Here is a 72,089-nt window from a genome sequence, read left to right on the forward strand (position 1 = left end):
CATTTAGTTCCACTCTGATCTTCATTATTTCTTTTCTTCTGATGGGTTTGGGTTTGGTTTGTTCTTGTTTCTCTAGATCCTTGAGGTGTGGCTGCAGGTTGTCTATTTGTGTTCTTTCCGACTTTTCGATGCGGGCATTTAATGCTATAAACTTTCCTCTTAGCACTGCTTTTGCCGTATCCCAGAAGTTTTGATAGGATGCATCATTATTATCGTTCGTTTCAAAGAATTTTTTAGTTTTCATCTTGATTTCATTGTTGACCCAGAGATCATTCAGGAGCAGTTTATTTAATTTCCATGTATTTGCATGGTCTTGAGGGTTCCTTCTGGTGTCAATTTCTAATTTTAGTCCACTGTGGTCTGAGAGCGTACTTAATATCATTTCATTTTTTAAAAATTCACTGAGACTTGTTTTGTGGTCTATCGTATGGTCTGTTTTGGAGAATGTTCCATGTGATGATAAATAGAATGTATATTCTGCAGTTGTTGTGTAGAATGTTCTATAAGTATCTGTTAAGTCCATTTGTTCTAGGGTATAGTTTAAGTCCATTGTTTGTTGACTTTCTATCTTGATGACCTGTCTAGTGCTGTCAGTGGAGTACTGAAGTCCTCCACTATTATTATGTTGCCATCTATCTCATTTCTCAGGTCTAGTAGTAATTGTTTTATAAAGGTTAGGTGCATATATATTTAGGATTGTGATATTTTCCTGTTGGACTAGTCCTTTTATCATTATATAATATAACAATATGTAATATAATAATAATGACTTTTTAAAACTGTTATTGCCTTAAAGTCTGTTTTGTCTAATATAAGAATAGGTACTCCTGCTCAGTTTGGTGTCCATTTGTGTGGAATATCTTTTTCCAACCTTTTACCTTAAGTTTATGTGAGTCCTTATGCGTTAGGTGAGTCTCTTAAAGACAGTAGATACTTAGTTGGTGAATTCTTATCCATTGTGCAATTCTATATCTTTTAAGTGGAGCATTTAGGCCATTTGCATTCAACATTAGTATTGACATGTGAGGTATTAATGCTATTCTATTCATCATGCTAGTTGTTGTCTGAATACCTTGGCTTTTTAAACTTGTATTATTGTGTTATAGGCCCTATAACATTTATGTTTTAAAGAGGTTCTATTTTGGTGTATTTTGTGGTTTTCTTTCAAGATTTAGAACGCCTTTTAGCAATTCTTATAGTGCTGGCATAGTACTGGTGAACTCTGTCAGCATTTGTTAGTCTGAAAAAGACGTTATCTTTCCTTCATTTATAGAGCTTAGTTTTGCTGGATACAAAATTCTTGGCTGATAATTAGTTTGCTTAAGGAGGCTAAAGATAGGACCCCAATCCCTAATAGCTTGTAGGGTTTCTACTTAGAAATCTGCTGTTAATCTGATAGGCTTTCCTTTATAAGTTACCTGATGTTTTTGCCTTACAGCTCTTAAGATTCTTTCCTGTGGCTTGACTTTAGATAACCTGATGGCCATTTGCCTAGGTGATTATCTTCTTGCAATGCATTTCCCAGGTGTTCTTTGAGCTTCTAGTATTTGGATGTCTAGATCTCTAGCAAGGCCAGGGAAGTTTTCTTTGATTATTCCCTCAAATAAGTTTTCCAAACTTTTAGATTTATCTTCTTCCTCAGGAACAGCAATTATTCCTAGGTTCGGTCATTTAACATACTCCCAAACTTCTTGGAAGCATTGTTTACTTTTTTATTTATTTATTTGGTCTTTGTCAGATTACGTTAATTTGAAAGCTTCATTTTCAAGTTCCAAATTTCTTTCTTCTACTTGTTCAATTCTGTTGTTGAAACTTTCCAGTGTATTTTTCATTTCTCTAAGTATGTCTTTCCTTTCCAGAAGTTGTGATTGTTTTTTATGATAATATCTATGCATCTGGAGATTTTTTTCACCCACATCCTGCATTTTAAAAAAAATTTCTTGAAATTGTTTTTCACGTTTCTTTGGTGCCTCCTTGAGTAGCTTAATAATCAACCTTCTGAATTTTTATTTTCTGGCAATTCAGAGATGTTTTCATGGTTTGAATCCATTGCTGGTGAGCTAGTGTGAAGTGGCAGTGTTCTAGACCCTTGTTTTGTCATATTACCAGAAGTGTTTTTTCTGGTTTCTTCTCAGTTGGGCAGACTATATCACAGGGAAGATCTGGGACTCAAGGGTTGCTGTTTGGATTCTTTTTTTCCCATGGGGTGATCCCTTGATGTGATATTCTCCCTCTTGCCCTAGGGATAGGGCTTCCTGAGAGTTTTACTGCCATGATTATCATTGCTTTTCTGGGTCTAGCCATCCAGTGGAGCTACCAGACTCTAGATTGGTACTAGGGAGTGTCTGTTAAGAGTTCTGTGATGTTATCCATCTTCAGGTCTCTCAGCCATGGATACCAGTACCTGCTTTGGTGGAGGTAGCTGGGGAGTGAAATGGACTCTGTGAGAGTCCTTGGCTGTAGTGTTGTTTAGTGCACTTGTTTTCTCAAATGTTGATTATGCTAGCAATGAAGTTGTCCTGTGGACAGACTCAGGGCCTCTGATTAGTCAGGATATTACAGATAGTGGAATTAGCTGTTGTTTTCTCCTTCCTTGGAACAGGATTGTTCTGTTATGAGTTGCTGTAATGGCTTAAGTTGGTTGACCTTCAACCAGGAAGTAGCATTTCCAAGACAGCATCAGCTGCAGTAGTATAGTAGTAGTAGTATACAAGTAATATAGTAGTAGTATACAAGATTGCCCTAAGGTCACCTGGATAAGTATTCAGATTTCTCAGGCAATGGGTTGGACCATAGAGCTCCTATAAGCTTATGTCTTTTGTCTTTGGCTACCAGGGCAGGTAGAGAAAAACCATCAGGTTGGGGCAGGGTTAGACATGTCTGAGCTCAGGCTCTTCTTGGGTGGTGATTTCTGTGGGCACTGTGTGGGATAGGGGAGAAGTTCTCAGGCCAATGGAGCTATGATCCAAGGGTGATTATGTCTACCTCTGCTGCTTCATACACATTGCCAGGGAAATCGGGGAAAGCCAGCAGTGACACGTGATATGGTTTGGCTCTGTGTCTCCACCCATATCTCATCCTGAATTGTACTCCCATAATTCACGCATGTTGTGTGAGGGACCCAGTGGGAGATAATTAGGATCATGGGAGTAGTTCCCCCATAAGGTCCTCATGGTAGTGAATAAGTCTCACGTGATCTGACAGTTTATCAGGGGTTTCCGCTTTTGCATCTTCTTCATTTTTTCCTCTTGCTGCTGCCATATAAGAGTGCCTTTTGCCTCCTACCATGATGCTGAGGCCTCCCCAGCCATGTGGAACTGTAAGTCCAATTAAACCTCTTTTTCTTCCCAGTGTTAGGTGTATCTTTATCAGCAGTGTGAAAACAGACTAACACAACAGGCCTCACCCAGCTCCCACGCAGCCAGCAATGTCAGTCTGACTCCCGACGGCTCTCCCAACAGCCAACAGAGCTGAATTTATATCCAGGCTTCTGGTGCATAGGGTTGAGATCCTAACTCAGTCTACAAGCCTCCCCACTGAGAAAGCAAGCAGGATTTTCAGCTCTTGCCCCTGCCTGCCTGCTGCAGCTTCTGTGCTTGTATCTGTACTTCTTGTTCACCCTCTTAACCCAACTGTTTTGCCCAGGAAAATTCATGCTCAGTCAAAACTATTACAAAGTTCCTTTGGAAGCCTCTTTTTCCCTGTGATCCTTCCCCAATTCCACTGGCTGCCCTGCCCAAGACCCCTATGAGATAAAATCAGAAATGGCTTCCCTGAGGACTGGGAGAGCCTACAGGGCTCTTCCTGCTGCTACTTCTACTTTTATATTTTGCTTGGCTCTCTACATTTATTTAAGCTTTAGGTAAAGATAAATCCTTCTCCTATGATCTCGATTTTCAGGTTCCCCAGTGAGGATGTGTGTTCAGAGGCAGGCTTTCCCCCTTCACACTTTTGGAACTGACAGATTGTTGGCTGACGCATGGAGCTTGCAGTGGAAAGCCACTTCTTTCAAAGGGTCTGTGAATCCTTTTGTTTTTCTTGGTATGTTCCTGCAGTGGTTCTTGGAGCAAAAGTTCACAGCATGAGTTTTCATATGCTGTTCTGTCCATCTGAGTGGGAGCTGCAAGTTAGTCCTGCCTCCTATCTGCCATTTTTTTCTGAGAGCTTTCAGTTTTACTGCTCTAACCTATTATTTTAAACTGATGATAACACTTTGTTTATGTTTATTTATGACATTGCATGAACAAACAAGAAAAAAGAAAACTAATAAAAAATCTACACTTTAATTTCTTTCTCTCATTCTTAAATTTTTTTGTTTCTATTTGTATCTTAATGTACTGACTATGTCTTAAAAAGTTGTAGTTATTATTTTTGATTGACTTTTCATTTTTCTACTCAAGATATGAGTAATTTACATACCACAATTACAGTGTTATAATATTGTGCATTTTTTCTGTGTATTTACTATTAGCAGTGAGTTTTGTATCTTCAGATGATTTCTTTTTCCTAATTAACATCCTTTTCTTTCAGATTGAAGAACTCTCTTTAGCATTTCTTGTAGAACAGGTCTAGTGTTAATAAAATTTCTCAGCTTTTGCTTGTCTAGAAAAGTATTTCTCCTTCAGATCTGAAGAATATTTTTGCTGGATATACTATTCTAGGACATTATAGGATATGTTGTTTTCCTTCAGCACTTTAAATATGTCATGCTAGTCTCTTCTGGCCTGTAAGGTTTCCACTGAGAAGTCTGATTAGAAATGTATTTTGTTTCTTTTGTCTTACTGCTTTTAGGATTCTGTTTTTGTTTTTTACTTTTGAGAGTTTGATTATTAAATGTCTTGAAGTCATCTTGCTTTGTGTATTAGTCTGTTTTCATGCTGCTGATAAAGACATACCTGAGACTGTGAAGAAAAACAGATTTAAGGACTTATAGGTTTCATGTGGCTGGGGAGAACTCACAATCATGACAGAAGATGAAAGGCACTTCTTACATGGTAGCAGCAAGAGAGAATGAGAGCTTGTGTAGGGAAACTCCCCTTTTTAAAACCATCAGATTTCATGAGACTTATTCACTCTCATGAGAACAGCACAGGAAAGACTTGCCCCCACGATTCAATTACCTCCCACCAGGTCCCTCCCATAACACACGGGAATTCCAGATGAGATTTGGGTGGGAACACAGCTAAACCATATCGTTCCACCCTGGCCTCTCCCAAATGTCCTGTCCTCACATTTCCCATCCTCACAAAACCAATCATGCCTACCCAACAGTCCCTCAAGTCTTAACTGATTTCAGCATTAACTCAAATGTCCACATTCCAAAGTCTCATCTGAGACAAGGCAAGTCCCTTCTGCATATGAGCCTGTAAAATCAAAAGCAAGTTAGTTACTTCCTAGATACAATGGGGGTACAGGCATTGGGTAAATATAGCCATTCCAAATGGGATAAATTGGCCAAAACAAATGGGCTACAGGCACCACACAAGTCCAAAATCTAGCAGGACAGTCAAATCTTAGAGCTCCAAAATTATCTCTTTTGACTCCATGTCTTGCATCAATGTCATTCTGATGAAGAAGTGGGTTCCCATGGTCTTGGCAGGTCTGCCTCTGTGGCTTTGCAAGGTACAGCCTCTCTTCAAGCTGCTTTCACAGGCTGGCATTGAATGCCTATGGCATTTCCAGGTGCACAGTGCAAGCTCTCGGTGGATCTGCCATTCTGGGGTCTAGATGGCTGTGGCCCTTTTTCTCGCAGCTCCACTAGGTGGTGTTCCAGAAGGGACTCTGTTTGAGGGCTCCCACCCCACATTTCCCTTTCACACTGCCTTAGCAGAAGTTCTCCATAAGGGCCCCACCCCTGCAGCAAACTTCTGCCTGGGCATCCAGACATTTCCATATATCTTCTGAAATCTAGGCAGAGGTCCCAAACTTCAATTCTTGACTTCCGTGCACTTGCAGGCTAAACACCACATGGAAGTTGCCAAGGCTTGGGGCTTGCAGCCTCTGAAGCCATGGCCTGAGCTTTATGTTGGTCTCTTTCAGCCATGGCTGGAGCAGTTGGGACTCAGGGCACCAAATCCCTAACCCCACATAGCATGGGGAACCCTGGACCCAGCCCATGAAACCACTTTTTCCTCCTAGGTCTCTGGGCCTGTGATGGGAGGGGCAGCTGTGAAGACCTCTGACATGTCCTGGAGATATTTTCCCCATTTTCATGTGGATTAACATTTAGCTCCTCATTACTTATGCAAATTTCTGCAGCCAGCTTGGATTTCTCCTCAGAAAATGGGATTTTCTTTTCTATCATATCATCAGGCTACAAATTTCTCAAACTTTAATACTCTGTTTCCCTTTTAAAACTGAATGCCTTTAACAGCACCCAAGTCACATCTTGAATGCTTTGCTGCTTAGAAATTTATTCTGCCAGACACCCTAAATCATCTTTCTTAAGTTCAAAGTTCCACAAATCTCTAGGGCAGAAGCAAAATGTTACCAGTCTCTTTGCTAAAACATAACAAGAATCACCTTTGCTCTAGTTTCCAAAAAGTTCCTCATCTTCATCTGAGACTACCTCAGCCTGGATTTCATTGTCTATATAATTATCAGCATTTTTGACAAAGCCATTCAACAAGTCTGTAGGGAGTTCCAAAGTTTCCCACATTTCCCTGTCTTCTTCTGAGCCCTCCAAATTGTTCCAACCTCTGCCTGTTACACAGTTCCAAAGTCGTTTCCACATTTTTTTAGTATATTTTCAACAGCACCCCACTCTATTGATACCAACTTACTATATTGCTTCGTTTTTATGCTGCTGATTAAGACGTACACAAGGCTGCAAAGAAAAATAGGTCTAGTGGACTCACAGTTCCACGTTGCTGGGGAGGCCTCACAATCATGGCTGAAGGTGAAAGCCACATCTCACATGGTGGCAGCAAGACAGAACGAGAGCTTGTGCAGGGAAACTTCCCTTTTTAAAGCCATCAGATCTTGTGAGACTTATTCAGTATCATGAGAACAGTACAAGAAAGACAATGTCTCATGATTCAATTACCTCCTACTGGGTCCCTCTCACAATACGTGGGAATTCAAGATGAGATTTGAGTGGGGACACAGCCAAACCATATCATTTGGGTTAAATCTGCTTGGTGTTCTAGAACCTTTTTGTACTTTAATATTGATATCTTTCTCTAGGTTTGGGAAGTTCTCTCTTATTATCCCTTCGAATAAACTTTCTACCCCTGTTTCTCTCTCTCTACCTACTCTTTAAGGCCAATAACTCTTAGATTTGCCCTCTGAGGCTATTTTCTAGATCTTATAGGCATGCTTCATCTTTTTTTATTCTTTTTTCTTTCATCTCCTCTGTGTATTTTCAAATAGCCTGTCTCTAAGCTCACTAATTCTTTCTTCTGCTTGATTCATTCTGTTCATAAGAGACTCTCATGCATTCTTATGTCAATTGCATTTTTCAACTTCAGAATTGCTGTTTGATTCTTTTCAATTATTTCAATCTCTTTGTTAAATTTATCTGATAGGATTCTGCATTCTTTCTCCGTGTTGTCTTGAATTTCATTGAGTTTCCTCAAAACAGCTATTTTAAGTTCTCTGTGACGTATCTCTGCCTCTCCATAATTGGTCACTGGTGTCTTATTTAGTTCATTTGGTGAGGTCATTTTCCTGGATGGTCTTGATGCTTGTGGATGTTCAGGAGTGCCTGGGCATTGAAAGTTAGGTATTTATTGTTGTCTTTGCAGTCTAGATTTGTTTGCACCTTTCTTTCTTGGGAAGGCTTTCCAGATATTCAAAGGGACTTGGGTATTGTGATCTACATTTTGGTCACTGCAGCTGTATCTGCGTTAGGAGGCACCCCAAGCCCAGTAACGCCGTGGCTCTTGCAGACTCAGAGGTACTGTCTTGGTGGTCTTGGATAAGATCCAGAAGAATTATCTGGATTATCAGGCAGAGACTCTTGTTCTCTTCCCTTACTTTCTCCTGAAAAAATGAAATCTCTCTCTCTCTGTGCTGAGCTTCCTGGAGCTGGGGGTGGGGAGACACAAGTGCCCCTCTGGACACTACCACTGGTACTTGCTCTGTGTCAGACCTGAAGCCAGCACAGCACTGCATCTTGCCCAAGGCCCATGTTAACTACTGTCTGGATACTGCCTATGTTCACTCTGGCTGCTGCCTATGTTCACTCAAGGCTCTACAATCAGCAGGTAGTGAATCCAACTAGGCTTGTGTTTGTCCTTTAAAAGCAGCATGTTTCTCCTAGTCCCAGGTTCAGAGATGCTGTTTGGGAGCCAGGCCCTGGAGTCAGAAACCTTAGGAATCTATCTAGCGATCTACTGCAGCTGAGCTAGCATCCAAGCTGCAAGTCAAATTCCTTCCCACTCTTACCTCCCCTTTCCACAGGCAGAGGAGTCTGTTCCCATGGCCCCCATGGCCCCAGACCCACAGCAAGTACTACCACTGATGTTCATTCAAGGCCCAAGGGTCCTTCAGTCAGTTTGTGGTGAATGTTGCCAGCCCTGAGACTCTCCCTTCAGGGCAGTGGGCTCCCTTCTGGCTCAAGCCTGGTCTGGAAATGCTTTCCAAGAGCCAAGTCCTGGAAGTGGGGACCCTAAGAGCCTGCTTGTTGCTCTACCCCACTGTGGCTGAGCTGGTACCTAAGCTGCAAGACAAAGTCCCTTTTACTCTTTCCTCTTCTTTTCTCAAGCAGAAAGATTCTCTTCCCATAGGCACCACAGCTGCAAATGTGCTGGGTCACACCTGAAGCCAGCATGACTCAGAGTCTCACCCAAGGCCCACAGTGAGTACTGCCTGGGTACTGCTACTGATTATTGAGGGCCCAAGGGCTCTTTGGTTAGCAGGTGATGAATCTTGCCAGGACTGGGACTTTCCCTTCAAGGCAGCAGGTTCTCTTCTGGCACAAGATGTGTCTAGAAATGTCATCCAGAAGCTGAACCTGGAAGCACAGTGCCCTATCCTACGGTGGTTGAGTTAGTGTCCAAGTTGCAAGCCAAAGTCCCCTTTACTCTTCCCTCTCCTGTCCACAAGCAGAGGGGAAGAAGTCTCCACTGGAGCGGTGAGCCATGCTGCCTGGGGTTGGGGGAGGAAAGGCACAAGTACTCCCTCGGCCACCTCAGCTGGTATCTTATTAGGTCATGTGCCCCCCAAGTCCACTGGCTTTGAGTCCAGCACAGCACAAAGAGCTGCTCAGGAATTTTAGTACTTGTGACCTAGACTGCCTTTCAAGTTCATTTAAGACCCCAGAGGACTTTTGCCCACAGTGGCAAGGCATGCCAGAACTCAGTTTCAAACCACTGGGATAGACGATTCCCCTCTGGCTAGAACTGGTCTAAATGCTCCCTCCATGGGCACCACTTGAGTTTTCCCCAGAGTTGCTTTCCACTGTGACAGGCAGCACTGAATTGCAATACAAAGTCTCACAATCTCTGCACTCCTTCCACAAAGCACCGAGATTCTCTCTGCACCATGCTATTGCTGTTGGGGAATGGTGAAGGGGTGCCATTGGCAATTCAAGACTTCTTTCCTATCCTCTTCAGTGCCTCTTTCAGAAGTATGAAGTTAAAATAAGGTACTTCCACTGCTTACCTGATTTTTGGTTCTTATGAAGGTGGCGTTTGTGTGGATAGTTGTTGAATTTGGTGTTCCTGTGGGAAGGACACTGGTGGAGACTTCTGTTTAGCCATCTTGCTCTGTCCCCTCCTTCTGGTGCTCTTTCTCTTTCAGCTGCACTTCAGCATCTCCTTTATTTTCATTTTGACTTTTTACTACGAGTTTTGAAAAGTAGAAGAAAGAAAATTATACCCATATTACTATCACCTAAACTTAACAATTAACTTTTTTGACTTTTTTTCCTTTATTTTCATTTTGACTTTTTACTACGAGTTTTGAAAAGTAGAAGAAAGAAAATTATACCCATATTACTATCACCTAAACTTAACAATTAACTTTTTTGCCATATTTTCTCCATTTTTAAGAGTTTAAGAATTACAGACATTTCACACCAAAACACTTCAGTAGAAATCTCTTTAAAAATTGTCCTACATGGCTGGGCGCAGTGGCTCACGCCTGTAATCCCAGCACTTTGGGAGGCTGAGATGGGCGGATCACGAGGTCAGGAGATCGAGACCATCCTGGCTAACTCAGTGAAACTCCGTCTCTACTAAAAATACAAAAAATTAGCCCGGCGTGGCAGTGGGTGCCTGTAGTCCCCACTACTCGGGAGGCTGAGGCAGGAGAATGGCGTGAACCCAGGAGGTGGAGCTTGCAGTGAGCCGAGATCCAGTCAGGGCCCTCCAGCCTGGGCGACAGAGCGACACTCTGTCTCAAAAAAAAAAAAAAAAATTGTCCTACATAACCACCACAATAACAATATTATTATCACACTGTATTGGTTTGCTAGGGGTTGCCATAACAAAATACCACAGACTGGGGGGCTTAAACAACAAAAATTTATTTTCTCACAGCTCTGGAGACAGGAAGTTCAAGGTCAAAGTGTTGGCAGGTTTGGTTTCTTCAAGGAGGCCTTTCTCTTTGGCTTCAGAGGATCAACTTTTTGCTTTGTCCTTATATGGTTTCCCTTCCATCTTTGTGTTTCTGTGTCCAAGTTTTCTCTACCATAAAGATTCTAGTCAGCGTGGTTTAGGACTCACCCTAAAGACTTCCTTTTACTGTAATCACCTTCTTGAAGGCTCTATCTTGAAATATAGTCACATTCTGATCTACTGGGAGTTAAGATTCAACATTTAAATTTTGGAGAGATAAAACTCAGTCCATAACACACACACTTAACAAAACTAACAGTAGTTTACTAATATAATTTAATACCGAATCTCTAGTTGCTTTTTTACAATTGTCCACCAAATCTGTTTGTTCAAACTAAGAGTCAAACAAGAACCATAAATTGCATTTGGCCATCATGTCTTCTAAATTTATTTAAATATGGAATAATCCCCCCTCCCTTCTTTCTTCTCATGAATTGTCTTATTAAAGTGATTGCTCCACATTTTGCATTTTTTTTTTTTTTTTGCTTAATGGGTGGTAATTCAACTTGATTTATCTGCTGTACTGAGTTTTCTATAAACTAGAAGTTATGCCTAAAGGCCTGATTAGATTCTGGTTAAACATTTTTGGCAAGAATGTTTCATAGATAATACTGTACATTTCCCATTGGGTCCCATTTGATGGCATAGTGTGTCTAGTTGTCCCCATTTAAGTGTTTAGATTGGTCCTTGGTATAAAGTGGTGACAGCTTGATTTGCCCTTGAGCAATTCCATTTTTCCCTCTTGTGACCAGCAGGCAATCTGTGGGGGCTGCTTTAGCCCTTGGAACATCTGCTTTGCCATCAGGTTTTACCTAATGGTTTATGATCCTTAACTAAATCAAGTATCTCATTAGGGTTTACAAATTTATTTTACATTTATTATCTGAAATTATTCTGCAGAGAAGCACTTTCCCTCATCAACTGGGCTATTTAGTTACCCTTAAATAGATTTCCAACTGGAAAGACAGGAAAAATTATTTTTACCTTCAATTACCAATTTTCAGAAAAAAAAGTTGGCAAAGTATCACTTCCAGTGTTGACATATGAAATTTGTTTTGTTTGTAGTTTCTATTTTTGTGTGTCATTTAGATATTTATGGCCTTTAATATATTCTTATTGCCATTTTTTTCACACTCACATTGGCCCAATGTTGCCCAGTTGTGATCCCTTCAGATTGATTGGTCTTTTTAACATAATCCCATTGATCTTTACAAGTTCTCTTATTTCCTACAAGAGTGAGATATTCCAAACTGGCTTTGTATATTCTTCGCCCCACACCTGGGGTGAGTTATTTCTCTAAGAAGCCTTGGTTTCTTAAATGTGGAATGATACTTAGAAACCATAATCTGGCTCTAGGGATACCCATTGCTACTCGAATATTACTTTTTTTTTTTTTGTCTCTTTCAATGGGCAGAGTTAGACAATACAGGCATACCTTGGAGATATTGCAAGTGTGGTTCCAGAACACTGCAATAAAGTGAATATTGCAATAAAGGGAGTTATACAATTTTTTGTTTCCTAGTGTATATAAAAGTTATGTTTACACTATACTGTAGTGTATTAAATGTGCAATAGCATTATTTCTATAAAAAAATAAACATACCTTAATTGAAAATACTTCATTGCTAAAAAATACTGATGATTATCTGAGTCTTCAGCGAGTAGTTATCTTTTTGCTGGTGGAGAGCTTTGCCTCCATGTTTATAGCTGCTAACTGATTAGGGTGGTAGTTGCTGAAGTTTGAGGTGGCTATGGCAATTTCTTAAAATAAGATAGCAATGAAGTTTGCCATATCAATTGACTTCTCTGTTCACAAAAGACTTCTCTGTAGCACATGATGCTATTTGATAGCATTTTATCCGCAGTACTACTTCTTTAAAAATTGGAGTCAATCCTCTTGAATCCTGCTGCTGCTTTATCAAGTTTATGTAAGGTTCTAAATCTTTGTCGTCATTTCAACAATGTTCACAGGATCTTCACCAGAAGTAGATACCATCCTTGCTCATTCATATGAAGCAACTCTTCATCCATTCAAGTTTGATCATGAGATTGCCAAAAATCAGTCACACCTGTGGAGTCCACTTCTAATTCTAGTTCTCTTCTTATTTTCACCATATCTTCAGTTGCTTCCTCCACTGAAGGTTTGTACTCCTTAAAGTCATCAATGAGGGTTGAAATCAACCTCTTCCAAAATCCTGTTAATGTCTATATTTTGATCTCCTTTTATAAATCATGAATGTTCCTAATGACAATAAAGGGAGTTACACAATTTCCTATTGTGTACAATTGCCATTAGGAACATACAACATTCCTAGTGGCAATAAAAGGAGTTATATAATTTTTTGGTTTCCTAGTGTACATAAGAGTTATGTTTACACTATACTGTAATGTATTAAGTGTGTAATAGCATTATGTCTAAAAAAATGATGAATCCTATCCATAAGGTTTTCAATTTACTTTGTCCAGGTCTATGAGAGGAATCACAATCTATGGTAGCTATAGCCTTATGAAATATATTTCCTAAATAATAAGACTTGAAAATTGCTCCTTGATCTAGGGCTGCAGAATGGATGGTGTGTTAGTGGGCATGAAAACAACATTAATCTCCTTGTATATCTCCATTAGTTCTTTTGAGTGAACAGGTGCATTGTTAATGAACAATAACATTTTGAAAGGAATCTCTTTTTCTGAACAGTAGATCTCAACACTGAGTTTAAAATATTCAGTAAACCACGCTGTAAATAGATGTGCTGTCATCCAAGCTTTGTTGTTCCATTTATAGAACTCAGGAAGAGTAGATTTAGCATAATTCTTAAGGGTCCTCGGATTTTCAGAATGGCAAATGAGCATTAGCTTCCACTTAAAGTCACCAGCTGCATTAGTCCCTAATAAGAGAATCAGCCTGTCTTCTGAAGTTCAAGCCAAGTATTGACTTCTCCTCTTTAGCTCTGAAAGCCCTAGATGGCACCTTCCTCCAGAAAATCTGTTATTTTGTGTACCCACCTTCATCAATGGTCTTAGCTAAACCTTCTGGATAACTTGCTGCAGCTTCCACATCAGCACTTGCTGCTTCACCTTATACTTTTATGTTATGGGACAGCTTTTTTCCTTAAACCTCATGAACCAACCTCTGCTGGCTTCAAACATTTCTTCTGAAGTTTCCTCACCTCTCTCAGCCTTGATAGAACTGAAGAGAGTGAGCACCTTGGTCTAGATTAGGCTTTAGCTTAAGGGAGTGTTGTGGCTTGTTGGATCAGCTAGCTATTGAGACCACTAAAACTTTCTCCGTAGTAACAATAAGACTGTTTCACTTTCTTATCGTTTGTATGTTAATTCACTAGAATTACACTTTTAATTTCCTTCAAGAAATTTTCCTTGCATTCACAACCTGGCTAACTGGTACAAGAGGCCAGGCTTTCAGCTTATCTTAACTTTCAATGTGCCTTCTTCACTCAGCTTAATCATATCTAACTTTCGATTTAACGTGAGAGATGCGTGGCTCTTCTTTTCACTTGAACATTTAGAGGCCACTGTAGGGTTATTAATTGACCTAATCTCAATATTGTTGTGCGTCAGGAAATAGGGAGGCTTGAGGAGAGGGAGAGAGATCGGGAAATGGCCAGCTGGTGAAGCAGTTGGAACACACACTTTTATTAATTTTGCTGTCTTATATGGACCTGGTTTGTGGCACCCCAAAACAATCAGAATAGCAATGTCAAAGATCACTAAATACAGATAACCTTAACAGATACAATAATAATGAAAAAGTTTGAAATATTGTGAAAATTACCAAAATTTGACACAGAGACATGAAGTGAGCACATGTGGTTGGAAAAATGGTGCTGATTAACTTCCTCTATGCAGGGCGGCCACAAACTCACAAACTTTCCATTTGTGAAAAACACAATATCCACAAAGTGCAATAAAGTGAAGAGCAACAAAATGAGACATGCTTGTCTATGTATTCTTTAAAATCATGACTTTGTAATGATAGTTCGAATTCAAATTTAGCATTACAGAGAGTTTTACTTAATTATTTGAGTTATTTTTGTATTATTATTTTGTATTGTTTGAGGTATTTTGTATTGTTATTTCAAAATAACAATACAGCTGAATGAATTGATTATATATTTTTTTATTTTTTAATCCCAGATTATAGCCCACCAAAGAAATACATAGTGCTAAGTTTTAAACTCAGTTGACATAATTATTTTTTACTGTATGATTGTTATTAATTTTATATATGATTAATTTCTTTTTTCCTTTAATTTTAGGAATGGCTTTTCTTTTCCTTTTTTATGCTACATATACACACATATATCTCAGTCCATTTTGACTGCTGTAACAAAATATCTTAGATTGGGTAATTTATAAACAACAGAATTATATTGCTCATGGTTCTGGAGGTTGACAAGTCCAAGACCAAGCCACCAGCAGACTCAGTGCCTGATGGGGGCTGGTTCCTCATGGATTGTGTCTTTTAGCTGTGTTTTCACATGGTGGAAGGGGCTAACAAGATCCTTGAGGTTTCTTTAATAAGGGCACTAATTCTATTCCTGAGGGCTCTACCCTCATTACTAAATTATTTTCCCAAAGGCTGCAACTCTTAATATCAGAACATTGGGAATTAGATTTCAACATGTGAATTTTAGAGGAACATATTCAGACCATACCAATATGTATTTTTTGAAATATGTAAAGGCATCACATGTTTTAGAAGTTAAAAGCTATAATTAAGAAATTCCGGCCGGGCGCGGTGGCTCAAGCCTGTAATCCCAGCACTTTGGGAGACCGAGACAGGTGGATCACGAGGTCAGGAGATGGAGACCATCCTGGCTAACACGGTGAAACCCCGTCTCTACTAAAAAATACAAAAAACTAGCCAGGCGAGGTGGCGGGCGCCTGTAGTCCCAACTATTCGGGAGGCTGAGGCAGGAGAATGGCGGGAACCAGGGAGGCGGAGCTTGCAGTGACCTGAGATCCGGCCACTGCACTCCAGCCTGGGTGACAGAGCAAGACTCCGTCTCAAAAAAATAAAAAAAAGAAATTCCTCTTCCTTCCCAGTCACCTCTCTCCTCATCTGCTTGCCTTTTACCTAAATTGAACCAATTATTAAAATTAATTTCTGGTTAATTCTTACAGTTATTCTTATTACAAATATAAGTAAATTTGTAGTCACAGTCTTACACCCCTTCACTCTTTCCCACAAAGGTAGCACACAATACACACGTTTCAGCAGCTTGCTATTTCACCTAACAATATCTTCTAGGGATCATTTCATACAAATGCATTGAGATTATCCTCATTAGTTTTATGCATACCTAATTCTCCATCATGTGGTGGTACCACAGTTTATTGAACCATTCCTCTATTGCAGAACATTTGAGCTGTTTCCTTTTTTTTTTCCTAGTGCAAATATGCCTCATGAATAACTTTGTGCATGTGTCATGTTGCATTGGTGCAGTTATATCCTTAGATTTCTAGAAGTGGGATTTCTGGGCCAAAGAATAAACACAGCTGTGATCTTGATAGATATTGACATACTCTTCTCCGAGGGAGTTGTATCATTTTGCATTCCTAACAACAATATATGGCAGTACTTGTTTATCTGCAGCCTTACCAATAGAATATATTGTCAAAATTTTGATTTTTGCCTATTTGGTGGGGAGGTATCACGGTGTAGTCTTGATGCTCATCTCTCTATGACTGAAGTTGAGGAGCTTTCCATTTGTTTAAGGAACATTTTTATTTCGTTTTCTATGAACTCTCAGTTCAGGTCGTTGGATATGTTCAGAATTGTTGGTCTTTTTCTTGTTGATTTCTAGGAACTATTTATGTTAAAAAGCTTAATCATTTGGCTGTGAAATAAGTCCCAAAGAATCTTTTCTAGTTTGTCACGTGTCTTTTGACTTTTATGATGTTATATAAATGCAAAAGCCTTTTTAAAACACTTCATGTAATCAAATCAACACAAAATTTTAAGTATTGATTCAAGATTTTGAGTGACAGTTAAAAGACCCTCCACTTTCAGATTTTAAAGGAATTCACTTATGTCATGTTTTCTTTTAGTATTTGTAGAATTTCACTTAAATACATAAAGGACAGCTGATTCATTCAAATTTTCTTCTTATGGCTTTTGTGCATTTCCTATTAAACTTATTCCTAAGTATTCTGTCTACTTTTTGCTGTGATTATAGATGGAGGCTGTCTTTCAAAACACTTTCAGATTAATTATTGCTGTGACTATAGAAAGACTGTTCATGTGTATGAATTTTATATCTTGCTAATTTTCAGAATTCTTTTATTGTTTATGATATTTCCCCCATTGATTCCTTTGGGTTTTCTACACATATATAATAATCTATAACTAGAAATAGTTTTATCTCCTTATTTATAATTCTTATACCTCTAAATGCTTCTCTTACTTAATTAAATTGGTTAATATTTCCAGTAAGTTGTTAACCAGTCCCATTAATAATGGGTACCCTTGTCTTATTCCTGACTTTAGTAGAAATACCTCTAGCATTTCTCCATCAAAAGAGATGCTAGTTAGGGGCTAATTTTACATGTGTGTGTACAATTGTGCGAAAAAGTAATTTACAGATTCTTCTTTTACTGAATTAAAAAAAAAAATCCATCAGGCTGGGCGTTGTGGCTCATTCCTGTAATCCCAGCACTTTGGGAGGCCAAGATGGATGGATCACTTGAGGTCAGGAGTTTGAGACCAGCCTCACCAATATGGTGAAACCCCAGCTCTACTAAATACAAAAAATTAGCCAGGCGTGGTGGTGCATGCCTGTAATCCCAGCTACTTGGGAGGCCGAGGCAGGAGAATTGCTTGAACCCGGGAGATGGCGGTTGCAGTGAGCCGAGACAGTGCCATTGCACTCCAGCCTGGGCAACAAGAAACTCTGTCTCAAAAAAAAAAAAAAAAGATCATGAGGATTGGATTGATTTTGTCAGACTGCTTATCAGAATCAAAGGAAATGATTATAGGCTTTGAAAAATATAGACCTTATATTTGTTAATGAATTTTGCAGCATTGAATCATTCTTGCTACCCTGGAATAAACCCTATCTGGTAATTATGTATTTTGCTTAATATATTATTGGACTGTGTGTAACAAAATTTTATTTAGAATTTTTTCCTCAATATTTGGAAGTGAGATTCAAATCTGGCGTTCTTTAATTGTGTGCAATCTTAATCACTTTTATATAAATTTTGAATTCATATAAAACTAATTATGAAATCTTTCTGTTCTATGTCTGTATATTTTAAGTAACATTGATATTATCTGCTCTTCAGAAGTTTGTTATAGTCTCTGTGAAATCTTTTAGGTATGGCATTCATTTGTTGGGGGCAGGAGGAGCTCTTGATGCTTGAAGGAGTCTTGGAATGATATGTTCATGTGTACTTCTATCCCAGTCCTAGTTGTCTTGGATGACTGAGGGCTCTAGGTAGGAGAAAGAAGGAAGGAAGTGTTTAGGGGTAGAGGCTACCTTTCCCAAGGCAAATGAGGCTGGGGTGGATTGATAGTATAAAGGATTGAGAGTGACAATGATTCTTTGCTTGACCAATCTTTGTCAGGCTCCTGAACCTTTTCCTAGGCCCATCCATGCACTTCCTTGTAAAATCCATTTTTAGCCAAGAACAAGGATAAGTCAGTTTCTCAAGAATCCCTGTCCCCCTATATCTGATCACCCTTGATATCTTATCAGGTTTCTCATCCTCCACCATTTCTCAGGTTATGTCTGATCTACCCTGGCCTGTCTTTAGCAAGAATCCTATTAGGTCAGTTTAGCCAGAATCTTCTTTACCCGTGATGTTTCCTCATAGCACTTTTCCATCCACTGACCTCCACCCTGCTTCTTGGTGATAAATTCCCACTGCCCATGCTGTACTCAGAATTGAGCCCAGTCTCTCCCCCACTGCAAAATCCCATTGCCTTGGTCTCTGTACCTACTGTGATGGTACTGAATAAAGGCTGCCTTACCTTTAACAAGTGTCATTGCTTAACAAGTGTCAAGAACGCTTAACAAGTATCATTGCTTTAACAAGTTTTCTAATTATACAATAGTTTAATTCCATCTAGGATGGAGGAGGAGAAAGGGGGAAGCAATGTGGGTGGGTAGGAGGGCTGTGAAGAGAAGCGGCAGGAGAGGCCTAAGCTGAGAGGATCAGCTGCCTCTTTCCAAAGATTTTTCTTCTGACTCTGCATTCCAACCTATCCTAGGGGTCTCTGTCCTATTTTCACAGCTGGGAAGAAGAAAGAAATTTCCTATAGTCAGTTGAACTTCTTGGCAGCCTTGGAGGATGGAGGAGATAGATCCTCAGAGTCACCCCACGGGAGGGAGCTTTGACAAACAGAAGTCAGCGGTCCCATCCGAAGTTCTCCTCATTTGTATTTTCCAGTGTCAGCCAAGTCCCACGGCTTAATAAGCCTCAGATCATGGGCCGTCCTTTCGAGGAGTCTGATTTTCTGAGGCAGCTCTCTCCACAACTGGCTTTGGAACTCCATTACTCAGACCGTCCCACTGTGAGGAAGCTTGGCTAAGGCTGCGAGGCAGTTGGGGGTGATGGGACACAGGACGAGCCCTTCCTGGTGCCCCTGGCGGCCAGGTTCCCTTGTCTCCCCTGTGTCAGGGCTCCCGTGCTTCCTCGCCCTTCTCTTCTTACATCTGAAGCAGGAGGCAGGGCCTTCTCGCCCCCCGCCATAATACAACCTGCCACCAGGAGGCGCTGCTCTACAGAGCGGAAAGTGGGGAGCTTGGCGGAGAGAGCACGACCCCATGCTGCTGCAGGATGTTGCCCTTATTCGAGGCAGAGACAGGAGGCCTCAGACAGCTGTGACAGCCATGGAGCTCTCCTACAACATCTGAGCCAGAGGGAAGACTTTGGAGAAGCAGAAGCCCAAAGACACTGCTGGGAGATTGGTCTGTGCTCTGGGAGAACCCTAGGTTGTGTTTCCTGTGTACAAGTCACGGGTCTTCTGGAAGGTACCACCACTCCCAGCCCTGCTTGGCTGAGGGCTGAGGGCTGAGGGCCACAGGTTTTCGGGACTGTGCCTGTGATTGGAGCCTGTGGACTCCAGTGCGTCTGGCCCGGGACTTTCACAGGGCTCAGGGCGGGCTGGGGGAAGGCCCAGCTGTTAACTAATAAGGGGGTTTTACAGTCTAGGCCAGCACTTCTTCCCCTTTCACAGGCAAACGTGACATTCCTTTTCAGCACCTGTACTCACCCAGTTACATCAAGGCGGACCACACTTGTCTCACAGCCCCAAAAGTCAGGGGAGAATAAAGCACAGTGGCTGATTTTAGCATTTTTAAAATAGAAATGTGAGTCAGCACCTGACTGACCTCACAGATCCCTGCTATGCCGCGGGGGCTGCTGACTAGCCCTGAAAGCTCAGGGTGGCTCCGGGCGCTCTCAGAGCAGGCCTGCTTCTCACAGCTGAGCCGCTCAGTGCTGGGGGCTGGTGTTGAGTGGGTGGGAACCAGCCAGGTTCCCAGGGGAGTCTCTGCAGGAGGCTCTGGAGGGTCTGGGGTAGATTCCCAGGAAAGAGACTTCTGCCATTTGCTTCCTCCAAGGCAGCCTCAGAGCCTAGCTGGCAAGTGGTCACTTTCCCGCAGAAACATCCTGTCCTCCTGTTCTATCCGATAAGGAGAGCAGAATGAAGAGGTTGGGTGGAACCCTGGCTTTGGAGTCTGGAGACAAGGATTTTACTCCTGGCAAAGCACATTATATAGACAGGGATATTGTCCTTCGATTTTCCTTTCACTTCCTTAATTAATATTGTTATCAATACTATTATTGATGTATTGAATCCCTGCCATGTTCCAGGCACTGTGCTGAACACTTCACCAAACACTAGTTCATTAAATTCTCACAACCTTATGAAAGAGGTACTCTTATTCCTATATGCATATGGGGAAACTGAGGCTTCAGGAGGTTGAGAAAGTTTTCCAAGGTCACCAAATAGGATGACTTTGGACCCAGTCTGTTAATTATCCCCCTCGAGAGCACCGTTGATCAAAAGGAACTTGACCATGTTCCTCTTTGGACTGGTTACTTAGCAACAAACAGAAAAATTATTTAGTGGTTGTTTAAAACCAACTCTAAGTTTCTTTGGATATCTCATTTCATAAGACAGGTCTTACCTCTTTGGCTCCCACCCACCCCCACTATGGAAACACAGGTTGTAAATTTTTATAACCCAAATACTAGTGTCCGCCACTTTCTGTGCTCTAGTCCCACTAGCTGCTCTTGGTCCTGTCACTTGTGGCTCCCTGGCCTTAGTGAGTTTGGGAAGCATCCCTCCAGTTTAACCTCAGCACCTTCCCTTGTATACACATTAGGTATTATTGCTCCTTCAGTTGAAGACATTGTAGCTATTGAAAGGCAAGGCATCTCTTGATGTGAGCCTTGAAGGACAGGTTGAATTGGGTAGGCAGAGAGAAGTTGGTAAGGCATATATTGTCTAAGGGTCTGAAGGTGGGGTATAAGGGGTATACAAGTCAGAGTTGGGAATAGGCAGAACCCAGAGAGGGGAGAAGACTGGCCCGAGATAGAAAACCTTGCAAGGGAGGAGGGCAGGAGCCTGGATGGTGTGAAATGCTAGAGATGCATGGCTGGAATGGAGAGGGCAGGGCACCAGACTTCAGATGCTTCTGGTTGCAGATGCAGATTTTCAGGATGTACAACGTGGAGCATCCCCAAGGTAACTGTGTTGAGAGCCTGCGAGGCAGGTGAATGTGGATCCTCTACCCCCTCTCCTGACTGAGTTCACCAGGGAACAAGCTTTGTAAACTCTTTGAGGGTAGGGGCTGTGATTATTTACTCTCATATCTTCAGAGCCTGGTGTTGAGGTTGGTGCTTTGTAGGCACTCAGGGACTTTCAAATGAATGAAGGGAGGGAGGGAGGAAAGAAGGATGGGTCCATGGTAGGATCTGATGATGGGATGGGAGCTCCAGGCAAATGTCAACCAATCCCTCTCCTGGGTCAGCCCCCAGGGGCTCACCCTTCTTTGCATTTCCAGCTCTCATGAGGTCAGTGTGCACAGGAAAGCTCACTCCTCTAATCTCCTTGATCCTACTGGACCAGAGAAACTAAGCCAGAATTCAACGAAGTCTCATTCTAGATAAACAAGACAAAAGAAATAAGATTCGAGGAGAAGATCTCCTTCAAGGGAAAGTTGCTGTGTTTGTCCAAGACCTTTGTCCCATCCATATATCATTCCTCAAGTAAATGCTTCTTGTTCACTTGTTCATTAGATTTCAAGTGCAGTCCCTGGCCTGTAAGTCCCTACAATTACAAGTTTCTCTTATCATTGCACATTCTTCATCAGGAGGATGCCGGAGGAGCTCAGCCAACAGTTCCTCATCAGTAGCAGATCCTTCAGAACTTGGGCACTACACAGATGCCCTTGAGCTCTTTGAATACAGGTTGATTTTTAGAAAATACATTAAGATAGAACTTAAAAACAATAGATTGACTAATTATAGTCCAAAGACGAGTGTACCTCTAACCACAATTTTCATTTATTTTTAAATGTTTCCTTCATGGCCTTTCTTGTGGCTCCCCCTATGCAGTTTGTGTATTTGTTGAAAACTTTATGTGTTTTTAACATGGTTTTTGCCAAACTTGGTTTTTCTGAGACCGTCTTTTCTCATAGGCTCAGTTTTACCGTCCTACCTGCAGTCGGCTACTTTCGGTGGCAGAAGAGGCCACATCTGCTTCCTGTAGGCCCTCTGGGCAGAAGCATGCGGTGGTGTCTCTTCCTGATCTGGGCCCAGGGGCTGAGGCAGGCTCCCCTCGCCTCAGGTAAGGCCTGAAACTCAGCAGAGCAGCGGGGAGGAAACACAAGGCTAAGCTTGGTGTGGAGACTTGGGTGCTTGTGTAGGGAAGACTCCAAGAGCATGCCACAGCTGCTTGAGAGAAAGAAATTGCAGCTTTTAGGGTCCTGTGTATGCTCATGTAAGAAAGGACAATCTCTGAGAATGAGGTGCGGTTCTGTTTTCGGTGGCAGATGAAGGACTTTGTAGACTTTCCAGGTTGGGGGAGCCTGACTGGCCAGCACAAGGAGCAGGAGAAGAAGGAGGGCTGGGCAGGAGGCATTGCCAGTTTGCTTTCAGAAGCTCATTCCTGCTCCAGCTTCTTTTCTGTTGCCTTTGAGGAACTTTCCAGGAAAACATTATAAGTTCTCTGTGAATTGAAAATGTCTTTTTCACAGATTCCAGAGATTCTACCACTAGAGACCGATTTTTTGTTAAATTCATTTCTTCTATATTAAAAATCGGAGTCAACTATTTCTGAGGGAGGGGAACACAAATATTTAAAAACTGTGGTATAAATTAGTTTTTATGTTGCTTTCTGAACTATCTGAGGATGGAGATGCGCCCAGGGGTGCTGGGGAGAGGTTAAGTGCTGAGAGGGTAGTTATGCCTGGGAGAAGCAGGTTTTCCTGCTAAGCTTCCTTTTCTATTGGATTTCTTGGCTTTCCTGAAGGTTTTTTCAGGCACTGCAAATGACAATCAGCCAAACAGCAAGGTTTTATTTCAAAGGATAATGCATCCAGCACAGAACTAGGCTGCAGGAAGAAACATAAAAACAAAACAAAATAAAACAAAAACAGAAGAGGTGGTGTTGGTAGACAAAATAGGCCTATGAAAATAACAAGCTACCCATGAAGCTACACAGCAGAATATGCTGAGGGGGCAACGGCTAAGTTGTGTAGTCATAAGCCAGGCATTTAGTAAGGTGCTAATTGTACAATACAGGCAGTGAATGTGAAAGGAAAAGGGAGATTGAGATGGGCTGGGGTCTTCTAGGAGGCGGGGAGGGAGTTCAGCCTTGACAAGCCTTCCTGTGGGTGGGGCGTCAAGTGGGGCAGAAGTCGGCTCTGGAAGCACAGGGCAGTGGGTGGGGAGGAGATGGACTGGGCTGGGCTGGAGTAGAGATGTGTGGAGAAGGATGAGAAGACTGGAAAGACAACCTGAAGGGGACTGGGAGCCTTCAGTAACAGGCATGGAGAAGAGCGTCTGTTGAAATGCAAGAAACAGGAAATAATTACAGCCTCTATTGGGGAGCAACAGGATGGACTGGAGAAATTATCATTCCAAAACCCAGCTGTGGCCTCAAAGCCCCTTAGAGTTTTTCTAGGAAGGTTGAAGGCCAGCTGCTGACCCAGGACTCACATGTGCTTTGTCCTCTTCCCTAGGAATGATGACAGGCACAATAGAAACAACGGGGAACATTTCTGCAAAGAAAGGTGGCTCTGTCATCTTACACTGTCACCTCTCCTCCACCATGGCACAAGTGACCCAGGTCAGCTGGGAGCAGCAGGACCAGCTTCTGGCCATTTGTAATGCTGACTTGGGGTGGCACATCTCCCCAGCCTTCAAGGATCGAGTGGCCCCGGGTCCTGGCCTGGACCTCACCCTCCAGTCGCTGACCATGAACGATACAGGGGAGTACTTCTGCATCTATCACACCTACCCCGATGGGACTTACACAGGGAGAATCTTTCTGGAGGTCCTAGAAAGCTCAGGTATTCCTGCTGGAGCAAGTTGGCGGATAAACCTCTCCCTCTAGAACAGAAAATGCAATCCCGCATCACTGCACAGCACGGCTTCTCAATTCGGGATCACATTGGAATCACCTGAGGTGATTTTAAATCATACTGATGCCGAGGCCCCACCCAGACCAATTCAATCAGAATCCCTAATAGCAGAGCTAAACAGGGGTAGGCTCTAAAAGCATTTCCAGGTGATTCTAATAGACAGCCAATGCTGAGAACCACTGTTCTTACATAAGAAGCACATCTTGCCTATATTTCCTAGGAAGACCAGTTGATGAGGTCATATGCAAAAGTTCTCATTTACTGGTTTAGTATCAGTTGTGCAAATTAGAATTAACCCCTAAGTAGGTAAAGATTAGAGCTGGTTAAAAACAAAGCACAGCCTGTGCTAAGTTTAATTGTACAATGATTTACATTTGTACGGTACTTCCAAGTTTCCAAAATGCCCTCATATTCATTATCCACCTGCACATTTAAACCAATTCCCAGAGGTTAGAAAAGGATTCTTGTCTGAGAGACAGTGTAGCACCATGGTTAAAAGCTCAGACTCTGACCCCAGGCAGTCTGGGTGCAAATCCTGGCTCTGCTGTTGCCCTCAGACAGGATTTATTAGCTTCTCTGTGTATCAGTTTTCTCATCTGCGAAAGAAGGATGAATATAAGACCTTATGCGATGCTAATGTAGGATTAAATTGCTTACTACAAGAAAATGTCCTTAGAACAGTGCCTGGAACATGGTAAGTGCTGTGTAAGTGTTAGCTGTTAGTATGATTCTCATTTGTTTGATGCAGGCGGAAGCTGGGACTTGGAGTTTTGCTCAGAGTGGTAAAGGTCATTTTGACACAGATGTTTTTGTTCTGCTAAACTGCATCCTCAGAACTCCTATTTACTGCTATCAGTTATGTTGGAGATTAAGTTATATGATTTGCAAAATATGTGTAAACTGAGAAGATAAAAGGTTACCTTCAAGTTTCCTTTCAAACGTTACTTCTTTTTTTTTCCCCCCCGAGACGGAGTTTCGCTCTTGTTGCCCAGGCTGGAGTGCAATGACACAATCTCAGCTTGCTGCAACCTCTGCCTCCTGGGTTCAAGTGATTCTCTCCTGCCTCAGCCTCCTGAGTAGCTGGGACTACAGGCATGTGCCATCATGCCCAGCTACTTTTGTGTTTTTAGTAAAGATGGAGTTTCTTCACGTTGGTCCGGCTGGTCTCGAACTCCCCACCTCCGGTGATCTGCCCGCCTCGGCCTCCCAAAGTGTTACTTCTTAACTGGTTTCACATAGGCCAAACAAAAACCAGTTAAGAGCGGAGGCTCTGGAATTGCACTGTCCGGGGTTGACTATTGCTGTTCACAAAATCTGGGTAAATTATGTACTTTTTTTCTCAGTTTTCTTGTCGATAAAATGTGGCAAATAATTTCATGAGTTGATACAAGTAAGGTCTTACAACAGTGCTAGACAGGTAATAAGCTTAACTTAATAAGGGCTAGTTTTTATGCTATTTATTGGTTCATGGTTAGAGGAGGCCTGGGACAATAAGCAGAGCAGGGGACCTGGATTCTGGCAAAGTAACCAAGTGATGGCCTTGACCGTTCTGGGCTCTTTACCCCAGTGTTACATGCCAGAGGACCCATCACCAGATGGCAGGACCAGGAACAGGGAGGAAGTTCAGGCAGAAGGCCCCTGTGGAGTGGTGATCCCAGCAACTGAAGACCACATGGGAGCTATGTCTGGTTGCTAATCTCCAGTCCAGGTCATTCATGGATCAGTGGTCCTGACATGCACGCTCCTCCCCAAGGCCACAGTGGCATGGCTATTTCCCAGCATGAACCTAGGGAAATGAAGGTGCAAATTTCTTCTCTGTGGCTCATGGAGCCCTGTGGAGAGAGATCAGAAGATGTTCTGTTGGACCCTGTGCAGCCTCCCCACAAAGCCTGTATGTTTCCACTCTTTTGCCATTGCAGACTCCAGGGAACACCATTGGTCACTTGGCTCTTCCCTCTTGTTTCCCAAGGGGTCAGTTGCTTACATGGAATGCTGACTCTCCTTAATTACTTGCATTAGCGCCAACCCTGGCTTCTTTTTGAACCTAATCTCAAACCTTAGTCCAAGTCCCTATCCTAATACTATCTCTAATATTGAAGCTATTCCTAACCTTAATGCTAAAATTGTACTTAACCCCAAACTTAACCTGGTTAATAGGCAGAAGGTTTAAGTAATCCTTATACAAAGTCCGCCCCTCCCCCACCCTGCATGTAGTGATGTCACGCTTACTCAGGGCTGCTTCTGTTTCAAAGACCTTGATGTCTTTGTTCTATGACCATAACTGTGAATGGAGACATTGGTGCTTTTATTTCAAACCAAAAATTCCGAATGAAATTGATATTCCTAATATCCCAAATTCCACTCTTGTCCTAATTGTATCTCGAACTTATCCTTAAACCTAACCAAACTCATTATCATAATCTTCCCTAAACCTCCACATGCTTTTAACACCACCTATCTTCATCTATCCGCAAGGTGTAAGAGAACCCAGGCCTAACCCTGGCTCCAATCTGGCTCTGTTCCCTAACTGATCCTATATCCTTTCCTGGTTTTATGGATAACCCTCTGTAGCCCCTCTTACCTGTTACAGTGTGTTGTCTATGACCCCTTTTCTTTCCATCTGCCCTGTTTCCTCCAGAGCTAACTGTATGACTGTGGCTAACCAGGAGCTGTCCTGGCCCACTGTGACTGAGTCCCTCAAGGTAGGAGGAACATGTTCTGGGGAATTTGAATTCTGCAGATTCCTAAGCCACCTTTTAGCAACCCAAACCCTTAGTCAGAGGGACGAGATGTCAGGCTTCCGCTGCACCCTACTCCTTTGAAGACTCCCCTGGACACCTGAGTGCTGCCTGAGCTCCCGGGGCAGCCTGGAAACCCACCTTCAGCACGGCCTGCGTGGGGGTGGTGGTGTTCTTTTTCTCATGCTCTTCTGGGATCAGATCTTACTCATCTCTTCAAAACTCCCCTCTTGCATCTTCTTGCTTCCACTTACATGTTATCTCTTAATGAAATTCACTAGTTCATGATTTCACTTATGCCACGAATATTTACTGAGTGTTCACTATGTGTCAGATGCTGAGAAAACAGCAAAGGATAAGACTCCAGAGCCTCATGTCCTCCAGGGTTTCAAGCCTAGCTGGAAATAAGTGTAGCTGGAAATAAGTGTTATAAGCTTAAGGGAAAAGGTTACATGCTTTTTTTCATTTTTGTAATTTAATGTTAACTTTATTTTAATTTTGAATTAAATATTTTTATTGATAGGATTTCATATTTGAAGTTCAATAAAAGAAAATATTCACTTTCTGAGTTTTTTCCTGGAACTACTATTTGTTTCATTTCATGATTACCAAAAATGATTTTGTCAAATAGAGGAAAGGAGTGTTAAAATGACCTGCTCTGGTGTCAAATATACAAGGTACACCACTGCTCAAAAGATCAGTCGTTGATTTCATGATGGGCCAGATGGATACTCTGCTGTTGGGCTTAAAGGCTCTAGTCCCATGGTTACACAAAGGGCCTGGCCAAAACTTACTTCTCTGCCGTGAAGCTCAGGCTGCCCTGGGGAAATCAGCTTCACTTCCAGCTTCTGCCACTCATCTCTGTTTTGTCCTCCCTCTAGTGGCTGAGCACAGTGCCAGGTTCCAGATTCCACTGCTTGGAGCCACGGCCATGATGCTGGTGATCATCTGCATAGCAGTCATCATGGTGGTCGTGTTGGCTAGAAAGGTAATGGCTCTGGCTGCACATCTCAGTCATGGGCACCCCTACAGCTGCCACCCTGGTCCTTCAGGTTCTCTTTCCACCCAGAGAGAGACCCGGATGTGATCTTCCCCAGTGCTCTTTGTGCCTTTTTTTCCTGGCACTTGTTCTGCCTATTAGTGCAGTTATTTATGCTCTTCCCTTGTCCCTCTCATAGGGAGGGATCTCCTGGACAGCTGGACCTGTTTCCTACCCATCTTGCTGTCATCTGTAACTCCTGATTTCTGCTTATCCCTTCAGCCACTGCTCTGAGAGTTTAATTTATCTACTATGATTTTGATGCATTCTGGGCATCTATATATGCTAGAGTTTTCTGCACATTAGCTCTTTTGATGTTTACAACTCTCTGGTAGTACTAGGCTACCCAGCATGTCTGTAGAATGAGAAATAAACACTCCAAAAATGTAGGGCTAGGCCAGGAGCTGTGGCTCACACCTGTAATTCCACCCACTTGGGAGACTGTGGCGGGAGGATCACTTAACCCTAGGAGTTTAAGGCTGCAGTGAGCTACGACTGCACTCCAGTGTGGGCAACAGAGCAAGACTCCATCTCTAAAAAAAAAAAAAAAAAAAAAAAAAAAAAAAAATTGGTGGTAAAGTGGGCATGGCGAGATCAGCAGGTTGTAAATCCTCTGTTTAGCTTAAGAGTTTATGTGGCTGAAAGAGTAATGAATGGGGAATTGAAAGATCTAGTTTCTAGTTTTGGCACTGAGTATATGCTTTTAGAAAGTTACTTAATCTTTCAAGGTCTTCATTTCCTTATATATAAAATGGGGATTTGTCTTAGTCTATTTTCTGCTGCTGTAACAGAATACAATATATTGGGAAATTTATAAAGAAAACAAGTTTATTTGGCTCATGTTTCTGGAGGCTGGGAAGTCCAGGAGCACAGTGCATTTGGCAGGGTTCATCCCCTGGCAGAAGGCATGTGATGAGTGAGTGCATATGAGAGAGAGAGAGAAATGAGGCCAAACTCATCCTTTTAATTAGGAACTTACTCCCATGATACCTAACCCACTCCTGAGATAATGGCGTTAATCCCTTCATGAGGGCAGATCCTTCATGGCCTAATCACCTCTTAAAAGCATTACCACTTAATACTATTACAATGGTAATTAAGTTTCCAACACATGGACTTTTGGGGGACACATTGAAACCATAGCCGTATTATAATTCGGCTTGCTCTATATCATAGAGCTGTGATAAGTAAGTGGCATATTTCATGTAAAATCTTTATAAAAATGAAGAATTATATCAGTGAAATTTGTGTCATCAGCTGCCGATATTGATTGGGAGGAGTGAAAGAATTTCCACTCCTTGTTTTGTCTGATCTCTCGGGTCATTTAAGTCAGCTCAGCCCAGGTCACCTTAATTCAAGTCACCACATAAATATTTTGGGAAACACAAGTTTGTAATTTCTACCTTTACCCTAGACCCACCTCCTGAGATCCTAACCCACTTTTCCTCCAACTCTAATTCCATTCAATTAACAACTCAATTCTGCAGCCTGGTTGAACTGCAGTGGCTGAGATATATGGCTGGTGCTATTGGGAAGGTCAATGATCTATAATACTTTCATTTATGTGTAGGCTATCACAGTAGACATAATGAGGAAATGAACCCTCTAGGGGAAGGTGAGGACAAGAGAAATGATTAAATAGAGGGAGGAGGTGAAGAAGATGAAAGTTGATCTCTTAGCTGGGAATGGAACGGCTATAGTGGTTGGTGAACAGGTTCTCTGCTGTTAGCAGTGTCCTGATGGTCTGGAATAAAAGAATCAAAGGCCCTTTAGAAGGAGCTGAACAATTTTTCCTGTTGAAGATTCAAGACTGGTTAATTTTCATTCTGGGCACCTGCACTAACTTTGGTCATCTGGAGGGTGGAGAAAGAGAAAAAGGTGAAGAGATCTATTAAGTCCTGTTGCCCCCCCTTCTACAGTGTTTGATTTCCCAGCCCTCTCTAACATTTCCACTGCTTACTGTGTAGTGCGGGTCCTCTCTGCATCTTTCCTGTACTTTGGCTATAGTTGCCAGTCTTCTCTCTCTCTCTCCTTGCTCAAAGCATTTTATACTTGCATCATTCAGGGTTCCAGCAGGGAACACGTAGTACTCTCAAACTGGGTTGTTTGAAGACAGTTTAATAATAGGATTTCCAGAAGTCTACTAGGATGTAAGGACACCACAAGGAGGAATAGCAAGGTGTTGTAACCATTCCTAGTTCTTCAAAGGGGATGAAGGGGGAGGGGCTAATTATTGGAGCCTAGAAGGAGAGACGTATGTGGAGGGGTCTCCTTCAGAAGTGCCATAGTCTTTGCTGGAGGGTCACAACCAGTCCAAGGTCACCCTTCTGAGAGAACAAAGGGCACTACATACCCTCATCTCATTCCTCTCTCCATTCCCCTACTGTTGCTCTGCGTTGGCTGACCTCAAACCTAGGTTGGAGGACAAGGGGACTTACTGATATAGTACATTTAGTACAGTCTTCATAGGGCACAGAATAGGGTGGAGAAGGTTAGAGAGTAGAGCCAAGAGGCAAATGGATGGTATCCATACCAGCGGTGCTCATAGACATGAAAGCGGGACAAAGGATCTTGACTTTCCCTGGGGTTGGCTGGCTTCAGCCTTCTCTCTTGTAGTCTTGATCTCTTTTGATTATGTATGTAAGCAATACCCTTCTTGGCTGCCCAGCTGTATTTCTCCTGGGCACACCGTGCTCTATTAACCATTTTAATATCCCCATGGATCAGGCTTTCTTGGCTCCCATTGCAGTAATTACATCCATTTTGTTTCTTAAGTGCTGCTATCTGTCCTGTACTATTTTGGGATCTCCTCATCCTCATTGCTACTAGGGATCCAGTTCTGTAAAAGCATCTCCTACTTTAGCCCTAGCCTATAAAGGAGAGATACCACCAAACTTCTCAATGATGCTGGAGCTCCCCTAGCACATTCTTTTACAGCTTAGTAAAAGGGACATTCTTTTTCTTTTTCCTTTTCCCCCTTATTGTTGTTATTATCATAAGGGATGTTCTCTGGATCTTCCCTAGAAGAGCCAACATAATCAGCTATTGGATTTTGGAAATTATTCAGTACAGGGATTGGCAAAGTTTCTCTGTAAAGGGACAGATAGTATATATTTTTGGGTCTGTAGGTCATATGGTCTCTGTTGCAACAATTCAACTCTGCCATTGTAGTGTGAAAGTGCTATAGATTATATATAAATGAATGAATGTGGCTTTGTTTCAACAAACCTTTATAAACACTAAGATGTTAATTTCATATAATTTTATGTATAATAAAATATTAGTTTTTTATTCTATAAATTTTTATTTTTTAATTTTTTTTATTTCAATAGGTTTTTGGGGGAATAAGTCCTTTAGTGGTGATTTCTGAGATTTTGGTGCACCCATCACCCGAACAGTGTACACTGTACCCAGTGTGTAGTCCTTTATCTCTCACCCCTCTCCCACTCTTTCCCCTGAGTCCCCGAAGTCCATTAGCCCATTGTATCATTCTTACGCCTTTACATCCTCATAGTTTAGCTCCCACTTATGAGTGAGAACATATGATGTTTGGTTTTTCATTCCTGAGTTACTTCACTTATAGCAGTGGTTTCCAATTCCATCCAGGCTTCTGCAAATGCCATTATTTTGTTCCTTTTATGGCTGAGTAGTATTCCACGGTGTATGTGTGTGTATATATATGTGTGTGTGTGTGCATGTATATATGAATATATATATATATTCATACACACACGTGCACACACACACACTACAATTTCTTTATCCACTCATTGATTGATGGGCATTTGGGCTGGTTCCATATTTTTGCAAGTGCAAATTGTGCTGCTTTTTGTACAGTGACTTCTTTTCCTCTGGGTAGATACCCAGTAGTGGCATTACTGGATTCAATGGTAGTTCAACTTCTAGTTCTTTAAGGAATCTCCACATTGTTTTCCATAGTCGTTGTACTAGTTTACATTCCCACAAGCAGTGTAAAAGTGTTCCTCTTTCACCACATCCATGCCAACATCTGTTATTTTTTTATTTTTTGATTAAGGCCATTCTTACAAGAGTAAGATGGCATTGCGTTTTGATTTGCGTTTCCCTGATAGTGATGTTGAACATTTTTGCATATGTTTATTGGCCATTTGTATATCCTTTTCTGAGAATTGTCTGTTTATGTCCTTAGCCCACTTTTTGATGGGATTTTTTTTTTTTTTAGCTGATTTGTTTGAGTTCCTTGTAGATTCTGGGTATCAGTCCTTTGTTGGATATATAGTTTACAAATATTTTCTCCCACTCTGTGGGCTGTTTACTCTGCTGATTATTTCTTTTGCTGTGCAGAAGATATTACTTTTAAAAACTTTTTTTGCTTTAAAAAAACACTTAAAATATAAAAGCCATCTTTGTTCAAGGGCTGTACAAAAACCAGCAGTGGGCCATATTTGACCCACCAAACTGAGTTTGCCAATTTCTGATTTAGTAGGTTTATTCTAGCATTCTTGCTTCTCTGAGCCTTTTGTTTCCCTTTTCCATAGTTTGCCAAAGCAGTATTGTCATCTCTATTGACAGCAGTATGTCAGAATCATCTCCTGGGCCCTTGTGAGGGTGTTAAATATTGAGTGTTTCAATATTGACACATTATCCCTCATCCAGTCTTACGTTCTACCTTACACCACAATCCATCACCTTCAGAATTCAGAATTCATGCCTAGGCATCTTCTCCCAGTCCCTGCCAGTATATATTAGCCGGGTCCTTTAGTATATAACCTTTCTCTTCTCTTAGCAGACCCATCACTTCCTCCATTAGCGTGGGCTGAGATTTTACCCTAATTATAGGTCTGATGGCCAGTAGAGGAGGCAGAGGCAGGGCCCAGCAGGGATTTTCTTCCATCAAGGGGAAGTGGGCCACTTCTGCAGCCCAGATGGTATAAGAGAAGCAGGTGGTTACCGGCTCTCAAATGCGTCTTTCCAGAGATCCTCATTCCAAGTTTCAGGAGACTTCTCCTCTACTATCAAGATGCTAGCTTTGGCACAGAAAATTTACCTAGGCTTAGAATCCAGCCGTCTTTAAAGTCCTGTCCTTCTTACCATTAGCTTATGTACCTGATCTTCAGCTGTGGAGAGAGGAGTGTCTCTTAAATGCTGCCAAGGAGGAGCTTTAACTCTCACACTTTGAGTTGCTGATAGGTCTGAGGCTGTCATTTTCTCACTTCAGTTCATCAGTGCAATTTAGCAAAAGTCAATTTTGAGTCCTAATAGTAACTATTTACCCTATACTATTTATCCAATTCCAGAGTTCTAACAGTAACTATTTACCCTATGTATCTCAAATATTAGAGTCATTGTACCAGCTCATAGTTCCCATCCATCTGTGTCCCTCTCATTTCACCACCATTCATGGGGTTTGTGTTGCCATCTAGCAGGCGAGTGATCCCATTCCACAATCCTGTTCTTACAGGCTGCCTTCTAGGACTGTTCCCAGCAGCAACTGTTTTAGATCAGGTCCCTGGAAATAGAGCCTGACATGCAAACTCTGGTGAGAGTGACTTATTGGGAGAGCTCTCAGATGAAAGGAAGTGAAGGAAGCAGTATAGGGAGGGCTAAGGGAAGAAAGCTTAGCATAGATATGGTCTCAGCTGGAGACTTGGCTGAAGCAAGAATTGTACACAGAGTTGGCTGAACCTTTAGGCAGAGAGCTGGCCTTTTGGAAATCCACCTAGGTCAGTCATTACCTCTGGCTGCTCACCAGGGAGGGCCCAAGAACAATTCTGTAGAGAAGGGGCTGCTGTGAGCTCACAGCCTACAGTCCCAGCATCTGGAAAATGGGAGTGCTGGTCAGGTAAAGAGATCTGAGCAGGAACTGTACATTAGTTATGGGTCTCCGGAGGGGCAGAGCCAATAGGAGAGATGGATGGATGAATGGATGGATAGATTAGATAGATAGATAGATAGATAGATAGATAGATAGATAGATAGATAGATGAGGAGGGATTTATTAGGGGAATTTGTTTGTGTGATTGTAAAGGCTGAGAAGTCTCACCACAGGCTGTCTGCAAGCTGGAGACCTTGGGATGCTGGTAGCATGGCTCAGTTCAAGTCCAACAGCCTCAGAACCACCAAGGCTATTGGTGTAATTCTCAGTCCACGGCTAAAGACCTGAAAACACAGGGCCGGGGGGCAGTTTTAAGTCCTGGAGTCCAAAAGCCAGGCAGCCTGGGGACCTGATGTCCAAGGACAGGAGGAGAAGGGTGTGTCCCAACTCCAGAGAGAGAAAGATCACTTTTGCCTCTCTTCTGTTTTGGGAGACCAGGCCCCCAGGTGACTGGATAGTGCCTGGCTACATTTAGGGTGGCTCTTACCCACTCCCTTCACTCAGACTGACATGCCAATCTCCTTTGGAAACACCCTCACAGACACACCCCAAATGGGCTTTACCAGCTCTCTCAGGTCCCTTAATCGGTAATTAAGCCGATACCTCAAATTACCTATGACAGGCACAACAGCATTTGCTGCAGACCTTGAGAGCCCATAGACTGTGTTATTTAGGAGCATGGTCTTTGGAATCAGGCAGTCCTAGGTTTGAGTCCTGACGCAACCACTTGAGTAGCTATACTACCTAACTTTGATGAAGCTCAGTTTTCTCATCTGTAAAATGCTGATAATTATGGCATTACCTTCATAAGGTCATGAGAAAACTTCAGTCAAATAATAATTAATGTAAGGCACTTAGCATTTTTCCTAGCATGTAAGCTGGAAAGTGAGTGGGACCAGCAGAAGGGATGTTTTTGGGATCATCACAAGGGATGTATTGGGGATCGTCACAGTTTCTTGTGGGGTGTGTAGTGGAATTATGGATTTTCTTCTCGGAAGAATGTCCCTTTAGGCAAAATTTTCTATCCAATTTACAAATCTCCTGAAATCCAGCTGGCATCTCAGGTTAAGCACCCTCCCATACACAGTGGGAGCCATTGAAGAGTTTTAGGCAGAAATATGGACTGACCCAACTGTTGGTTTTGAAAATCACTCCGCTGGTGACCATGCAGAGTTGGACTAGAAGTAAGAGGGAGTCCAGAGACAGTGAGGATGAAGCCCAGGTGAGAGAGAAGACATGGATATAGAGATGGAAAAGAGGGAGTAGATTTCAGAACTGCCTGGGATTAAAATTGGATGAGGTTTTATAGATAAAGCAAGTTGAACATTAGCCTCCATATTTCTGATCAGCTGGTGCCATAAACCAGGGCAGTGAATATAGGAGCAGGCGTGGTTTGTTGGGGCAGGAATGTGATGGTTTCTTTTGAGACAAGTTGAGTCTGAGCTTACTGTGGGTTGTCAGGTGATGATGCCCAGTGAACAGGTGGATATCTGCGTCTGGAGCTCAGGGCAGAAGCCTGGGCCAGTTTAGATAGAGATTTGGGCATCTTCAGAGGACAGATGGTGGTTGTAGATATAAGAAAGTAGATGCTCATGAAGTAACTCAGAGAGCATGTTTAGTGTGAGAGAAAGCAGAGAGCAGAACCCTGGGGGAACCCCATGGTTTGGGGAGCTGATGTGCAAAGAGAAAAGGGGCAGGCCTGGCTGAAGACGAAGGTGGGGGTTTAAAGGAGGAGAAGAGAATCAGGAGAGAGTGATGCCATAGGAACCAGAGAAAGTGAGCATTTCAGAAAGGAAGAGGTCAACAGAGTCAAGTGCAGTAAAGAGCAAAAGAAAATAGAGAACGGAAAGCTGCTTCACTAAGCTTAGTGAACAGGAAGTAACAAGGTGTGTGGCACGTGGTATATGTAGTAAGTGTAGTTCCCGTGGACTAGTTAGCATTGAAATCTAGCTGTAATGCAGTTGAGAAATTAAGGGTTAAGGAACTGGTGTTGGTAAGAACACAAGTTTGCCAGTGTGCAAGTGTGTAAGAAAGGATGAGAGAGATCACAATAACTCTCAATATATGTCATACAGGGGAGTAACTTTTGAATAACATCGCCACATACTCACTTTGTAGTTTGTTTGCTTTTAGAAGAAATCCCTCAGAATCCATTCTGTGGAAAGTGGCCTCAGGAGAAAATCAACTGGACAGGAAGAGCGGATTCCCAGTGCTCCCTCACCCCCAGGAAGCTGTGTCCAGGCAGAAGCTGCACCTGCTGGGCTCTGTGGAGAGCAGCGGGGAGATGACTGTGCCGAGCTGCATGACTACTTCAATGTCCTGAGTTACAGAAGCCTGGGGAGCTGCAGCTTCTTCACAGAGACTGGTTAGCAAACAGAGGCATGTTCTGGGAGATATACTTTTGTCTTGACTATTATAGATGTCTTGACTAATATATAAGCAGCTGTATTCTCCATCAGTGCGCGCGCGCGCGCGCGTGTGTGTGTGTGTGTGTGTTCGGTTGAGTGAATAAATGTCATCCTCTTCTCTATCTTCATTTCCTTGGCCTTTTCGTTCTATTCCATTATGCATTATGGCAGGCCTAGGGTGAGTAACATGGATCTTGATCATAAATGCAAAATTGGCAAAATACCTTGACCTGATTTTAAATCTGGCAGTTTGAGCAGATCCTATGTCTCTGAGAGACACATTCCTCTTAATGGCATTGGCCAGCATTTTGGGCTACAAGGTTTTGTGGTTGATGATGAGGATGGCATGACTGCAGAGTCATCCTCATCTCATTTTTTTCACTGTCATTTTCAGTAACATTCGCTCATTCAAAGGCATATCATAAATAAGTCCTGTTATCAGCCTCTATGGGGAGATTTGAGAGTGACTAAATCTTGGTATCTGCCCTCAAGAACCTATAGTTAAATGGGGAGACAACATTGTCATGAAAAGGTATTATAGTAAGGGGAGAAGGAGACACACACAGGCCTTCAGGAAGAGATGACAGTTTGGGGTGAGGTAGTTGGCATAGGCTTTTCTGTGCTGAAGTGGCCTGGGAGCACCAAGGGGATGTTGAGGCTGGTCTGGGAGGAGCAGGAGTTTTGTCTAGGGAACTTGTAGGGACTTCTTAGAGCTGAAAGTCCCACAAAGAAGGCCCTGGCACCAAGGGAGTCAGCAAACTTCAGATTTTATTCTCTGGGCAGGCATTTCAAGTTTCCTTTCGCTGTGATGTACTCATCCATTAGACAGCCTGATACAGAGCACTCTAGGCTCTTCCGGCCATGTGTGCTGGGGAAGCCCCAGGAAACGCACATGCCCACACAGGGAACCAAGTCTTAGCATTTGGGCCTTGATCTACCTTTTCTGCATCAATACACTCTTGAGCCTTTGAAAAAGGAATGTTTCCCACTAAAAAGAAAATGGGGATTTTTAAAATAGAGACTCTTCCTAGAGGAGAAAGGGGGGCTGGGGTGATAGAGGGTTTAAAAAATAAATACCCTCAAACTAACTTCTTCGAACTCTTTTATTCACACCCTGACGTCTTTGTGCTGGGGTTGGGGTAACTGAACTGCTTATTTCTGTTTAACTGCATTCAGGCTGGATCTTAGAAGACTTTTATCCTTCCACCATCTCTCTCAGAGGAATGAGCAAGGAGGTTGGATTTACTGGTGACTGATTTTCTTTCATGGGCCCAGGAACTGAAAGAGAATGTGAAGCAAGGCTGTGTTTTGCCCATGATTAAAAATAAAGCATTGCCCTGCTTCCTAAGACTTAGACTGGGGTTAACAATTGTCTTAGCAACAAGACAATTCAACTCCTATTTCTCCTTGGATTTTTTTTATTATTATTTTTTCACTTTTCTACCAAATGGGTTACGTAGTTAGGAAGAATGAATCGAAATCTGTCCAGAGCTCCAAGTCCTTTGGAAGAAAGATAGATGAATGTAAAAATGTTGTTTGTTTGCTGTGGCAGTTTACAGCATTTTTCTTGCAAAATTAGTGCAAATCTGTTGGAAATAGAACACAATTCACAAATTGGAAGTGAACTAAAATGTAATCACGAAAAGGGAGTAGTGTTTTGATTTGGAGGAGGTGTATATTCAGCAGAGGTTGGACTGAGAGTTAGGTGTTATTTAACATAATTATGGTAATTGGGAAACATTTATAAATGCCATTAGGATGGTGATAAAATACAAAAGGGCCTATAGATGTTAGAAATGGGTCAGGTTACTAAAATGGGATTCAATTTGAAAAAACATTTTTTTAAATAGAACTCACTGAACTAGATTCTCCTCTGAGGACCAGAGAAGACCATCTCACAGCTGGATTCCTGGAGACACGCGCTGTCCACACGTAGCCACTTTCCACGTGTGGCCATCAACCACTTAAGATGGGGTTAGTTTAAATCAAGATGTGCTATTATAATTGGTGTAAGCATAAAATCACACTAGATTTTGTAGATTTAATATGAATAATAAGAATACCATTTCAGTAATTTTGGTATATTGTGTGTCAAAAATGGTAATATTTGAATGTATCAGGTGAAATAAAATATTAACATTACTTTCATGTTTCTTTTTATCTTTTTAACGTGACTACTGGAGAGTCTAAAATTGCATATGTGGCTCTCACATTTCTATGGGACTGTGCCGCTCTAGTAGCTAAACCCAAGCCAAGCTGATACCCGGGGAGGGTGTCTATCTATGTCTATTGGTCTCCATTTCTTTTTCTTTCATTCAAAATAGTGTTTGAGGAAGATTCTCCTGCTTATGATGTCTTTTGGGAAATATGTAGGGAAGCATCACAGAGAAGATTGAGGAAGGGGAACACTCAGTGCTGACAGGAAGCGATGCCAGGCTTTTCTGGGTCCCCTCGTGGATTCCCTAACAGGAGGAGCGAATAGACAAATCTATGAGTGAGCATTCAAGGAGGAATACATTACTGATTCCCTGACCACATTCTGAGCCTGGGCATACAAGTCTGATCCATAATCCTGAGAATTATACTAAAAAAATGTGAGAAACTTTGAGTCATGGAGCTTTGAGACAGATGGTCTTCATGAGTGAACAGGACCTCACTATGCAGTTTTTGTCATGCCTTTCCCGTCTCACCCCTGTGAGCCCTGGAAGTGAGTCGTCACTCAGGTTCATTCAGATTCCACCAGTGCTGAGCTGGACAGGCAGGAAGGCTGGGTGTGCTGTCCACCAATGCCAGCATGCTGGTGGGCACACCATACCCCACAGAGAGGGGCAATGGGCAGTGTGGTTGTGGCTGTTATTTGTGGGGTGTGAGTTTTGTTTAGTCTCTTGATTCTTTCAGGTGCTGCTTCATGGCTGTAACTGGTAGTTTCCCACACCTACTCCAAGTCACACCTGTCAAGAGGTACAGGGGGGCTTTTTGTGTGAAAAGAGCCTGAGCTTTCTGGAAGTCACAACGGTATACTCAATGTTTGAGATAATTTATTTGCATAAGGTAGCGTAGGACAATGCTATCCAATAGAACTTTCTGCAATTATGGAAATGCTGTCTGTCTGTCCCATCCAGTGAGGCAGCCACTAGCTGCATGCGGCTGTTGAGCACTTGAAATTTGGCTAATGTGACAAAGAAACTGAATTTTAAATTGTATTTTATTTTAATTAACACATTTAAATGTAAATAGCAACATGTGACTGGTAGCTAGTATACTGGACATCACAATTCTAGTAACTGCCTTGCATATAGAGAAAACACAGAGAGCTGTGTTTATAGGACATTGGATGGCTCTCCAGTTGTTATGCATTTGAAATGGCTACCACCAGGAAGAAACTTGAAGGTTCTCCTCTATTCTGCTGCATCCATCCTCTGATCAAGACAAACCATGAGGTCAAAGCAGGCTATACATTTATTTATTTCAGGTTTTTCCCATAAAAAAAATCGGAGGTGGCCAGGCGCAGTGGTTCACGCCTGTAATCCCAGCACTTTGGGAGGCCGAGGCGGGCGGATCACAAGGTCAGGAGATCGAGACCATCCTGGCTAACACAGTGAAACCTGTCTCTACTAAGGACACAAAAAATTAGCCGGGCATGGTGGCAGGCACCTGTAGTCCCAGCTACTCGGGAGGCTGAGGCAGGAGAATGGCATGAACCCGGGAGGCAGAGCTTGCAGTGAGCCGAGATTGCACCACTGCACTGCAGTCTGGGTGACAGAGCGAGACTCCGTCTCAAAAAAAAAAAAAAAAAAAAAAAAAAAAAAAATCAGAGGTAGCTAAGTGGCCCAGTTTACTTAAATAGGGCCAAAACTGTCAAGAAGTTTACGACTCATAGGGATTATGTAGAAATAGACTTTCATCACAGGACTTACCTTGGACTATATTCATTCTGACTTCATGTAGGCTATGAAGAGTACCTTCTCTGGGACTAAAACTCTGATGGACTTCACAGAGATTAAAAAAAAAAAGTAATTATGGACTGTAGTGGACTGGGAATTCAGAAACTTGGTCCAAGTGCTGAGCTCTGCAATTAGTTTCATGACTTTGGATAAGCCACTTAACCTAGCAAAGACTCACAAATATTTCCTCATTTGTAAAATGGTAATATACTATCTTTCTAAGATTCTTAAGAAGATGAGGCAGGAATGTGGCTGACTGCTTTGTGAGCTGCAAGATGCTGGGTTAATATTATTGTGTTCTGCCCCAGGAGCATGTGCACCAGGCAGTGCTAATGATGCCACAGTTTTCATGGAGGCAACAAAACTGGCTGGGAGCAACCGAGGTATCTGAAATTATCTATCAATGTTCTTAAAAACTGACATACGAGGAAAGCTAAGAGTTGCAGATATAGCCTTGGGGTCCACAAATTCTATGTAAGCATTTAAACATTGTGTGTTTTAAGTGAAATGATAATCTTTAAAGAAGTCAAATATATCTGGATATTGATAGCCTTCTTATAACAGAGTGTTGTCATTGGTTTTAGCCTCTATGTTTGTGTTTATAATCAAGTTTATTTAAAGGCACAGAAGCTTAATTTATAAATGATTCATTTACTCACAGATGGGCAGAGCAGTGGAAGACTTTGCAGTAGTTGAACTAATAGGAAAGTGAAGTGATAATTATCTTTACTTTGCACACTCTAGTATAGGGATGTTGTATTCAGAAGGATGTGTGCAGTACACTTAACTCTGTGAGCCATGACTTAGATTCAGCAAAGCATCATCCTATGCACTCATTGTTATTGTAGACATTATTAATTTTATAGTTTTACTTGTATTTATTTAGTAACTTTTAGTTTTATAATTCTACGAGGGGTATAAGCATAGTGAGTTCACCTGTCGTTGTGCTTGAGCCTATTGAAGAAATGTCTATAATAAAATAATTTTGCATATTTTAAATTTATTACTAGATATTAAGAATAATCACAGACTCTCTCCCATTGAGGAGGTCTGTGAAAGTATTTTTTTCCTTCATATCGGCATATACATTACTCAAGTTTGAAAATACTGGTATGGTATAAATATTATTGGATTTCAGAAAACCTGACCTCAGGCACTAGTTTATTGTTTTTTATTGGAAAAACACGTATTTCTGAACCTCTGTTTTTATAAATTAGTGCAATCATAGCTACATCACAGTATTCACAGTATAACTGTGAAGATGAAGGATATTAAAGAGAAACTTCGTAAACTGTGAAGTACCATATGAGAAGCGTATGTGTCATTTACAATTATTACAGCCTGTATATAAATTGTACCACAATGTTTTTAACCGGTACAGAAGAAAACTCAAGAGTGTATGGATGGTGCAAAGAGAGATCCAAGACTTTGGGTGAAGCTGGCTGGCATTGTTAAGATGTTGGTTCACAGAACTCTTATAGGGACAATTTATGTATCATGAAAATATTTTCTTCCTCTTTATACTTCTAGGATATAGAAGTATAAAGAGAAAACACAGAGAGCTGTGTTTATAGGACATTGGATGGCTTTCCAGTTGTCTAAGTTGTCTAAGATTGGTTCTAAGGCAACCAATCAGGTTGACTTAGAAGTTCAGTGATTGAGTTGCAAGAAATATTTAAATTCATAGAGGTAATATTGAAATCTCAGGAATTTATTGACATCCTTTCAGTCTAGAGGTCTCTTGAAGACTCTTCTCATCCAAAGCTCAGACCTGGATATTTTTGTGCTCCTCACACTGGTGGAAATGTCTATCCACGCTCAGCTTCTCCAACTCAAAGCTTAGTGTTCTTGTGAGTCCCCGAACTAGACTGCTTATTCTTTGGACCCTTTCTTGACTCACACTAGCCATTATCAACTTCCTGTTAGTTTAGAAACTCCCTTGGCATTGAGAGTCTGAATGGCACAATCTAGCTCTTGATTTTATACAAACCTCTCTTCATGTCTAGTTGTTAGATTTTAAGCCTTTTCATGGCTGAAATAATCTCCTTTTATTCATACATTGCACAGTGCTGACCGAAATACAGAAGACATTGTGAATTTGTGTTGAATTCACCAAGGACAAACAAAATATAAGTTTTCTTCACCATATTAGCAATTTCTGTAAGAATGATGAGATCAGAGAGCTCTTATGGCCAGGGTCACTGTAAGAAATAACCTATGGGTCAAATAGGAGTCCTTTATGAGTCTCCAAAGTCATTAAAAAGGGGCATGTTTTGTGCCATGAACTTTCCTTTTTTGCATATAGAGCTAAGAAACCCAAGAGTTAAAAAGGAGACTCAGTAATCGATTCATGGATAACAGAGTGGGCAGAAACAAGAATAGGTGGGCATAGTGTTCTAGTATGGGATTATTTCCACAGCAGGCAGGCAGTAATTTGCATGTGGAAAAGGAAAAAATGTGAATCAATTTGTAGAGCTGTAAGTAAGCCTTGTCATTTTTGAGGTTTGAACATGTATAGGATAATACACCAATTTGCTTTATAGTTCCTCAAAGTGACTTCAACATCACCAATCCTGTCTGTCATTCCTACTTCTTGTATTGAGAGGACTAATATACTCAGAATATTTCTAGCCTTGTAGGTACAGTCCTCAGTTTGGATAAATAATCTCAGATTAGACAAAAGAATACAACGTGCGAAAGAATGTGGAGAACTGCCTAAAACTGAAACTACAGTATAAAGAAGACACAATAGGAAACCAAGAGAAGAGTTTTTTTTTTTTTTAATTATTCCTTCATATTCAAACTTCACAAACAGTGTGAACTTGTACAATACCTCGGAAAGTGAAACTTACAAAAAAAGTGCTGGTAACATTTAAAAAAAAAACAACAAAAACCCCAAAAAACAAACATCATTCTTAGCAACATCAATTACTCTTCCACACAAAACAGAAACCTTGTAAAATTTATTTTCGTATTTTTAAGGCGTAATACTTCCGTATAAAGTATATGCAAGAGATAAAACTTCACAGTATTCCAAAATGTCACAATAATAATAATAATATAATAGTATAATGAAGCGCTACAGTTAATTTTTCTTTTTTTGAATGTTTTTTTCCTGTTTAAATAACAAATACAAGTCACAGGTAAATATACGTGAGAAAAATACGAGGCTAATATTAAATGGCAGGTAAGGATACTGTCACTGTAAGAAAAAACTGGCAGGATGTGTGTATTGAGTCTATATTTTAAAGCACTTGATAGAAAAGGCGTATGCAAGGTTTTTCCAAACAATTTTTCTGTTTGTTTGATAACTGACAATTTAAGAGTATAATGAGAAAAAAAAAGGAACAAACTGCCTCTCAAAACTATTGACCTGCTCATCCCAAACCATGTATATATTGACGGATGGATGTATTTGTGGATATATGGATTTATACCATGCAGAGAGTGATACAGGCAGTGTTCCATGCCCACCTGCAAAGACTGGAGGGTATAGCACTGTAGTCATTCAGCTCAGGTTCCTCTTGGGACATCAATCTTTCAATTTAAAGCTCTCTTTCCTTGCCTCTCCCTCTTTCCAAACTCTTCCTCAATTTCCAGGCCTTTGTTCTGAAAGGACAATCTGGTTAGAAAAGTTGCCCTCCACTCATAATTCACTGGGAAATGGAAACTGCATCAACGGTGACACAGAGACACTGGAAATACCACTTGAATGAATGAATGGATATGTATGTGTGTGTATTTTAGATCTAAATATACTCTGTGTGTGTGTGTGTGTGTATACACAGTAGCAATTGCAAAAAAGGGACCATATTCCTTTCCATACTAAGATACAATGTGATAAGAAACATTTCTGTGCAGGGAAAAAGGTTTCTTCGAATCTTATCACAACACTGTGGTGGGAAAATCAGGAAATGGGTTCACCTTTCAGCAGTCACCACAGTAAACTTCATTGAGAACATACATGCCCAGATATCTCTTCTGTGCACATGTACATGTTAACAGCTAGCCATTCAGCCAACAGGTAACAGAAAGACAGCAGATAGCAAACACATCAATAAGGTGCTCAAAGAAAAAAGTGGCACCCACTTCTCAAATGGATGGCCACGTTAAGGTGCTTCAAAAAGTTTTTTTTTTTTTTTTTTTTGTTTTTTTTTTTTGTTTTTATTTCAAACATTAAGAGAGTACTGATTTTCACATGGTAGTTCTGAGTCAGGCCAAGGGTTCTGAGGTTTCTGACATCTTTCACTGAAAAGGGCTTTCACTGTAGTAGTTTTGTTCAGTTTGTTGTGGGCCACTTGAGTTTAAAAGTGTTTTTAATAGCCAGAAACTGAAATCAAATCAACATGACTAAAAGAAATAACTGATGAAATGGTATAGAACATTACTGCATTCGCATTGGATCAAGATGGTTTCGCCCATTTTTCCTCTTTCACTAACACTGTTCCTTTTTTTCCTTGTTACAATCCATTCTTTATGAACATACAGAAATGACCAAAGTCACTGCAAGTAGCTGTTTTTATTTTTTTGTGATCTGTTGCAAGAGTCCAACCTTGTTTCCTCTGCTGCTGTTTGTGTAGCATCTGGTTTTGTAATGAGCATCTGGATTTGTAATGAGCATCTGATTCTGTTATGTGCATGTGTGTATATATGCACATATACACACCTATACATGTATAATATATACACTATATATATGTAGATACATATAGGAAGTGTGTATACATTTATACATAATATAGTGTATATTGTTTCAACTGGAGATAAACTGAACTGGGTTCAGACACTAGCACATGCTTAACTTTCCCCTGCTCCCTCTGTATATTTTAAACAGTCTGGAGCTTTAATATTTTTTAAAGTGCATTTTCAATGCAGAAAAACTGTAATCCATTGATTCCTTGGAAAACATTTTTGATGAGAAAAATCTGACAGTTCTCAGCCCCAAGCAAGAGAAACCTGGGTTTTGTCATGCGGGGGGCTGACGTGGCAGTGCCAGGCTTGTGCCTGAGTGATTACTGGACATTCTGGACTCCGGGCACCTTAGCAGCAGCAGCAGCACCTTTATGAGAAGGTGGAGATAGAAAAGGAAGAAGGAAGGAAAGCTCAGATGAGGAAGAATGAAGTATTGTGTTTATGTATCAAAATTGCTAACTTTGACTATAATGGATTTGTGCAGTACCTGTTGGCCTTGGCTAAGAGATGCCATCTAGCCCCTTCCCCACCAACTGACACCAAACTCCCCATGGCCCCTGCAGCTCAAACATCACCCATATGTCCCCACGCCTAAGACTGATTTCTGTGTCAGCTTCCTGTGGGTATGTGAGTGCCAGCATCAAGTAGGAATAAGGCACCAGAGAAATCAAAATGTTACAAAAAGATGCAAACCCCATTTCAAAGAGCCTCTCCCATTGCTCCATTAAAATATTGCATGTGATGCCATTCGTTTGTGTGTACCTAAAGTGTGTCAAACACAGTCTCTGAAAGGAACTCGAGGCCCTTCAGCACCAGAGATCTTTAGGAATGCACCTTTTTTCTAAACACACCCACACCCCCCCAACCCCATGCCCACCCCACACCACAAGCAAAAGCACCAAATTGGGAGAACAAGGCTGCTTGCCATTGCTCACCTCATTTTTGATAATCAAAGAAGTCGATGAAATAGAATGTTCAGGAAATGCTCTGAAATCAAATGGATTTAGGCTGTCATGTACATGGTTACTCAATGCTTTAAATGTCCAAAGAGTGTCATGAAGGGGTTGAAATGTTTGTGTTGAATGTTTAGGGGGAATGTGCTAAACAAAAGTTACTTGTCAAACGATGCCCAAATCTTCCACTAACACATCAACCTCCCCTATCATTTTTAAAAAAATTGTAAAGAGGAAGAGGTTCATCTAACTATAAAAGGAAAAGATGAAGGCACGTGATATTATTCGGTCCCACAATCCTTAAGAAAAATGGTATTTTGCAAGTTTGCGTGTGTGCTCGCATACATGAAATGGGAGTCCAAGGGGCCACTGGGGCGGTAGTCCAAGAGAAGCTGGAAAAGGGGAACAAGAGAGAGTTTTTAGACAGAAGAATGGAGAAAGGAAGAAATAGAGGCCTCTCTTCAGCTTTCTGTCATTGACAGTCTCAATATTCGGCTGCTTTAGAGTCCAGAAAGGAATTTGTTTGTCTTGGTCTAGAAAGTGCCCCAGTTAAATATCTCCAGTTCATCATGGTACAGCTTTTGGTGTTTCCCTTTTCCCTTCCCTCCAGCCAAATGATTTTTTTTTTTTTTTAAATCACAGTTTTAAAAAATTATTTTTTCAATGTTGAAAAAATATGGAAAAGCTATTGAACAGCCTTAGGGCACTGCCTCTCCATCTTCACAGTGAGCAGATGGATGGACAATCCACAGAGTCAAAGAGGAGGCAGGCAAGATCCCTTGTGCTCAGTGGTCCCTTGCCCCACCTTCCTGAGGGCTGGGGGGCCTTCACACCACCCACAGCCATTTCCCTCCTTTGGGTCCCTGCCCCCCGACCGCTCCCATCCATGGAATGTGGGCTGCTGAGAAAGGCAGAGCCATGCTAGAGAACGATGATAAGAGTAATAGGAGGGTCTCAGAAGCAGAGGGCGAAGGAGACAGAGGCGTGCTCTCCTCAGGCAGTGTTAGCAGTGCGCTCTCTTGGCAGCCTCATCTCAGGATGGGAAAGCGTGGTTGCCTACTGAGAGGATGAAGTCCCACTCACATTTTACTTCATGAGACCTCAACTCTCAGGCTCACCACCTTTATGCCTCTCTTTGCATCAGGTTGGCCCCCAGACCCTAAGAAGGCAATGATCTGAGATAAAGAGGCAGAGCCTGGCTGTGTCATACAAAAAAAGGGCAACGCACAGCAGGATTTCAGAAACAAATTTAACTTTGGTTTTTCCAACTTTTTCAAACCATAAAAATTAAAGCAGGGTTTCGGTGGCTTCGGTCATCTGACAGCTGTTATATTTTTCTCATTTGGCAAGGCTAAGGCGGGGGGTGGGGGGAAGAGAAAAGGGGTTTCCCATAATTGGTTGAAGACACAGGGTGGTAAAATGCTTCCACACTTAAACTCACAGTCCAGTGTTTTTGACATTTCATAAATAGCTTTTTTTTTCTCTAAAAAAAGAATAAAACAAGAACAATCCCTTTACTTACTCATCTGAAACAAAATAAACAGCAGTGGGTACAAACTTCTTGTAACAATTACAAAAAACAACAATATAATCCCAACTTTTAACACGCATCTTGAATCAGTTATTTTTTTTTAACCTCAAAACTGCAGCATATCCTTAAGGGCAAACTTTTCGATTAGTTTTTTTCTTTTTTTTTTTTTAAATAATGTCTTCACCAAAAAAACAGTCTTGTACCAATAAAATGCATTCAAAAATAGAAAATATTACACAACAAAAATATGTATCCTTCCTTTCCAAAAAAGATTCTTCACAAAAAAATGTAGAAAAAATTCCAACAATTTTTTTTCCTCTCCTAAACATTAACTTTCAGTCTAGGGCACAATTATTTATTGATTTAAATGTCTGTTTTTGCATAAAACATGGAAGATGCAAAACATTTACTGTATTAGGATTGTGAAGTTACATCCACTCCCACCCCTGCTCTAAAACAAAACAAAACTAGAAAAAAACCAGCAAACATTAAACAAATGATAGAGTCAGTTGGCTAGGAAAAATATCGCTGTTCTTCTCTTTACTGTGCATTTGTATGGGTAAACAGGCCAGTTTGGTATTGGGGAATGCTGAAGAAGGGAGATCAGGTTTCAAGACTGCATTCAAGAGCTTCCTTAGCATATGCTGATACCAATGAGTCACTGACAAGTCCCCAGGTTGTACGAGTATCCATTGCAAATTCTCATGAGAAGAGAAACACATGAGGTGGCACATGGGAAGTCAGAGGACTGAAGTGTGTCCATGTGTGTACTGTACACATACATCTTGACAAACCACTTTCTCAAGCATATATATATATATATATATATATGTACACACACACACACACATTTGTTACATATCAAATTTGTTTTTAAATATTTTTTCTCAAAATGGAGCTCAAGCATAGGTTAAAAGGTAATGTGGAAATCCAGTGGTATGAGGAAGGCTGGGGTTATTTCCTCCATACTTTCTTCCACATTTAACCTGTTTGGACATTAATTGCAATAATGACAAGATCTCTGATCTCAGAGGAATGCTCTGTTTTCTCTACCCCCATTGAACTACCAGGTTCTTTTTACATTTTCAGCGTTGTTGTTTAAACCATGTATTTTTCTTACTTGATGATATTAATCTTTCATTTGGGATGTAGTTTGTGTTTTCAGTACAAATATATTTTTTTCATAGCTTCTTTCCCCTGTTGCTTATTTGCTGGTTTTTTCCCTCATGGTTTTTGCTTTGTTTTGTTTCTGATTTTTTAAACAGTGAAATGTGTCCAATTTTATTTCCAGTGCATTAAACAAATTTTAAATTAAAAGAAGAAATAAACGTTTCCCCCATCTTTCTAAAGGAAATGACTAATAAAAGTACAATATAATAGAATCAGGCATTGCCAAAAATAGCATGATGTGCAACCTTAATTACATCAAAGAAAACAAACAGACAAACAAGAATTATAGAACATAAGCATGAAGGAGCCAAGATTACATAATCCCAACTATGGTATGATTGGCAAGCACTGGTTAAAAAACAGGTAAGGCTACTCTTAGATTTCTAACTCGACATAGTTAACCACTGCTCTTCTGTCTTTTCCTTCAATTTTTAACATTTTACTCCCTAGTTCTTTATATCTTTAAAATGAACAAATTTGTTTTTATATTTTTGGTCTACAGTAGAATTACATATTAATAATATAATAAAAAGATATTTCATTAACAGGTTGGTACTGCATCCATGTGGGGACAATAGAAAAAAAGTACTCAAATAGACATAGCAAATGGACTCTATTCTTATAAAAATAACCACAAATATAAAGAAATTATAATCAGGGGAACAGATTAAAACGAAAAGGGGTGTAGAAAGATATATTTTAGATAATATAAACTCCTGACAAGCTATGCCCTAGAATTGCAGCCTCCAAACCTTGCCCATGATTTCCACCTTTCCATAGCCTCACTTCAAGTTCAAATGGAAATGGAAACAAAATAAAGTGAACAGGTGGTTGAGCCAGCTAAAGCCTCCAAGTTATGTTAGGTGGACAGCAAGACCAGGTGGACAGCATTTGAGAAACTGGCTGGACACGGGGGAGCTGCTAATGGTATTCGTATTTAATTTAGAGGAATTTCCAGCCCACTGATAAAGAGAGAAACCAAGGAACAAAATGACATTTCTAGTAACATATAATATATGAGATGAAATATAATTCTGTAAGAGAGGACATGGTGGTGAGGTTGGAAAGAAAAGAGAAGAGAAACAGGCAGACTTCGGGCACCATTTCCCTTTGTTTTCTACAATGCATTGGTTTCCTTCTGTTGTGGAGCATTCTTTAGGATTAACTACAGACCCCAATGTCCTCTGAGTAAATATATGTCAGCTCAGCTCCTGACATGATATCCATGCTTACTGGCCTCCTGGAAGGCTGTGTGGCTCTGGAGGGTCCCTCCCCTGCTACCACTGCCCACTGGCCCTTGCCGTCAATAAAGCAGAGAAGGTGTGCAAAGTTTCAATGGCGGGGGCTCTTTACATTAACTATATCTAACTGATGACTAATTCACACAGATGGTTCCATATGGAAACAAAAAATAAAGAAAAAGAACTGGTAAGAGCTGAGCTCGGTAGCCAACAAGTGTGAAGTTTTCTTCCTGGATAAAAAAACAAAAAGAAGAAGAAAAAGAAATGATATCTGTCAGAAAATACTGCTTTTGGTTTCTTTTAACTTTGAGCTGTCCTTGGTTTTTCTCTCAGTCAGCTGCTCCAGTTTAAAGGAGAGTTTAGAATCTAGTGCAAATATCATCAAATCACAGCATTCCAGAGCAATATCCTGTCCCTTCATCCTAAGTGGATACTATCCCTTCAAACCTCCTCAGAAGACTGGAGGCAATGGTCCAGAAAAGTGTAGCTGAATAAATTATTAATCTAGTACTCACTACGACAAGAAAGGCACTATCACAACAGATCAGCCTCCAAGCATTTTCCTTGCCATGGGCATGGGCGTTTCAACCACTCCAGCAATCATAACAAAATCCAGACTGTGACTTTTTCAATACTTGAATTCATTGGCCAGTTGTCTGACTCTCCCACCAGTCACTGCTGTTGGCTCTGGCCACACAGAACGCTGATCTGCACTGTGTACATGCTGCCCTATGTTTCACCAGTGACCTTTGTTTGGTTCTAAATGATTTAGCTCACTCTCTTCCATGGAAGTTTCTTTCTCTCCATCAGTCTCCAGGTCATGACTATGACTCTATTAGATAATTTACAGTGTCAAGTAGTGTTGCTTTTTTTTTTTTTGTTCTATTTTTTTAAACCTCTGATCAAATCCAAAGTCATAAAGATAGTTCAGTACATCCTCTGATGACAAGGTCTCCTGTAAATACCATTGTGAACAGAAGGAAAACCAAAGTGTAATCCCTTGACCACCAAAGCATATCCCTTGAGCCTGTTGTAGTACTTTTGTCTGGGAGAGAGGAAATTGGGCTCTGAAGATTAAAATCTTTGGTGACAGAACTGGAGTGGATATGCACATTTCAAGGAAGAAGTTTCCCAAAGCCTCATGAGAAGTATCCTAGGACAGTCAATGTGAATATATTTTAAAAAGTCAACCATTTCTTTCTATAGCTTTGGTTTGGTGCAGTCAATGTCCTCTTAGTGATTACCCAATACTTATTTCTAAGTACCTGTTAAACGCTCTGGATTTAGTTTCTTATTTAAAATAGAGATAATGCTTTGAGGGCTTAAGGAATTTCTTATGCTAGTTTGGATGGCTCTAAATGGAGTTTTTCTAACTAACAAGGCTGACAACTTTCTGAACAATGTTTAAACTTGGAATAGTAGACTTGGACGGATAGTAGAGAAGAGAGAGAAAAAGGTTTTCAATGTTGTAATCTTAGGAAAGAGGCCTCAACTGAGAGTTTTCCAAATCGATGCCCCACATGTGATAGTGTTCAGAGAAATTCAACATTAGCCATTTATGTGGGTTGTGATCCTCTCCTACGGTGCCAGAACCTTCAAAACTGTCACTTTGGATTCTGAAAGAGTCCTCAGCATCTTTACTCTTGTTGTTATTTCCCACACAATCTATTGCTTATCCTGTGATGCAATATTCTTTTATTAACAGTTACTAAAGAGCTGTCAAACTCTGATTACTTCTAAGATTAAAAAAGACAATAAAAATAAATTTAACAAAGAAAAGTTAGGAAAAAAACCAATTTCAAAATTAAACTTTTAGGCACTATTAAGGTCTTCTGCTTAGTAAGGATAGTCTATGATGGAGCAGCTAGCATGGTCTAATCCATCCTCCAATCCTTCCTCCAATGTACAAGTTGGCCTAGCTTGTTTCAAAATAAACCTTTCACTTCACTGGTTTTCAGTGTTTATTGCACTGTTCCCTATCTGTCATCTTAAAGGACTTCACCACATGCATGGCCTTCCTCTTTGGTTAGCCTGATCTAGTTTTCACCCAGGGATGGAGAAGCATACTCAGGCTGAAAGGGTAATTCCAATATGGACAAGGCTATGTGTTTTTGAAAGGAGCACATCCTACCGCCCTCTGCCACAGCAAAATGTGCACCAGCAAGGGGCTTTGTGGAGTAGGCCAAGGCAAAGACTTCTACATCATACCACTCAGCTTCTTCACTATTAAAACTCTTACTGAGAGCTCAGTCGGAAACAAGTCTGGGTAAAGTTTTTCTTAAATGTTCTTAATTTGCTGTACTAACTCAGCTTCTTTACAATAAGAAAACAGATCCTATCAGCATGGCGGTTCCTAGGCCTGATCTAGAGTTGACAGAAATTCCAGATTCTCACCAACCCTGCTAAGATCAAGCATGATGAAAATAACTCTGCATTTTAGTGATGCTCCTACTTTCATAACTTGCCTTTTTCTTTCCCGTACATAACACACTCTCTCCGAGCACAAGTAAATACATTTCAGTAGTGCAATGCAGTGCAGTCATATTTAGTGCAAAAAAAGCCCTATTATAGACCCAAAGCTCAACTCTAAACAGCTCTTACAAAGGTTACCAGTGCTACAAAAGTGGGAAATTCAGTCTATCTCACACTTACGTGAGTCATCTTTTGTTGCTCCTGTTTGTTTCAGCTCAAAGTAGAGAAACTAGCATGCACCTATGAATTTTTCTGTAAAACATTAAGCCAATAGGCAGAAAATAAAAGGAAGTAGTCTAGTTAAAATCAAGGGTATTATTTAGAAGAGGAAAACAGCCATTTAATGTAAAGGTCAGTAGTGGTTTTTACTTAATAGTTTTTATCATGTCAGATGGCTCTGATGCTAAGGGGAATGGGTACAGAAAAATATAAAGCTTTCCTGTTTCGTGAAACACAGTCCTAAATTTAACAGTGCTGGGCTTTTATTTTTGAATAGTGCAATCAGCTATTCCTCAAGGGCTACAGGCAGCAGCCACCTTACATAACATAAATAGGTACACTAGGAGCACTCACTTTTCTACATTGATCACTTTTTCCCTCACCTCATTAGTCTCCTATTCTTTTTTTTTTCTGACTACACATAAATACAGATATACATACACATACACAGAAATTCTCAAGGCCCCTCTCAGAATGATCAATTGAAAATTGGTACAAATAGCTCAGTGATACACTCACACAGAAGTACAATTATTAAATATAAAAGTGAGACTCTGCATTGTACCTCTTGTGTTATTCCATAAGAAGAAAAAACATTCATAGTAGGATTTCTTAAGGAGCTTACTTCTTTCCTAAGATTAGTCTAGAATTAGTTTGGGATGTGGCAATATTGAGTGATTCTGCACAAATGATTTGTATTTGATCATCCTCAGGAATCTGTCTCTTCAGTTTGTCTGGGTCTTCACCCTCCAAAGTAAGTCTGCTTGTCTGCTCATACCCACACATGCACGCTGTAAGTCTCAAGAGAATCAAAGTGTAGTTTAAAATAGATTGTGGGAACAAAGGAATTAAGCATAGTGGGGTCAGCACACTCAAATTACCCTAAAATATCAAGTTACCATAGATTTTCTCTATCACATCAGCTTCTCACCTTTGTTTGGCATGATGAAGATTACCAAGACACCTTGCTTTCACCTACTCTGAAAACCGTAATTCTTTCAACAGTAGTGCAGGAACAATTTTAATTAGATATATGCAAATCACCCTTAATTTATATCTCAATAGGCTCCTCAAGAAAACTGAGGTTCGAATCAGTGGGCCCAAGGAAGAAGTTTAGCGGCTGAAAATACCTTTGAGAATTTTCTCCTACAAATCTACAGCTGGTTCCAAATTAAAGTTTGTCCCAAGGAGAGCAAGAGCAGAGTAACTAGCCTTTGTTTCCAAAGATTCCCCTAGTTGTGAACATGCATAAAGCACTTTGAACTACAGGAAAATATTATCTGAAATCTGAACTATTATTTTACTTTCAGTGATCTCTCTGTCCACTCCTCTTGTGCCCGGAGAGCACATTAGGTATAGAAGTCAGGAGTTTCTACAATCTCTAGATGTGTTTGGCAGCATGAAGAGAAATCTTTAATCACAAAGAAGTATAGTTACCTCACTAATTCTTTGAATTGTAATAATGAGAGACAGGTAAGAACGACAAGGGGTGAGTAGTGCTAACTTTCTCTGGTAACCTTCACAATTGGCTTTAGGAATCCAGACCTGTATGAAATTTGGTCCCATCACATTGTCCTGTTCCTTCTTTGTTTTCCTCTGTTCACTTAATTGAAATTGCAATTATTTTAAAGATTGAGCCAAGAATGTCAATTACAGCACAAAAGACAGGTTACAAAAACGTTGTCAGGCTATCTGTTAATTGAGTTGAGTTGAAAACAGTATGCTTTCAAATGAAGTACTACAATTTCCTTTTTTAAAAAAAAAGTTTCTAATTTGTTTTTTCCTTCTTTTGTGATGGAGGGGTATAGATGGGTGAAGTACTGGCAATGCAGTGCCAATCTCCCTCTGTTACTGTTCCCTCTAGTGCCTGGGGTCAGGGCAGGTGCAGGGGTGTGGGGAAGGAGAGAGAAGCAATGGGGAAACAGATGTTTCTCTACTTAAGACTTCATGAACACATACAGTCTTGCAATGGCTAGAAAAGCAACAACTACAATGATAAAAATCAACTGATCAATTGATTTTGGCATTTGAGCAGCACCCCTTCTTTTTCTTTCCTGGGTATCTTGCAGTAGATATTAATTAGAAATACCCAAAGAATTTAATTAAACTAATTTATTCCCAGCCTTATTCCAAAAAGGATTTGAGGAGGCAATGAGGATTGTAGTACAAAAATGCATGGTCTTCATCTGCAATCAATAAAAAATCTATTCTTTGGCCCCAGACATGTTAGTTTAGGTAAACAGGGTTTCTTTCTCAAGGAACAGATTTTTGTTTTAACTATTCTATCCTCAAAGTAAAGAGAGAATTTCTCTCTTAAAAGTTCATGAGTGCTATTTGAAATGGAAGATAAAATTTTTGTGGAGGAAAAGTTCCTTCATGGTAGGATGGAAGGATTTTCTTTCTAAGGGGAAAATAATACAGTAAGGGTGAGCAGTTATTTGACCGTCCATGGACAGTATCAAATTAAGAAATAAAAATCCTTCACTATCTTGAGAAGAGAGAGAGAAAGGGAAACAAATAAATCAACAAACAAACTTTACTAAAATACACATTCCTCCAGTTTCAGATTTCTAAAAAGTAACAATTATGCTGAAATCAAGGTTTACAGATAGCAGACAACTGTTTGAATGTGTGAAAGTATTATCCCTTTGCTTCACCATGTTTCACTTTCTTTGAAGGAATTGCATCTATGCACACTTATCCTGAAGTCCAGTGCAGAAAATAAACTTGTTTGCTACCAGCCTCAATCTCAGAACATTTCCTAAGCTATATTTGTAAATTCTAGAGCTACATATCTGTAAAATAAGATGCAGATGTTCCAAAATGCATTGTGTGTGTGTGTGTGTGTGTGTGTGTGTGTGTGTGTGTGTGTTGGGGAGGGAGGGGGGAGTGAAGCAAGCTTTTTATGGAGAAAAGAAGAAAAAAAATCTCTGCCTATCCTCACAAATATATACTATAGTGTTTCTGTCTATTATTTTGATGCATTAGTTACTGTTAAGGCTATTGATGCTCCTGACAGGTGTCAGCTTGGAAAGACAGGAGGCTCATAAGCAATAATAAATTCACACCCTGGAGTCTCTAGAATATCAAACAGGATGTAGACATTAATCTGAGACTAACACAGAGGTTGTGATGAGAAATTCTGGGTCTTGGGGTTGGAATACTTCTTGGGGAACTAGAAAGAATAGCGTCAAAAGGCATCCCAGATTAACAGGACCAAGTAAGATCTATCAGAACCAGAGCCTCTCCTCCTCCATATTATATGTTAAATGATAGCATTTTAGTATTTAAAAGTCTTTCTTCCTTTGTAAGCCAGTGCCTAAGGAGAGGAGTACTTTAGATAAAGAGTACTTTAAGGAAAAAAAAAAAAATACCAGGAGTTAGAATGGACAAAGAAAAAGAAGGATACAGGATTGATTGGGAGAACATTCCAAGTGAAGATCACAGTCCTAAGCAATGTAAATATTGCCTTTAAGAGATGTTCTTTTCCTACTAGATGCATGCCTCATAAAGGCTTTCAAAGCTGCTATTTATTTCATTGTTCTCTATAATGTGAGTTGATGTTACAAACTGGTTTGATTAAGATAAAAGCTGGGTCAAGTCTCAAGTCACATAAAAATACATTTCTGGTATTAAATGTTGATTCTTTTTGTTAAAGGGTAAAGCAAGAACTGAAAGCATCCCGCCTATGCACTCAAAACCACATAGTACTCTAAATGTCATAGGACTTGCCTTCATTAAAGCTGAGAGGCGATGTGATATCATGGCAAGAACATTGGACCAGAAGTCAGGAAAGACTATGTTACAAAGTTGTTGTGAATGTGACATTATAAGCATCCTGAAAGGGATATACCCAGAATGGTATCAGTCAGTCTTTTGGGCAATGCTCTGGTGACCAGACAGTTGTAATCCATTGCAGTGAGATCTAGCATGACAACCAAATTACATGGTGAGTATTTAGGTGCTGGGGAGTGCACTGCATGGCTCTTTACGTATCCATTTAGCCCTGTTATTATTTTATTTAAGCATATATTAAGTTTATATTTAGGCAATCTCTGGTTGCAAAAACAGATACTTTAAAAACCTTATGAATCTTTTCATCCATTAGTAAGTTACTGCTCAAAGTTATAAACCAATCAATGTTTTTTTCCCAAAAGGTATTAAATAAAAAAATTCTTCCTAATTTTTCCTACAATGTGTTCAAGTGGATGTGGCTTTTCTTGTTTGAGAAGAGCTCACTAAGGCTTGAACAGTTATCAAAATTACTTTGAAATGTTACTCTTTTCTTTAGATTCCTATAATCTAAAGTCTGGTAAGTAATTTGACTAGTGGAAACAGTCAACATTCATGATTTTTTTTTTCTCCATCATAAGTGGTTTACTCATATCAAGAACTTGAACACTGTGGTATTTAAAAAAAAAAACAGAAAATATTTTTCTCTTCATCTTTGGCCAAATGTGAAGGTAAGGGGAATTAATGACCTCAGCTAGTACAGCTGACATTTAAAACTGTGACTCAGGTCCTCCCACTCTCCAAAGAATATTGATAAATTTTAAACTCTGAAGCAAAAATGAAGACATGCTTCACACTGCCTACAAGTCTGAAGTTTATGAACTCACTCACTTTAGTGTTCTTTCATTAAATAAAGCTTAAAGAAGGATGTTCAGAATGGGGTAGACAAAGGAAGAGAAATGAACAGTTAGGGGTCATTATTATTAGAGTTTTGGGGGCAGTGATGAAGACGAATAGGTAATTTGAAGTAGTCTTCAAGAGAAAGAAGAAATAAAGGGAAAGGGCTAGGAAAAGGAAATAGGGAAATAATGAAGCTGATATAATTTGGATATCATGTGATCATTAGAGAAGAAACAGCCTCACTAACAGTCAATTCACAATTATGTTTGTCTAGTAGAAATATATTTGCTTGAACACTTTGGAGAACCGATTGGTGATTTTGCCATTATACTAGACATTAGCCCTTTCAAAGCAGACTAAGAGTACGTAGTTCCTTAGTGAATACAAAGGCTTTACAACTGGAGAGCACTGCAGGGAGCCTGGCTAAGGTGAAAAGGGACTTGCTGGAGAGGCACAGCAGAATGGGATGGGATTAGAAAACAACAGTCTATTAGGAAAGATGAAACGAAGGAATTCTCCAGTGTTCACACTGAGAAGCCTTCACATTGGACCAGAGTGAGAAGGTCTTTTACACTGAGGTTTTAAAAAGCTGACTTCCTTTTGTCCTGAATAGTTTCAGGCACCCAGGATGGTGGAAAGTTTATTCAACTGAGGTTTTCCATACGTTGGGTTGAATAGTTGAGGGAAGCTGAAGAAACTCTTTTATCTGAAAATATGATCTGAAAATATTTATTGTATAGGAAGACAGGATGCCTGATTTCTGAAGTTTCCTTGATGGCCCAACTAAAGAAGAAAGGCACCAAATCCTCACTTTAACAGGTAAATGGAGATCCTGAGGGCTGGATACCCAAGAGCCACCATTTTATGGACTCTTCAGATTTAAAAATGTCTCAGATAGATATTTCCAAGTTCTATTTCTATTAGCCTCTGTGGATAAAGAGTTTCTGAAATTCTGGTTTTAGTTTTTTTGGAAAAAAAAAAAAAAAAAACTCCCAGGAAAATGAACACTGTATTTCCAAGCTGCCTCCAGGGAAAGGCTGCAGACTAGTTAAAATAATTCTAAGCGTATTGAAAAAGGAAAGTAGAAAGAACCAGTATTAAAATGAATGTTTGAGAATACAGTGGGGACAACTAAGTAATTCACTGTCTTATGCTTTTCAGAAGACTGGCCCTTTGAAACGCAGCCTGTTATTTTTGGTCAGATCATGTGGCACTTAAGTAGCCCCTTGGTCATACTTTTAAAAGCACATATAGACAGTGACAGTCCTACAGGGGAAAATCAGATACATTCATATGCACCTCTTTTGTTCTTCAGATATTCAGTGGGTCAGCTAAACAAGATCACTTTGAATGTGAACCTCTTTGTATTAGTCACACCAACAAAAAAGTTTCAAAAAAAGTTTTCACTTTCCTACCTTTGCTAAGTCTGAGCTTTAACAAATTCTAAAATCCTCTAAAGACAATACTGAAGCTGATAATATAAAAAGCAAATTAGAGCAGTAATGATTATTATTAAATGCACCAGATTAACTGCAGCAGTTTGGTGATGGGTGATATATGCAAAGACATAATATTTCAATCAACTCATGATCATAGGCAGATTCAAAAGTTAAAATGAATATAATGTAATATATATTTCAATATAGAGTTGTTATATATAATGTGTATGTCCTAGGTTTCAGAAATACTGCAATGTAGTGTATTGTACTTAAGTAAGCATACCTAAATAGTAACTCATATTCTTTCAAAGTCACTAGTACTGTTAATTAAAAGAACAAAAACCAAAACAACGATTTTTTTTTTTCCAGTAAAAAGAAATACCTATGGTTACAGTCACAGACTTCTTTTGGATACACAAAGACAATATACATTTTAAAAAGTAATAACGACAAAAAAGTGGCAACTGTAAGTAGCCTTACTTAACAGAGGGAGGGGAAAAGTCACCAGACTAGAAGAGGAAAGAAAATGTCCTCTGACTTCTGTAAAGCAGAAATAATCTATAAGTCATAAAAAATAACAAACCATCTAGTAAAAGAAGGGCATGGAAGTGAGAAAACTGAATCCTGAATTCCAGGCCACCAAGCCTTCAGAGTCCATTCATTCAGTACATTATACTAGAGTGGCATTCTGCTTCAATGTTTGAGATGGGCAAAAGCTATCAATTCCTAGAGATTACCAAAAAATATTCCCCCCAATAGTCTATCCGTTTGCTAGACGTGGTAAACAACCCACTCCTGGAAAGACTTTGGCAAAGGCCACATTGGTTTCAGGAGACACAGTTTGTGAACTACGATGATATCCTGCGAGTACAGGCAGCATTAGGAAGCTTTAGTTTGAAAACAAAATTTGTGTGTGTGTGTGTGTGTGTGTGTGCGCGCGCGCACACACTGGGTTGCATAGAGGAAAGGAATGAAGACCTTTGAGCTATGGGATGGCTCAGGCCAAAGTCTGTGTGGGCTTTGCCTGCCTGGCGTTGGTGCCCCCCACCCCCCTCCTCCTCCAGGAGACCTGGGGAGATGCCCTGGACTGCTGCTCCTTTTTGTCTGCTCACCAGTTGAAGACTTCTGTTATACCTTATTATGGAGGAAAACAGCCTGTCCCTGTGGGTTTGCTGTGGATTCAACAAGCTGCATTTGTTTCTCCCAATTCTGAAACATTACAAAAAGCAACAGAGTGGGCAGGTGACTGCTTCCTGGGAAGGGAGCCACAAGTCTTAAGCACAATGTTGGGAAGAGGCAACTGTATCTATGCACAAGGACCTCTGCCTGTGTGTGCTCCATTTGGGGGACACACACACTTTCAGATGACAATAAGTGTATACACAAACACACATGTGCACACACATGTCAATAAATCCAATAGAACTGTAGAGTCTGTTAAATGCACTGTACTCCACATAAGCATATTCAAGTTTCTCATGAAAGGGATACATAGAAATTACTGATGGTTGGGCTCCTTCAGAATGCCCTAGAAGTCTCATTACAGATACTGATGCACTCAACTAAGGCAACAAAGCAGAAGCAGGTATGTGAGATATGTCAGAGCTTTGACTCCTAACCAGAAGTTCGAAAATGTATCTCGTTGTCACTGGGCAATATGAATGTGAAAGTTTTGTGCTGAGCGAAGCTCACACTGTGTGTGCACATGTATAAATAATGTATACTCATTTATAGACATTTTGGACAGCAGTGGTGACATACTGGATGGGTTAAGACTGTTTCATTACTTGAATCTACATATAAACTGCAATGATTTTGCTGGGTAATAACAACTGTTGCAACACTAGTAGGAACAGATGCCCTCAAGGTTTTCTCTTTTTTTTTTCTCTCTTGGAGGTATCAAAATCTCATTGAGGCATTCTAAACCAAAGAAGCCTCTGAATTTGAAAGAGGGTTAGTAGGGACTTTTATACCCTCATTGGGCATCCCAGAAGCTGGGACTCTCAGGACTGTGGCTAGATTTTTGCCTATGATCTGCAGATTATGCTCTTGCACCGAAGACCTGAAAGTTATGAGTTTGCATTTAAACAAAGAACCACCGGATAAAAGAGATGCTCTCTAAAACTGAGGGAAAAAAAAGTTTCGAGATATATGCTATAGATAAAGAAAGCGTTTTGCTGGGATTGTTCTCCGTGTTAAGGAAATGTTTAAACCTAGTACTCCTAGGCACCTGTGATTGCATTTTCTAGGATTCTCTTTAGTACTATGATGTCCATTTTACATTCAGCCCTGACCTATGTCACTGAAATAGAATAGGAAATAGCAGCCACTATCTGAGAGTAGTCAGTTCTAGAGAAGTTGGGTGCCTCCCCAAGAAGTCACTATTTCCATAGTCCTCCATCACGAATAGGGCTTATTTTTGTGATAATGTAACTATTAAACAGCAAGAAATGCCTATAACTTCAGAGCCTTCTCATTTCTGTATCTTTTGTCCTCTTCCCAGGGCTTTCTGATTTAAGGCAATAATGCTATACTATAAGTAGCCTCTTGTGAAAATACCTTAATTGAGGTCACTTAAGATTAGATTTCCGTCTGAAAGTCTACAGTTTATGGAGCAAAAGGTGGGGCCGGAAGAAACCACTGGAATGGCAGGTGTTTTAGTCAGTGGTGTAGAAAGATGATGTTTCTTGTTTCAACCCACGGCATTTTTACCCCTCATGCAGTGAGGAGAAAATACATAGTTCTGAAAAAGAACCCACACTATGTAGCCCTAATTTTCTACCTCTTCACTCTAAAAAGGATGGGAACAAACCCTACTATTCTATAACCATTCCTGGGGATCTGCTAAGGTACACTGCTGACTGCTATAGACTCAGTGTTAAAGGACAAAAAAAAAAAAAAAGTCTTCAGAGACTTAAAAAAGTCTTTGGAATATTTTGGTCAGGCTAGATCATCTTGATACTCAGTGCTAGAAACGATGCTTTGGATTAGTAATTTCCACATTCTGAGTTTACAGGAACACTGAGTCACCACAGCCTTTTCTCTTATAAAGGTTTAAGCGATATCAGAAATAGCAACTCTACACAGAAAGCCCTTGGGAATATGAAAATATTCTCTCTCAAGAGCAAGGACTCTTCCATGCCCCTTTTCTGCCTCTATATGTAGCCTGAGTACCAAGGTAGAGATTGCTTTTGAAAGTTTGCCCCATGTAATGTGTTTCCTGGGTACCTAAGAGAACAGCCAGTTTCTTCATGAAAACACAAAGAGGGGAAAGAGGCTGCTGCTGTTCCAGTAGGAAGTTATGTCTAGCCCCAGAAAGCCTGGTGGCTGGGTCAGCTCAAGCACTCTCTTCATGCACTGCAGGTTCAGGAGGCATTGGGTTCTTTGCTTTTTCTATGGAATTAGGGAGCCTATTGAAATTCTAGTGCACCCTTCCTTTTGTTTGTCACCAAGTCACATGGTTCTGTCTTCAGTGTCCTATTTTTCTTTTCTTTTTTTTTTAATTTCTCTTTCTGAGGAACAAAATTGGTCATTTAAATAAAGTTCTTTTCCAGTGAGTAAAGAGGTTTCTCAGAGCCAGAAATCACTCAAAAGAGAGTCTGTCGACCCTACCCATGGAAAAGCCCAGAGATTTCTCTAACCACTTCTTGCCAAACTTCCTAGTTTTGTGATTGGATGTTTCTTGGTTTAGCATTGTTTGGTGCTGAATACATTTTGCAATTCTTTTCTTCTCTGCCCTAGAGCTTCCATTACCTTGGACTTCAACTCATTACCAAATTAAAGAATTCTTTTAGAAGATTTCTTTTAAGAGTCAGGTCACAACAGAAAGGGCACCCTCCTGTTCTCCTAAATCTCAAGGGCATCTTGGGTTGTGTCTGCTCTTAGTTGCACCTTCCTTTTGTTCCCTTTTGATGCAGCAGCACACTGGCTATAGCAGAGGCAGACCTGATTTGATTATCTGATACCTTTTCTGCAGAAACATATATCCCCGGCTCCCAGCCCCAACTAACCAAATAACATCTTCTAGAACAACAGAGGAAAGCTCTAGAATGGGTGTATATCCTGTGACTCCTGGCCAGATCTACCTTGCTCCCTGTTTTCCTAGGGGTCACAGGTGTTGGGAGCATCATGGAGGAGCCCCAAAAAGGAAGCGACATAAGCTTTTACTATGTTTTCTCAGGAATCGAAGGGGTTTTATAAGGGGCATACGGCATTTCTGACTTCTGCGCTGAGAGAAAACATTGAGTTTTGGGCATGGGCAGAGCACAGATAGCTGGTGTGCTTGTGTGAGGGAAGTACATATAGCTCAAGGCTTTAGGATTGAATATGAAACAAACATACCTGGAGGAAAATTTTATCTTTTCATTTGCAGAATTCACAAATTCCTACTGTTCATGGGTTGAAAAATAGTATTTTTGGACCTTACAGAATATTTTGGTGATGCAAAATAAAACCCTTATGATTTTTAAATACAGCAAACGCAAGTCTTTCTAAGGCCAAGAGCTACTGTGATCTCTAAGATGACTAGGAATGAACTGCGGCTAGAAAATGAGCAGGAAACTATCCAGCACACTTAATCATGGCACAAATAGATTCAAAGCATTAGGAATTTGGGAACAGAACAGTCTATAAGACTGTTATTGGGAGCTACAGTTTACCACTCAATTAAAATATACAAGAAACCATTTTGATACAGAGATTTTCATTTCAGATTTTTTTTTTTTTTTGCTTAGCTTGTTTCTCAGTTTTTCCCCCTGTGTAGAGTTCTATCAGATCCATGTATTCCAATTATTTTCTTTTTCAGGATTATATTTCACACATTTGGGGGCCTTTTTGGTACAAATGTTGGCATTTAATAAGGAAAAATTGCCCATGACGCTGAGATAATACCAATGTTTTTAGTGCTAGAAAATATTATTTTTTATAACCATATCTAAATATCTTGAGATAAAAATTCCCCTTTGACTTTTTTCCTTTCCCTTGTTTGGCAAATTCCATTATAAAATTATAAATTGCTAAAAAGTGTCCCTTCCATACTAGTTCTTCTTCCTTGTACTCACCCTAAGAAGTCTTAAATCTGGAACATTTGCTTTTATCTTATCTATCTGTTTCCTGGCTACTAGAAAGAAATTTTTTTTTAGCACTGATATCACCCTACCATGAAGTTCCAAATGTAAGATGACTGTAAGACTTGAAACAAAAAAAATTAAAAATATCCACACTCATTCTCTCATTTTGAAGCAAATATCTTTCCCTATTTCTAAAGATATTTGTGATTGTTTAATTTAAAAGTGAGAACTGACAATCTAAACGCATCTCCATCCTTTTGAAACAGGTCCAGATTAGTTTATTTCCTAAAACGTCAGTTTGGAAAGTGGCCATTTGATGGGCCAGGAACATTGCAATAAACAACTACCTCTTTGCTCCTCCAGATTAGATCTGCCACTCCAATCCAGCTTCTTCCTCTTTCCACAAAATAATTTGTCAACTATTTTAGAATGTGACATGTTTGGGAAGGATAAACATACAGCAGGAATATGTCTACTGCTATGCAAACCTGGCTGGTCCATTTTGTCATGGACTGCAATGATTATATCACCTCATTAAGAATTCTTTAGGGATCCTCCACCCCCTCTCCCCTCCACTTTTTTTAAAGAGACGCTTCCTTTACAGGGAAAGGATGATAAGACTCCTCAGGGTTTCAAGTCACCTGCAGCTTTTTCTCTACATGTTCTACCAAAAGAAAAGGTGGATTCTAACCCAATTGCTTAGCATTTTACATGGCAAATCAGCATTAAGGCAAATGGGTCTATCTCAGATTTGAGAAACAGAAAGCTACATGTGGCCCATAATGGCACCTAAGATCAACTTTTCAGGAGGTATTAGTGAAAATTCTTCCTACTTTGCTAAATTTGAACAAAGACACTTTCAAGTCTACTACTGTTAAACAGTTAAACATATTTCAAAGTGGTTTTTGGCCTTCTTTCATTTGTAACATGTATTGAGTGATTTCATGTCATTATCCTCTAGCTTTAAGAGTTTTTTTCTTAAGGTCAATCTTCTCTTTTTACTTTATGGGTGGAATCACTTGTTTTCCAAAATACCAAAACAATTCCATGACATAGTTAATTAACTAATGCTCCCTCTATTGGTGGTAAGTGGAAATATTAGTTTTACAACACTGATATTTTAAAAAGCAAAATTAGCAATAGAAAAATGAACTTACTTTATTTTGGAAGCTGTTCCTCACTAGCTGTTAAAACAGGTCAGTTTTGGACACACAGTTCTTGGTAGGACTCCTCTTAAAAATCACAATAGGTTATACTCAATAGTCAGTTAACCACCCAAGTGTACATTAAAACTTCTAGCAAAATATCCACTGAATTAAGCACTGTGGGACCAAATCAAACTCACAAACACTTCAGTTACACTAACCTTACTAAGCGTCACAAAGAACTTATGAAAAAGATCCAAGTTAACCAAATGTCTGAAATATATGAATAAAACCAATTTAGTCATTACAGAGTTGTTTGTGTTGGAAGATTTTCCCTCGTTTGCTGCACAGTTTTTGTAAATAAAATGCTGACAGGAAAATTAGAAGGAAAATTAAATTAAAATGTAATGTAATTTTGAAACTAAAATACTCTCTCCTTTCTTCTTTTTAAAACTGTAGTTTGGTGTTTTGCTTTGTTTAAAGATTTGCTTTCCCCTAAGTGTGTTAAAATATGCCCAGCAATGAAATCACTTTGGGAGTTTTAGCTAGGTTTAAGAAATCCTATATTTGAGCTGGAATCCCTTCAGGACACTGTCTATAATGAAAATATCTCTATTATAATACCTTGATCAGGACCGAGGAGAGAAATCCCAACTAGGAAGAGAGAGTGGCATCTGGTATGATGCAATAGATTGGTGGTCTTTTGAATAGTGGATGTTGGCATCTGGGAATTTTTTAATTTCCCTAAAACCTCTCTAGGAAGCAAGGGTTAATTAGTCATCTAAAGAATGATCATCTTATTTAGCCCTCTTAACCATGGTGGAAATAGTCAGAAGGTGATATTTGAAAGGAAAAAAGTAATTTTGGCATCAATGCATCTTGATCTGTAACAGGCTTCTCATAATGATGCTCTTTGCAGTTGGGAAGGGTGAGGAGCTATGGCAGAGTTTTATGAACTCCTCTTCCTGGCTGATCACAAAAGAAAAGACCCCATTTATCAAGACTTCCAGACTACTAGTGTTTCACCAAGAAAAAAAGTAGAGTCAATAGAAATTCTAGAATTGTAAGATCTCAATGAAATTTTGGAGAAGCAAGCAATCTCTGAAAGATAAAGTCTCTTCCATGAAAAAGAACAGAATTCTAGATGGATCAGTTGAAAAAAATTATTCAGTGGGGCAACTTAAGCTTGCTAAAGTCAAAGAACTACATATCAAAATACAAAGCAGCAATTCAAATTACAGCAGGGATGGGCTGGCCACAGAGGCCCTCATCAACCCAGGCAATACTTAAAATAATAAAAATTAAGAAAAATTAAAAAAAATATGAAGAAAATATCCTTCCTCTCTTTCAAATATAACTATAGTTGCCTTTTATTCTTTCTATCTGGAAGCAGTATCGCTAACCTTAACAGTCTTGACTTACCAAAAAATATATATATGTGTGTGAAATAAAATAAAAGAGAAGGAACTGGTGGCAGTGTATGCAAAACCAAAATGAAAAAAAATTACTTTTAACAATTTCACTTTTTTTGTTTTTTTTTTTACACAAATACTGTTGTAAATATATTAAAAAAATCAGCATTCTATCTGGTAAACGTCACTTTTGCCCCTCTATAAAATTTTGAATTAAAAAAGCCTCAAGAACTTTTTATTGTTCCCCCCCACCCTCCATTTCTCTTTCTTTTTCTCTTCCACAAGAATATATCCTGACACTTTTTTTTTTTTTTTTTGCAAAGATTGTTGGAAATAATCCTTCTCTTGTACCTAGAAACATAGGTGCACATTTCTGATATCTTTGTTTTATCCGCATTCCTGCCTTTCATGAAAGTCCCTCTTGATTGTGCTGAGGCTGTGGCTCAGCGAAGACACTGAATAAATACGATAGCCACTGTTGCTTGTTGCTTGTCCAAGTCTTCCTGGCTTCTGCTGCAAGAGGGGGATATGGAAAAGGTGGGCCAGGGTGTGTGGACCCGGGCAGAATCTGGGGGAGAAGCCTGCCATTCGTCTTTCTTTCCCACACCACCGAACCCACTGCCCTTCCCACCCCCACAGCCCTTTTATGAAATCAGACAACGTGGTAGGTGGAAAACAGCAGGGCCTTTCCTCTGGGTTTTCAACCAGAAGTGATATTCCACAGTTTTAACTGGTTACTGTGAAGTCCAAGCGGCCAGAATTGTGAAAATGTCCACTGAAACACTGCAAGCGGTGTACTTAAAGACAGTAGGCCTTTTAGATTTTGTTATATATTTTTTGTAGTGCTCTTCACAAGTGGAAATTTTTTTTTTTTTTTTTTTTTTAACTTTTTTTTAAAAGATTTTTTTGTAAAGAAGGGTTGTATTTAGAGGCCAGTAGCTAGAGATCCAACCAGTGGACCTCTTGAAGCACTACCAGGCCTTAAGGCCACCATCCGAGGGAGACTGGGAAAACTATTATTCACCCAAGCCTCCGGAAATGTAATGTACCAGCAGGCAAAAAACAGTTCTTCATGTAGTACAAAAGAAAACGAAACAAAAACAAAAACAGAAAGTAAAAATGAAACCAAAACATTTCTTAAATTCTAGTGCCATAGCTTTTTTGTTTGTTTGTTTTTTGTTGTTGTTTTGTTTTGTTCATAAGAAAGAGAGAAAGATACTACTTATCCGTCAGACACATGCATCCTCATGTGGTCGTTGAACTGCTCGATTTGGTCAAACTTTGCTGGGCAGACGGAGCAGACGTAAGTGGTCCCCTCCGTGCAGGCCACCACACCTGGGGGGCCAGCGCGGGCACCTGGGGGTGTGCCTGCAGGGGGGGTCCCATTGCTGGCACTGTGCAGGGCCACGTGTCGCTCCAGGAGGGTCTTGTGAGAGAACTTCTTTTTGCAGATGTAGCACTCGTAGGACTTCTCTCCCCGGTGGAGGCGCATGTGCACGTTGAGGGAGCTCTTCTGGGTGAAGCGCTTGTTGCAGATACTGCACTGGTATGCCCTCACTCCTGTGTGTGTCACCATGTGCTTGATAAGGTAATCCTTTAAGGAGAAGGAGCGCCAACAGATGCTGCATTGGTGGGGCTTCTCACCTGTTGATGTAGGAAGAGACAGCAAGCAGGAAAGAGCAAGATATAGCAAGGGATGGAGAACGAAGGAGAGAAAAACAAGACAACAAAAAAAGAAAAACAAAATAATTAAAAAAATAAAATCTGATTGCTTAATGGATCATTCTTGATTGAAAAGTCCAGGCCCTCCTAGCCTCTCATGTGCAGAGAAATTTTGCTTTATGGTGATGCTGGCAGAGTTTTGCTTTCCATTTCCCTATGCCATAAAATGGCTTTCTTGGAAAACTACCAGATATTCCCCACTAAAAGTCTTCCAAGTCACTCTGTGGAAAACGGAGGGCTACTTTTCAAGGGGGTCACTTTCAGTGTCCTGATTAGGGGATTTTAGTGTTTCCCATTAACATTATCAAACAAATATAAGAAATAAGAGAGAAGAAAGATCTTTGGAGACATGGGGTGCTCTAGAATCCTTGAGAACTAAGGATACTGGTCACTATAGCCTGGTTCCTTGGGGAAAGTCCCCACTTCTAGTAGTCTGTCTTATAAATATATCTACGTGTTGATTGTGAGTTCTGAAAATATTTGCCAACATAGGAACAAGTCATTTTGAAGAGTTATACTTTGAAGTTTATCTACTTTAGACAGAAATCTTCCTAACATGTAACTTAAGGGTTAATTGCCTGTTCTCTATTGACTGTACTGAGCTGCAGATTGGCCTCATTGGGTGTAGAGGCTGAGTAGGCAGTGGGCAACATGATGATATCAGACTCAAATGGTCCTATTCAAATTTGGGCACCAACACACTACACACCACTCTGACAAATCACCAAATGCCTCTGAGGTATATAGTCCTACTTACCTCATTGTGCTGGTGTTGACATAAAATACATATGAAATCACTTTGCAGACCACCAAGAGCAGTGTGGGAATACATGCATGGTATTCTTATTACAAGGATACCTCCCACCCCCATTAAATGCTTCCATATGCATTTTGAACTCTTGGGTCAATTTTTAAAATAGTTTTCCTGCATCCTCCTTTGCTCTCAGCCCGTTGGCAGAAACCCTTGTTTCTCCTCAGTTTACTGCTTTGGTTTGGCTTAGAAACCAAATGATCAAGTTTGTTACAAACAGTAAGGTAAGTAATAATAGTCACTTAATGACCACATGAGGTATTCTTAAAGTCCATGGGCCTGTGGCATCTCTTTAAGATAATTACTTAAAGACTTATTTTCTTTGTGCTGTTTGGTCTCAGCTCTGCTCCTGACAGGTGAGATGAACTGCGTATTTGGTCAATCTCTCACTTCATTCCTGATTGCCCAGTATAGGCCCTCACCTCAGAGAAAAAAGTCCTTCTTCCACATACTCTTTCATGATCCAAACTAAAACCCAAAGCCTCTGAAACTCCTTAGGGTAATACTGCAACGTCTGAACTATGCATCAAGGTAAGAAATCTTTTAAAATTTGAGCTAACCTCCATTTAAAATACATGCCTTGACTGTTTTTCCTTTTTTCCCATTAAGAAACAGAAGAGCTTTGATGTGTCATGGTAATAGCAGCAACGAAAACAATCGCCATGTATTGAGTGCTGACTATGTAGCAGGGTTGCTATTAAGTGCTGTATGTTCATGATCCATTTTACTAAACTTTCTCTCATCAGGAATTTTTGTTGTTGTTGTTGTTTTCAAACATAAACAGATATGTTTTGAAGCACACTGACCAGACAGTCTGATGCATAAGATCACAGAGTTAGAAGAGAATTTTACTTTTAGATTAAAACAGGAAAGTTTAGGGAAGCCTCATTGCTAATAATCTCAATTTGCCGAAGACTTCAGTCTATGCACAGTGTTTACATTGGTACTTTTTTTTTTTTTTTGAAGTAAGACATTCCCTAAGAGAGACAGTCATGCATGTTTTTAGCCGAAACATTTCTGTCAGCTGTAAACATGCCTGGAAGTCAACTGGTCTTTGCTATCCTCCTGCTTTCAGACAATTTATAGAGGCTATGATGGGCTGGCCAACTATCATTTAAAATGTGTCCACCTGTCACCTTTTACGGGAAACGTGCCTTAAATTCCAGATGGTATTTTGGCTGCTAGGAAGTTGAAACTTCACCTATGTTAAAATGCTCTGTTGTTTGAAACTTTCACCTTCTGTGTGTTTTTCCTCGAGGCAAGGTCACTGATGAAGCCTTTTTATTTTCACACTCTTCTAATGTGTCTATAAATTGATTCTTCACAGTTGTCATGTTTCTCTCCGTAGCACATATAGGTATGTTGTTTGTGTGCATGTAGTATTGGCTCTACCATTAATTACCCATGTGACCCTGGGCTTTTTAAGTGTTTGCATCTCTCTGGGTTTGTTTCATTTTCTGTATGTGAAGAGTTGGACCAGGCACTTGCCACATGGTCCTTTGTGGATTTAGCGGTCCTCAGTCCATGGTGGACCACAAACCCTGAGGACTCTAGTCCTGGCCTTGTCAGTGAATGAGCTGAGGGCAACCTCCTTAGTCACTGAATGCATTACCAGTCCTGCATTTTAAATAAGACAAAGTATCCTGTTCCCTTCCCTGCCACAGAACAATGGTATGTTACTTAATAAAGAGAAATGTTTGCAAAGCACTTGGGAGCTCCTTAGAGGAAGGTGCTGTCTATAATTATTATGGTGCTGTGATGGTGGAGTGTAGGTATTTCAGATACTGTCTTACTAAATGGGGTATATTTTCAGATTAATGAGGTGCTCACAACCTTCACTTCTGTATGAACTTGAAACACAGTCACTCAGCAGGAATGAATGATTGTGTTTTAAGAAAAAATTTTCCCCATGATTTTCTTGTGTATTACTTACAGCAATCCCAAAATGGTTTTAGATATTATACAATAAATGGATGAGGTCTGTTGATTGTTGTTCTCCAAGTAAAGAAACAAAGAGTGAAGATAAATGGTCAGAGATGGCTTTCCAGGTTTAAGCCTATGGTTAGGAATGCCAAGTCTGGTTTGTCAGAAGGGGACACAAAGCAAAAAGTGGATACTTGAATTATAACATCAAGGGGAAGGTCATATAAGTTCCTTCACTTTAAAATGATACAGATGTAGGAGTCAGATATGAATTCCATTTCCTTGGCTGAGTGACTTGGCCATGTCATTTAACCTCTATAAGCCTCAGTTTCCTTATCTATAACTCAAGAATAATCTAGTAAGTACCTGTTTTGTGAAGGTGTTTTGAAAATGGAAGAGATAAAGCACTTAGTACAGAGCATGTGGTCATTTTAAGAAAAATTAAACTGTTCCATTTATCACAAAGGAACCAAGGATAAATGAAACCAACTGCAAAATGACTTGCATGGCATATGGAAGTCAATCCTGAATTTTTAAAAATTTATTTCAGATAATCAATAAAACAAGTGATTATATTGCAGCTACGTAATTCAGAGTTAGGGGTATAGTCGACTCTCTCAATTACATATGTGAATGGCAAGAAGTGGCCTATGGATACAATGTCAGCACACAGCACAGACAGAGGATTTCCTAGGAAAGCCGCAAAGGAGCACTGGAGGCACAGAAACCAAACAGCAAGGGAGGAAATTGAGAGAGAGGCAGTGCCCTTTACTGCCTTGCTAAGGGTGTTGGGCATGGTAAAAATATACATTTTTCTTAATTTTTCAATGCCTGCTCATCACCGTCTTCTCATGAACCAGCTCTGACACTTAATCTACCATGACTGAAAAGTGAAAAAAAAGAGGAAGAACGATACTGCTTAGGTTAGAAGATGCAGAGGGTTCTGCCAGAAGCTCAGAAAGTTCAGGTAAAAGCCATCCTAATGGGTAAAGACACCCAACTTTGAATAGGAACCTCTTGCAGTGGGGGCTCAACAAGAACCCACTTATTCTACTGATTTTTTCCCCCTCATTTTAACCAAGGCTTCTCCTGAGCTGTGAAAGGGACAGTGAATGCTGTTATCAGGAGATTTTTCAGAAGCACTGTTCCTACCTAACTCTCCTGTTCTCTCTGCCTCCCCATCATTTGCCCTAGTACAATGCCTTCCTCTTTCGTGGGTATAGTGACGGGTCAAAAAACCAAGACAGGGTACTTGATGAGACAGCAGGCAGCAAGGAAGGAGGAGAAAGAGGAGAAGGTGGATAGCAGAAGGTGGCCACTGGTGAGGAGAGCAGAAGGAATACTTCAAAGTGCAGGTCCTCTGAATGGGGAACATCGAGACTGGACCAGAAAATGGGGAAGGTTCCATATTAACAATGGAAGAACATTCAGATGGAATCATATGGAGCTTTTACTGGCTGCAGAGTGTAGTCTCCACCAAGAGATGTCTGTTTA

At 40.4% G+C, this 72,089-nt stretch overlaps 2 protein-coding genes across 24 annotated transcripts in view; one reads left to right on the top strand and one right to left on the bottom strand.

The window, feature by feature from the left end:
* Positions 1 to 19,345: 19,345 nt before the first annotated feature.
* TIGIT (T cell immunoreceptor with Ig and ITIM domains) lies at positions 19,346 to 38,362 on the top strand. Of its 6 annotated transcripts, none has more exons than XM_023213639.3 (5): positions 19,346 to 19,495; positions 22,235 to 22,383; positions 23,780 to 24,109; positions 27,801 to 27,907; positions 35,946 to 36,465. In XM_023213639.3, exons 2-5 carry the CDS (start codon positions 22,323 to 22,325, stop codon positions 36,180 to 36,182), a joined length of 735 nt encoding a protein of 244 aa, XP_023069407.1. In that variant the 5' UTR covers positions 19,346 to 19,495; positions 22,235 to 22,322; the 3' UTR covers positions 36,183 to 36,465. The 6 variants fall into 6 exon arrangements, with proteins under 6 accessions (XP_023069407.1, XP_023069416.1, XP_023069399.1 ...); XM_023213648.3 differs by having other exon boundaries at positions 19,348 to 19,519; XM_023213631.3 differs by having other exon boundaries at positions 19,349 to 19,558.
* A 24,863-nt stretch (positions 38,363 to 63,225) lies between these two features.
* Positions 63,226 to 72,089, bottom strand: part of ZBTB20 (zinc finger and BTB domain containing 20) — an 821,902-nt gene continuing 813,038 nt past the window's right edge. For all 18 annotated transcript variants that reach the window (XM_023213691.1, XM_026456669.1, XM_031935144.1 and 15 more), the window contains one exon: positions 63,226 to 67,783. In XM_023213691.1, coding sequence (XP_023069459.1) covers positions 67,362 to 67,783 — 422 coding nt within the window. In that variant the 3' untranslated portion in view covers positions 63,226 to 67,361. The remainder of the gene's footprint in view (positions 67,784 to 72,089) is intronic.

Source organism: Piliocolobus tephrosceles, chromosome 2 (genome assembly GCF_002776525.5).
Source record: "Piliocolobus tephrosceles isolate RC106 chromosome 2, ASM277652v3, whole genome shotgun sequence".
Taxonomy (NCBI): Eukaryota; Metazoa; Chordata; class Mammalia; order Primates; family Cercopithecidae; genus Piliocolobus; species Piliocolobus tephrosceles.

Excerpts from the sequence above, each read along its gene's own strand:
- TIGIT (XM_023213639.3), top strand. The coding sequence starts at position 22,323 with ATGCGGTGGTGTCTCTTCCTGATCTGGGCCCAGGGGCTGAGGCAGGCT. Across the intron at positions 22,384-23,779 it reads GCAGGCTCCCCTCGCCTCAG|GAATGATGACAGGCACAATA; the intron begins GTAAGGCCTGAA and ends CCTCTTCCCTAG. Across the intron at positions 27,908-35,945 it reads TGGTCGTGTTGGCTAGAAAG|AAGAAATCCCTCAGAATCCA; the intron begins GTAATGGCTCTG and ends GTTTGCTTTTAG.